General features: G+C 34.1%; 6 protein-coding genes and 1 long non-coding RNA gene across 7 annotated transcripts in view; 1 reads left to right on the top strand and 6 right to left on the bottom strand.

The window, feature by feature from the left end:
- LOC145572124 (phenylalanine--tRNA ligase beta subunit, cytoplasmic-like) overlaps positions 1 to 9,064 on the bottom strand; it is a 15,450-nt gene extending 6,386 nt beyond the window's left edge. Inside the window, exons 1-12 of the mRNA XM_081631145.1 lie at positions 8,915 to 9,064; positions 8,547 to 8,611; positions 8,390 to 8,445; positions 8,198 to 8,298; positions 7,917 to 8,079; positions 7,709 to 7,821; positions 7,240 to 7,306; positions 3,183 to 3,224; positions 2,474 to 2,515; positions 2,227 to 2,303; positions 1,846 to 1,972; positions 1,604 to 1,771 (exon numbers count right to left, since the gene is read on the bottom strand). Coding sequence (XP_081487271.1) covers positions 1,604 to 1,771; positions 1,846 to 1,972; positions 2,227 to 2,303; positions 2,474 to 2,515; positions 3,183 to 3,224; positions 7,240 to 7,306; positions 7,709 to 7,821; positions 7,917 to 8,079; positions 8,198 to 8,298; positions 8,390 to 8,445; positions 8,547 to 8,604 — 1,014 coding nt within the window. The 5' untranslated portion in view covers positions 8,605 to 8,611; positions 8,915 to 9,064. The remainder of the gene's footprint in view (positions 1 to 1,603; positions 1,772 to 1,845; positions 1,973 to 2,226; positions 2,304 to 2,473; positions 2,516 to 3,182; positions 3,225 to 7,239; positions 7,307 to 7,708; positions 7,822 to 7,916; positions 8,080 to 8,197; positions 8,299 to 8,389; positions 8,446 to 8,546; positions 8,612 to 8,914) is intronic.
- A 4,492-nt stretch (positions 9,065 to 13,556) lies between these two features.
- LOC145570965 (uncharacterized) lies at positions 13,557 to 15,920 on the bottom strand. The gene is made up of 4 exons (XM_081630078.1): positions 15,409 to 15,920; positions 15,176 to 15,318; positions 14,539 to 14,601; positions 13,557 to 14,059 (listed from the first exon to the last, which is right to left on the bottom strand). The coding sequence occupies exons 1-4, from the start codon at positions 15,918 to 15,920 to the stop codon at positions 13,557 to 13,559; spliced, it is 1,221 nt and encodes a 406-aa protein (XP_081486204.1).
- A 13,291-nt stretch (positions 15,921 to 29,211) lies between these two features.
- On the bottom strand, positions 29,212 to 41,074 carry LOC145570406 (uncharacterized). The gene is made up of 4 exons (XM_081629475.1): positions 40,601 to 41,074; positions 36,542 to 36,714; positions 34,790 to 34,848; positions 29,212 to 29,895 (listed from the first exon to the last, which is right to left on the bottom strand). The coding sequence occupies exons 1-4, from the start codon at positions 40,752 to 40,754 to the stop codon at positions 29,556 to 29,558; spliced, it is 726 nt and encodes a 241-aa protein (XP_081485601.1). The 5' UTR covers positions 40,755 to 41,074; the 3' UTR covers positions 29,212 to 29,555.
- A 2,896-nt stretch (positions 41,075 to 43,970) lies between these two features.
- LOC145572123 (universal stress protein PHOS34-like) lies at positions 43,971 to 47,200 on the bottom strand. The gene is made up of 4 exons (XM_081631144.1): positions 47,014 to 47,200; positions 46,723 to 46,817; positions 45,070 to 45,191; positions 43,971 to 44,350 (listed from the first exon to the last, which is right to left on the bottom strand). Exons 1-4 carry the CDS (start codon positions 47,198 to 47,200, stop codon positions 44,248 to 44,250), a joined length of 507 nt encoding a protein of 168 aa, XP_081487270.1. The 3' UTR covers positions 43,971 to 44,247.
- An 8,460-nt stretch (positions 47,201 to 55,660) lies between these two features.
- Positions 55,661 to 59,630, bottom strand: LOC145570405 (universal stress protein PHOS34-like). The gene is made up of 4 exons (XM_081629474.1): positions 59,345 to 59,630; positions 57,255 to 57,349; positions 56,379 to 56,500; positions 55,661 to 56,124 (listed from the first exon to the last, which is right to left on the bottom strand). The coding sequence occupies exons 1-4, from the start codon at positions 59,526 to 59,528 to the stop codon at positions 56,037 to 56,039; spliced, it is 489 nt and encodes a 162-aa protein (XP_081485600.1). The 5' UTR covers positions 59,529 to 59,630; the 3' UTR covers positions 55,661 to 56,036.
- A 1,906-nt stretch (positions 59,631 to 61,536) lies between these two features.
- On the bottom strand, positions 61,537 to 64,709 carry LOC145572122 (uncharacterized). The gene is made up of 4 exons (XR_014096690.1): positions 64,451 to 64,709; positions 63,853 to 63,912; positions 63,045 to 63,150; positions 61,537 to 62,148 (listed from the first exon to the last, which is right to left on the bottom strand). It is a non-coding gene; the product is annotated as an uncharacterized LOC145572122 (long non-coding RNA).
- Positions 64,710 to 69,477: 4,768 nt separating this feature from the next.
- LOC145572121 (putative E3 ubiquitin-protein ligase BAH1-like 1) overlaps positions 69,478 to 72,089 on the top strand; it is a 7,362-nt gene continuing 4,750 nt past the window's right edge. The window contains exons 1-3 of the mRNA XM_081631143.1: positions 69,478 to 69,994; positions 71,087 to 71,325; positions 71,435 to 71,689. Of these exons, the coding sequence (XP_081487269.1) occupies positions 69,817 to 69,994; positions 71,087 to 71,325; positions 71,435 to 71,689 (672 nt within the window). The 5' untranslated portion in view covers positions 69,478 to 69,816. The remainder of the gene's footprint in view (positions 69,995 to 71,086; positions 71,326 to 71,434; positions 71,690 to 72,089) is intronic.

Raw genomic sequence — 72,089 nt, 5'->3', positions numbered from 1 at the left:
TTAATGGATTAAAGAGTATGTAATTAAGGGTAGGAGAGAGAATGGAGATAATTAACCACCACCAACAACAACAGTCACCACAGCTAGGCTACCACCATCGTCTAACCGCAGCCTCTCATCGGCACCACCTTCACTCATCCTGAACCACCACAAAACCAACTCATCGGACGTCGGCACTACCACTTACCCTGAACCACCACAAAACCACCTGACTCACTATAACTAACCCACCCTGAACCACTGCAAAACCAACCCGTCGACACCACCAGTCCACCACACACCCCTGAACTAGCCCAGAACCAGCCTGATCTACTCGAACCACCCAAAACCACCCCAAAACCACCTAAAACCAGTCCGATCTACCCGAACTATCCCAGAACCACTGCCTCCACTCGAACTAGCCCAGAACTACCGCCTCCACTCGAACTAGCCACAACCAGCCCAGAACCACCGTCAAACCACCCTGAAAACCCCCTTAAGCACTCGAAACCTTCCAAAACACCCAACACAAGCACAGCCAACCCCTAAACCATCAGATATAAAGATTTAATTAAGAGAAGGAGAAAGAAAGAGCGAGAGCGAGAACGGCGCTAGAGAGAGAGATACTGCGAGAGACAGAGAGAGGAAGTTGGTGGTGGCCGGTGACGGAGTCGGGAATCTTGAAGGTGGTGGTGTCCGGTGACGTTGACGATGGTGGTTGCTGGAGTTGTGAAAGATGAACAAGGATGGAAGTTGAATGATTTTTTTGAGTTTAGGTTGATTGTTGATGGGATTTTGTTTGGGTGAATTGAATTGGGTGAGAAAAATTATGTTAATTAAGTTAAATTATTATTCTAATTTAGTTGTTTAATTGTGTTTATGATATCTTGAGCAAGGGCATTTCCGTAATTTCATTAAAAAAATTTACAAAAAAAGGAAAGAGGAAAGTTGCATCTAATGTGAAATTTCCATTTTTTGGCAAAAGTTGCATATAATATATACTGGAGGTAGTATAATACTTGCCCCGTTCTTTTATGCTCTACTCACTTTGATTAATTCTATTTATAACATCCCCTTTTACAATCTCCCTCTTTAACTCCACAATGATTACACCTTTCCATACTTTTTCTTACTTTATTCACCTTTTTCTTAGACAAACCCACCTTATAATATTCTATTTATAACGTCCCCTTTTACAATCTCTCTTTAACTCCACAATAATTACACCTTTCCATTAAATCTAGAGTGTTGAAGGATCCGACAACGTGTCGGACTCGACACCCAAATTCGAGTCTATGCAACATAGGTTTCAACTATGGGCAATGGTCACCGGATATTTTTTTATATACGAATTGGTTAAAACCCCTAATTTTTTGTACCAATTTGATTATATGACGAGAAAACTACGATGTTCAAGCACCAAAATGACAACTACAACTGGCAAGGTTAAAGTGTAAACATCTAAAAGAAACGACAAAAGATGATTATCTCTCTGGGTATTGACGTGGTCAATGAAAAAGCAAGATGTTCAAACACCAAAGCAACAAATACAACTTGCATGGCAGCACCTTTGAGAGGAAAAACAAAACAAGATCATCTTTTATAAGAAGGCAGAGCACATAACCTGATCTGCTTCTAATGATACTCCAATTGCGTCATTGATGTAAGACAGAGACACTTCCATATCATAGCATGAGAGGTCAGGACAAACATATGACTCTCCATCAGAATATATAACTTCAACTGGTTCAACTTCAAACTTCTTCTCACAGTAGCCCGAGAACATAGTAACCTGAATCAACAAGAACCATTATCAGCCAAATCTCAATGAGTTGTGAAACCAAGACAATCATCTTTTTTGCATACCATAGTATTCAAAACAATCTTAGCCTTTGTTAAATCAGTAGCTGTACATTCAATGAAAACATTCTTCGTCCTCAAAGTAATAGCTGAGTGTGCCCCATTTATAATCGGGGGTAAAGACAACACAGTTCTGCAGATCACATACTGTTAATTTCAGAATCATTGATGTAAAAAGTTATCTCAGGGAAATGGGTAACACAATATTTCTACGGTTTATAAACTACGAAAAATATTGAGTCATGAAGGGCAACTTTTTTAGCACAGCAAATTATAATCTTTAAATAAGACCCACCCATTTTAACAACACCTCATCTTTTTTTACTGTACAATATTACAACAAAGAAAGATATGGAATTGAAGAAGAAAAGGTTGCACAGATTATACCTGTCATGGTCATATATAACCGGAAACACAGGAGAATTCTCTATAATATGCAGGTATTTCTTCAGCTTCAAATCGGACTGTCAGAAACAATAATGAATAAATAAAGATAAAAGACACTCTTTGAAAAGCTTATGAGTAAATTCAGCAGAAGCTCCAGCAAACAATTACTCTAAAATTATAAAGTAAAGCTACTCGTGATTATTAGGCTTTTTACTCCGCTACGACCAAAGCAACAAGGGATAATTACCTTATAGAACTCCATCAATTCATCAGCCCTGAATTCATTTACCTGTAACATGGATTAAAAAAAGAAAAAGACGAACAGATATGAACTTATCAGCACCTCGGAACCAATACATAAAAATAGATAATCAAACATACATTCAAAACTGAAAAAATAGATCATTAGAAATTGACATTTACTGTGGTTCGAAACTTTTGTAGAGGCCCCCTCAATTATTATTTTCAAATTCCTAGGTCAAGAAATTACTTTTCCTCAGGTGTTGCTCATTCAAGTAAATACGAAGGATCTTCCTTTCTACATATCTTCCATAGTTTATTTTAGGGTTCCCAAACACATTGAAAAGGTCCCGTGTGGATATCCTATGCATGATGTTCCATTACCACATATAATTCTACAAAGGTGGGTAAAAACTGTACTAAAAAGTAATGGGGAAATGTTTGGGAAAATATAATTTTTGAAAGACTATATAAGACACTGAACGTAAATTACTAGTATATACAAACTTAATTGTTAGAAGAAAACATATCAAATTAATTTCAAGATAATCTGGAAGACACAGAACTTATTTCAAACTCGTATATAGCGATAATAGTACAATACACATTCAGCATAACTAATGTTTCATATGCGATCAAAATAAGTGATACTTTCAGATTTTGAACACTTGCATAGAGGTAACAGAAAATTTAGTACTAGTAGATTAAACCAGTACCTGCTTCAAAGGCACAAAATTTATTTCTGATGGCAGAGCAGCCTGTGACAAGATTAAAGGAAGACAAAAAAATATAAGTACTTGAAAAAACAGATAGTTCTTGTACAAAGCTGCAACCTTCCCTTGATAAAACATTTTATAAAAATTAGCTTCTTGCCTCACCTAGCTAGTTATTAAATCTTTATGTATTTATCTATAATATTCAAACAATGCATGCTTAATCTCAAAATATTCCTCCATATGATGTAATTGATGTTTTTTAAGTCATAAAAGAAAGAAATGAGGAAAGTATAAACATACAAAAAATCAAAGTCAAATAGAACTAAATTGAAAGAAAAGCAACAAAAGCCACTTAAACAACACGTTAGTCTGACAGACATTTAAAATGAGAGTTTGAAAGCACTGTGCACTTATTCCCTCCTAGTGTCCCTTTATTGACAAGGTGAGGGTAAGGGAAAAGGGGGTGGCTAAGAGCCATAAAGCATGGAAAGAGCTTCCACACCAAGCACTTTGACATTTAACTACTTATTACAGTAAAAAGGTTATACACAAGTCCAAATACCTCATTTGCACAGATTATAATCTAGAAACATCAAAGGCAAGTGCCAACAAGATGCATCATCATAAACCAATACACAACCTTACATATCAAAGTCCAATACTTGTAAGGTAATACAGCCAACTATTTCTTCATATGATTAGGAATGTTAGCAAAAGCAGACTAGGAGTCCTCTAAGTAGAAGCCAGAAAAAAGAGGACAAAAATAGAGACATGCCCAATCACATTTGGAATTTGCTCATCCAGGAAAGCCTTTGTAACATAGACACTCACCTTGCAAGAGATGAGAACCCATGTCACTCCTATGACCAGGGCCGTAGAATAGGGTGTGCCAAGAGCGCTATTAAACAGGTCCCCAAAATAAAGAGGTCAAAAACTAAGAAAGATCCTAGTATTAAAAAATGAAATAAATAGAATTTCGCATGATTATTATCTAGCATTAACAATCTAGTGCAGTTGGTACTTGTTTTGCAAGCCATGCACAAGGTAGGAATTTGAATCCCAGCACAAGCTATTTTTGCCTCTTTGAATTACGAAGTATTTTGCTTTTTTCATTGGAAATAAATTTGGAAGTTCAAATTTAGTTACAAGTTCTTTACATAGCCATAAAAATTTTGTACATTTTATTTTCAAATCATAAACTTTTTTTTATTTTTTTGGAAAACAATATTGCATATTTTTATGATAGCCCCATGAAGAATGTTATGATAGCCCTGCCTACGACACTAGATTTGATGAGATTGACATTCTAACCCTATCAACTCAAAGATACAAAGAGTAAATACATGAATAAAAATTATAAAAAGATACAATCGTGTGTCCAGTGTCGGAAAAGGCGCTGAGGGGCAAGGCATTAGGGGCCATGTGCTTTTTGTGGTCTAGGCGAGGTGATTTTGATGAAGTACAGCAAAGGCACACGGACACACCAAGAGGCAGCTTAAAACACACCTCTTGAGGCGCACAACAATGTCATGACAATAAACATGATGTGTTGATCGCGGAACGTGTTGTGGATGGCACGATAATCAAATTCTTTGAGTAATATATAGTAGGTGTAAACTATTAGAGGCTTAAAGCTAGCTATTTTTGGGAAGACGTGGAATATTTCACTGTAGCACTAAATACCAAGTAACTTTTTAGTGAAACAAGGGATTTAACATTCAACGTGGGGTGATTGGGGTTGGAACGTTTAATTCAGATGAGATTGTGGGTTTTTGAAAAATGCCAAACTGAAATTGAAAGTCCGTTATGAAACGGCTTAACCAAAACAATGGAGACTTATCAACACCTACTTACTATACATTTAAGACATGCATTACTACCAAACAGCACCTTTATTCCATGAAAGTTAAGTCTTTCCCAACACCGCCAATCTATTCTTTGAGAACTTATCAGGATATATTAAATAGAAAAGTGGCCCATAAGCCCTCATAATGAAGCAACTATCTCCAAAAGGACCACCTTTGATGCTTAGACTCTTCATTTGAACCAGCCATTGACACGTCTTGGCATGGGATATGGAAGGTAGAAAACGAACTACACACTTTCTAACCTAGTTTTAAAATAAATTAGGGTAGCTAACGCGCGCGATGCACGCACCATAGCTAGTCATGTTCGAAAGCTCTTTCGATTAGCTTTATGACACAACTTTAGTTTTTGGTAGGATTAATGAGGGAAATTATATACAAAATAGACAAAAACTTTTAGGGGTATAAATGTTTGTACGCTATCCTCTTTAGTTAAAAAAAATGAGGCAATTAACATTAATAAGGGTTCTACAAAAAAAAAAAAAGAAAAAAAAAAAAATAAAAAAAACATTAATAAGGGAAAATAAGTTTAAAAAAAATAGAAAAAAAAATTGTCCAAACTCGATTTATAAGAAATAATTCAAACTTTTTAAAAGATAGGGATAAAAAATTTAGCCATATTTTTAAAAGGGGTAAATATGTAAATAAATATTTTTAGGGGCATAATCGTTTCTACACTATTTATAAGAGTTTAGTCATACTTTTAAAAAGGTAGAAAAAAGATGAGATACATAAAAATATATATTCAAGACATTATGGATTTCCTTCCCCTTGTTTAAGGCAACTTGGTAAGTTGGTATACTTTACAGGATTCTACATCAGTCTAGCCAACTTATTTGGTAATGGTTTCTCGACTCGAGGACCTTAGGACTACCAAGTTTATTTTTCTCTTCTCTAATCTAACATTAGTTTTATGTAAGAGAAACATTCTTCTTTTCTATCGCATGCAGGCACACCTTAAGCGCTGAGGCGCTAGGAGATTAGGGTAGAGTGCTTTAAGAGGTGCACATGAGGTGCTTGAGGCACACTTCAAGCCCACATAAGCAAATTTTAGTAAATTGTTTTAAATTGTGTGCCTCACTTCAAAGAGACGCGCCTTGCGCAGCAGAACAACCTTTATCAACTTCTTCCAATGTGAAATATAAGAGACAACTAGGTAAGTTAAATTGTGCGGGCAGAGAAGTGACGAAATTAAAAATTAACAAACATTAACTTCTTCCATGTTGTGGCTCCTTTAAGTTTCCTTATGCAGCAGATCTTTCCTATACTTATATAACTTGTATTTCCATTAAGTTTTACAAAGTGTGAGTGGGTGTGAGATAAAGTAAAAGAGAGGATGTAAAAAGATGGGTTGTATGTATAAAAAGAAAAGGGGGGGTGAATAAAGTAAGAGGAAAAGAGGTAAGATGGTAAAAAGGGGTATGTCAAAAATAGAATAAAGCAAAATGAGTAGAACATAAATAAATAATTTAAATTTTAAAAAAAAAAAAAAAAAAAAAAAAAAAAAAAAAAACAACAACAACAACTTAAAATGGAAAGTGAGTAGAACAAAAAAAATCAAAGAGAATATAATAATTATAATTAAACTTAAACAAACTTAATAGGGCCTAAAAATTTTCAACAAACTCAACACAATGCTTTTTTCTTCGATAAAGCAGTGATAAATTTGGCCTTGAAATGTTAAAGAAAGACTATGGAGCAACTAAATTGAAATTAAGGAAGTAGTTTATGTTGGAAAAATAAAATAATAAGTCATTTAAATTTCAAATTGAGTCTTTCAATTCTTGTCAAAATCATGCTAGCTAGTTTTGGATAAAATTCAAGTCTTGGAGGGTATAATACGAATAATTAGTAGCAACCATGTCTCCTACCACCTTCTAGAACCCAACTTATACTTTTACTCAAAAATTTACTGTTGAATTACCAAAAGAACTACCTAAGATCACCAAAAACCTTGCAGCTAGGTGGTGATATAATCCAAGGAAAGACCCTTTGAGCTATAAACTTTAAACAAAAATAATATTGAAATCATGATAATGGGATAATGTTATTGTCAGGACTTGTTACGTTAAGGCATAAATATATAAGCAAACTCAAAGAACACAATTTAACAACAAATTAGATGATAAAATATTTAAACAAAGTTGCACCTAACGCATTAGGAGGTTAGTTGAGTCAAAACTATTTTATACCTCATAGGAGAAAGGACCTTGAATAGTATCCAAGTCATGAGTCCCAATAGCCACCAAGGTTCTTCGACTGTCAAAAGAATATAGATATGAGCCCTCCATGTTTTTCAATAAGAGAACATTATTCAACATTACTAACATATTGCACTATCACAGTTATCCACTATATATTAATAAAAACACATCTATTAACACAGCAAGTCAAAATGTCAGGCATTTCAATGTTCTTTCTAGGTTCTTAAAATAATCGTTCTACAAAAATCAACAAGCTGCCTCACAATAAACGCCTATCAAAACCATTAGCATTTCCAAATAGATATATGCTAGACTTCTGAATTTAATAGTTCAAAGTCATCTTCATCCTGATACTTCCACTTTAAAATATACCCATACTTAGTTTCAACATATAAGATCTCTGGCAATGCGCAAAATGTAACTTGTAGCAAACAAATATCAAGGACACTTTACATACCGGCATATGTTCTGATGTAGCCTGTCTTGAAGATCAATGAAGCTGTTGTATCTTGTTTCGTCGAAGGTAATACCTCTTAGAACAGCACAAACAACAAACGGCCGGATTGATAACTGCAAATGAAAACAAATTAAATAAAATACATCATACAGATATACTAATGTCAATTAGACCGGTAAATAAAACATATAGCTTCATCAACTAATACCTCGGGTTCTGTGGGCACATCCTTTTTCGGAAAACTTGATTTTACATGCATTTTCAACATCGATTCACGAGTAACATCAGCGAGCGTGTATCTTGGAATTTCTTCACGCTCTTCGAAAACCAGAAGGGCCTGCGCAAGACCCTCAAGGCAAAGCAAATCATACCTACAAAATAATATATTGTATGTTCAAATGACCCATAATTTCTGGCAAAAAAAAATTCTAATAATATAGAGATAAATTAGTAAAGCTGAATGTCAATTAAGCAACTTGATTAGCAAACCTATTAGCAGGCACATCAATTTTGTAGATGATTTCTTCATCCTCGGTTGGCCCTTCGTCTACAATATGTTTTTCTTTCCGGATAATTGCTTTCTCCGTTGTCTAATTCATCAATCAATTTTATACAATAAATAAAAATCACCCAAAAAAAAAAAACAAAACTCAACAATTATACAATGAAATTATAACTTACTATATCATCAAGCTCTATGCCAAACCTAAAGCACAGATCTTCAAAATCTTTATCTTCTGAAATTTACATTAAACAAAAAAAAAATCAAAAATCAAAAGTTGAAATAGTGGCAAAATAATTTACATTTACCAATTTGAGAGTAAGGAGAAAAGGTGACCATAGAATTGGCGAAGAGCTGCGAAAAGGCGGTCTCTAACAACACCGACAGTAGGCATGATTTTTCTGCGGACAAAAAACCAAAGTAAGCTCAGAGGTCTAATTTCAGAGGTCTAATTTGGTTGCTAATGTAAAGGCCCGTCCCTGAGGCAGGGTAAAGAGACTTGATTTCATATTGAATTATCTCGAAAAATACATAATTTTAGGGATATTTGATTCAATAATCTCATAATTTTTTTATCTTTTGGATTGATGTTTGATAATCTAAGAATTTACGAACCCTAAACTTAAAGCACTGATAATTAAATTAATATAAACCCTAGATTGTGAAATTGATATGATGATGACAACAACAGACAACCAACTTACCTTAGAAGCTGCTTCAATGGGGGATACAACAACGGAGAACGCTTCAATGGAGAACGTTGAGTGCGCTTCAACTAATAACTGAGAGTCTGAGAGAGGTAGGAAATTGGAACGGAGGGCCTTTAAAACCCATGACCCGCCATAGTTATAATTATTGGGTTAGATCCGTCTCATAAATAAATGGGCGGGTCTTTATATCATCAATAATCATTAATCAATAATCATCGATCAATAAATATAAAAGGTTGACTTAAATAATTTTTACCCTGGAGTGTCCTTCAATAATTTTTTTTTTCTTTTTTTATTTCCTTTTAGAAAATCTTTTATAAGTAAAGTTTAAAGAGGTAAAAAAAAATTAAATATAAATAACGACCTGAATTGTAATAAATTAATTATTGTCTAAATCTTTAAATATAGAAAGAATAGAAAACAATTACATCTTTAGGAAAATATCATATAGATTATCAACATAAGATTTTTAACAATAATTTTTTTTTTAAAAAATTTCCTTCTAGAAAATCTTTTATAAATAACGACTTTAACTGTAATACATAACTACTAAATACAGTACAAAATAACCTAAATGCAGAAATAATTTTATGATATTAAATCATAAAAAAGTCTAAAATACCCTTTTTCAAAAATAAAAAAATTGACTTCCATTTTGACGTTATTTTTTCCAATTCATTTCATTCACCATTTCTACCTCTTGAATCCCTAATCCCTCAAAATCCTTCAATTTTAAGCCCTAGAGACGAAGAAGTCGTTCACCATTCAACAACCATCCAGTCTAAGGTTTGTTTTTTATTTAATTTTTTCTTGAATTGTTGTAATTTTTCTCTTGAAATGGTTTAATTGTTCTATAAATAGTTGCTCCATTTGATTTCGTTTTTCACAAACTCAATTTCCTTGGATTTGAATGTTTTGGGTCAGAGCAACGCATTAACAACAACCCATCAATCATATCATATGAATGTTGAGCAATTTATTGTTTGATTTCTTTTTTTTTGGATTTTTTTTATGATTATATGAATGTTGTTTATGGGTTGGATTTAGGGGCTAATTAATGACTTATTGTGGTCTAATTTGGTCGGTTTTGAATTCAATTTTGGGGTTAGGGACTCCATTATTATGCTCAATTTCTAGGATATGATGTTTGATTAATCCTATCTTTAATGGGAATGATGGGATTGGGATTAATTCTATAAGCGGTGAAAATTGAGACTTTCTGATTGTAATTGTGGTAATTATATGCCATTTTCTTGGAAAATTGTAACCATTTTGTGATTTTTTACTTAAATTCTGGAACGTTAAAGGCAAGGTTTACTTTCTTTAAATTCTGCTCATAGCTCTGATGTGTACACTCTGTTGTTTGTACTATATTAGCAATAAGCAAAAAATTGAGAAACGTTTATGTATAGTTGTGGTGTATTTGAGATGTAACATATATAGTGACAAGGTTATATAAATTGAAAAGTTGTCACGCTTTAAGTAGTAGTTGGGAGATATGCTATAATTTATCACATATATTCACATTATATCACTGTATTGCTAATTTATCTACCACACTATCATATATACAATGTGATCTTTTATCTTCTTACCAACCTAGCAAGCTTTGCTATAGCTTAGAGTGGTCTTACTACCTCTTAGCTTGGTGGTGGTGGTTTAACTATCTTACTACTATAAATTAGTTTTTTACTAGTTTAATTTGCATGCAAATCATCATAGTTTTCAATCGATTGATCACTTTTTTATGAGTATTATGCTTGTATTGGTTAATACTCAAAGTAGTTGAAATGAGAATCAAGTTAGATGAAAAATAATGTATTATTTTTATTTTTTGCATAATTACTCAATTACTACAAATTATTATAATTTTTTTTATTATTATAATTTTATTTTGTAGATGTCACAGGGTTGTAAAGGTGGAGATTTAAAAAGTAAGAGGTTAAAAGAGAGTTCTAATATCAATGAGGATATTCCTATTCCACGATTACGTCCTACGGTATCCAATAGGGCTAAGCGTGTTAAGACCAACGAACTTCTCTCAAACGGTACACAAAATCCTAAATTTAGACCTGAATACATTGCACAAGATAAAGGGGAGCAAGAATATTTGGATTCCTTTGAAATAGTAATTCAACAATCCGCTCATGCTAGTCAAACCAATGATGATGATGACAATTCGGATGATGATGATGAGGAGGAGGAGGAGGAGGAGGAGAAGGAGCATGAGGATGTGGATGTGGATGTGGAGGAAGAGGAGGAGGAGGAGGACAAGGAGGAGGATGGGGAGGAGGAGCCATTGTCAAAACAACAATTTGGTTCAAGAATGAATAGTTATCAAGGTAACTTTGAGGTGCATAGGCAATTTGTGGGAGATAAACAGGTTTGTCTTGAAGACTATAGTTAGTTGCAAGATTCAATTGATGGTGGCCCAACAAATCCCGAATTGCTAAAGAGTTTTCTTGGTCACATTGCATATTATATTTGGCATGGTCGGGTAAGTCTAAGTAGTTAGTTTATTTTTTAATTTGTAGTATTTATTTAATCTGTTTTACAATCTACATTTCAACAATTTAATTTGTAAGAGATAAATACATATTTTATATTGAATTCTTACTTGATATTTGTATATGCATTATATTTGTGACTTGAATAGGAACGAAACGTATTGAAGGGTCACAAACAAAGTGAGCGCTTACAAAAGTGGAAACCTCGTAATAAGGAGGTGAAGTCATTAATTATACCTAGTGAGCTTTTTCCCCTAGCTGATTGTATGTATTCTAATTTGAATATGCTGTTAATATTCGCTTTTGTGGAGAGGTGGCATCCAGAAACAAATTCATTTCACCTACCTTTCGGAGAGCTAACAATAACGCTACATGATGTTGCATACATTTTAAGCATTCCTATCACCGGACAAGCAGTTTTTGGTAAATCCGTAGTTTCCCAATTAAAAGAGCATTTAAAAACAACTCTTAATGTATCAACATCTGAGGTGGATAATGAATATCGTAGGGGGAGCGTGCGGTTAAACTTTATACAAGGTTGTTGTTCATCAAATAATTTGCATTCGTCATCAGAAGCTATTGGATACTTGTTGTGGTTGTTAGGGTGTACTATTTTTGTAGACAGGTCATCTACTAGTGTTAGTCCTTATCTTCTACCATACTTGGTTGATTTGGAAAAGGTTAAAGATTATGCATGGGGTGCTGCTTGTTTGACATATATGTATCGTCAATTAGGGGTAGCTTTCAGATTTGACAATGCTCAAATTACTGGATGTTTAATGCTCCTTCAGGTACTATTAAATAAAAAATTTCCTTACATTTTAATACCAAAATTGGTAATGTTAATAAAATATTATTATTATTTTTTGTTAGGCTTGGATATATGCTTATTTTCCGACATTTCGACCCCAAAAGAACAAGGAATGAGATTTAAGATTACCGCATGCACAACAATGGATTCCTCCACATGTTCATAGTGTTGGTATTGATTCTTTGGTGTCTTATAGACGCATACTAGATGATATGAAAGTTGATGAGATTAGCAGTTTATATATATTTGTGCTATTGAAAATATATTACTATATCCTTCACCATTTGTTTCTCATATTGTTATTTTCAAAATTTAGGTGGTGTGGACTCCATTTGATAGAAATCCTCGTCAGACGTTTCCGATCACATTGTATTCTGGTGTAATTCATTATAGGGATATTATAGAGCCATATATGCCTGATCGTGTATTGAGACAATTTGGATATGTGCAAATTATACCCATATGTTTATTGCATCCCAAATCTAGTTACAGAGGACCAGAGAACAACAAATATAAATGCAAACACGATGAGAACCTTCGTGCATGGGATTCTTGGATGAATCATTGTTTTAGAGTAGGTGAAGCAGGTTCTTACAGAGCAAATTTTTCTACTGAAATGGTGGAAGGATATCTTGACTATTACCAAGCTCGCACTCATATTCGAATTCATAGAGATGTCTCATTAACATCAATGTCAATAGAACCATGGGATATGTCCGAAGTTGCAGTAAGTTTTATTTTATTTAATTTTATTATTTTTATTATGACTTTACTATCGTAGGATAACATTTATTTGTAATTGCAGCGTCTGCAATACTTAGGTGCAAGAGCTTACCCACTCCACCCAGACGTTCGACACTGGACTGATGATATGACATTTTGGCAATGCCTTGATGATTTAGCCCGTCATTTAGAAGATTGGATGCCAATACTACAAGATGATCATCAAAGAAGAGGTGTAGGTGGTAGTTCAAGGAGGGGTAGTCGTAGGGGATAACATTTGTTTTATAGGAATAATTTTTTTTCTAGATTCAAAGTAACACTTGTTATAATCATATTGTTTCACATATGTATTTTAAATTAGATGCAAAGTTTAATATCCAAAATTGACACTTGTTATAATCATTTTGATTGATTTATAAACACTTAATCTAAATATGAAGCAAATAAAAGGAGGTGGGATAAAAAAAATAATAACAAGAACAAAAGTAAGATCCTTGATATATTTGATAACAATAACCAAATTTCCTCCATAAATTTGTAATAAAAACCATAAAATTGTCTATTTATCACCATTTAATTGACGATATAAATCAAGTTAATCCTTGAATATAGTTGAAGCCCATCGTTGCACATCAGAGCTGCCATTATGGATGTTAGAGGAAAAAATAGGTGGTAAAGGAATATTTGGTGGCATGTGGAGAGAAATATAATGATTACTCCATACATAAGCTAAATTGATGTATATAGATGGCGGTTGATCAACCAGTCGAGTCTCCAATGGTAAGAATGTAACAGATTGATTTTTACACCAACTAGTCACAATTCTTTGGTATTTAGTAGCGACTACCATACTCAAACCTAATGTATCATACCAATTTTGAAACGGAGTTGGAGACTTATCACACTTTACCACATTAAGCATTCTATTATACTCTTGTATACTTCCCAATGCTTCTCTATCTCTATACAACTCCACATGTTTGGTTAACTCATCTTGTAAATCACGCCGCACATCAAGCCATTTGTTCTCGTCACCATACTCAAAAGTGGCAATTACTCGAAAACCACAGTTTCCATCACCACGCACATTTATGTGTCCTTCAACATAAGTCAATATGAATTTAGGTAATTGGTAAGGCCATGGAAATGAATATCTAATTGACTTTGTTGTTTTCTTTTGCTCTTCATATAACATATTAAGTTAGAATTTTTAATTTTTTAACAACACGTACTATTATTAATAACAGTAAAACAACAACCAGTACCTTTTGATTTATTTTGGGAGGTTGGTACATGTTCAGTATGACTTTCTTGTGCGCTCTTTTTCTTTTTCGGCTCTATTTATATTATAAATTATAATTATTTTTAAGATAACTACATAATGCATAAATAATTATACAAATATATACAATTAAAATGTACCTTTTGATTTATTTTAGGAAGTTGGTACATGTTCAGTATGACTTTCTTTTGCATTCTTTTTCTTCTTCGGCTCTATATATATTATAAATTATAGATTACTAAATAATGCACTACATAATTAATCAAATACGAGTATATACAATTAAAAAATGTACGTTTTGATTTTTTTGCAGCATCTTGTTTAGGATCTTTATTCGAATTCTGTTTTTTCTTCGATCCTGCATATAAGTATATATATTAAAATTAAAGAAAAATATATTTGACACAAATAATAAAAAGTTGTTAAGTTCACATTTAGCAGCATTCTTCTCGGAATGCTCCCAACCAGATTTATCCCTCTTTGTTGGATTATTTTTTAGACGCCCTTTGTGGGGATGATGTATTGGCTGCTTCAAATCGGTAGATTCAGGAAACAGTATATTATATATTGCATTTGCAAAAAATTATTGTTGATCAGGAGGGTATTGTTTCATCATTACTACTAATTCGTCTATTCGTTGTGAAGATGTTTGTCTTAAACCCTCTTTGAAAATTTAGTCCCTCCATGTCCATAGTCTTCCAGAATATATGGACATCTAATAAATCAATTGGAGTATACGTATTCATTAATTCACACATTTCATGGGCACACGGTAAACCATAATTGTTCCTCATTTCACATCCACAAGGCTCGGCATTTGTACCTATTTTCTTGCATCTGTCATTGTATTCGTTTTTTTAATAACGAGATAGCATGATGAGATACCTTACACTTAAGACGACTAAATAACTGATATCTAGTGATGTGCAGACTTTTTGTACGAGATTTTTCCATTTCAGCTTTGATTTTATTAAGCTGCATCTCTACTAAATCATGAATTCTTGGAAATATCACATGAAAAGCTCCAATAGCCGTTCCTAACCAATTCTTCAATTGAGAGTGTGCACTCTCCACCCTACAAAAATATATTATGACAATTATATCGTAAAATATAAATCTGCAGTATTATAATAATCATAAACTATAATTGTATCATAAAATTTACCTATTTGTCGTACGAGCCCCAAAATGAAGAATTTTTTTGGTCCAAGCGGATACGAATCTCTCTTTATAAGGATCTACCCATATTTTGTGAACATAATCAACTACTGTCGATAAATTAGGACTCCATGCATATACCATTTCAGCAACAACCACATTGTATTCTTCCTCTGTTAAAGAATCGACTATTTTTTTCCACCTAATTGAAAAAGGTTTTGCATATATTTTATTACCCGTTACATCTGTTACATATCTCTCCACGTCTTTAGCGATATGCCTCTTGCAGAGTAAATGTGCAAAAGATGGAAATACATGTTCGACAGCATTCATAAGTGCCCACTCTCTATCCGTGACAACTACTCCAGGGTTATTCTCAGAGCCAAATAATTCTTTCACCCTTTGCATCGCCCATAAGAAACTTGTAGTTTTTTCATTTCTCATGAAACCAAATGCAACATGAAAATTTTGTCTCGTTGAAGATACTCCAATCACCTCTAACAAGGGCACATCATACATGTTTGTTCGATACGTTACATCTATTAGAATTACATGAGGGAACAATCAAAGCAGATCAACTGCTTTGGGATGTGCAAATAAGACATCCTCAACAGCATTAGTTCCATCCTCTTTTCTATGCCATTGATAATACCCATAGTCCTTCAATAACTTAAAAAAATATTGCATAGGAGATAAATCACCCATTTGTTTTCTTTTGATTTTTTGCAATGCATTGTCGATGTGTCTCCTTCCACTTACATTTTTGGGGTTTTCTAATTGTACTTGTTTTAACATTTGTTTTGGCTTTATGTTACTTCGTTTAAAATGAGCAACCTTCTCAAATTCTTTTGTACTCAATTTTGCAGCCGATGTATGTCATTGTTTATATTTCCCTAATGTGTGGTTATGTTTACTTTTATTCATATCAACTAATAATTTCCATTTACCCCCAACTTGCTCAGCTCCAAGAAGTTCAAAGGGACAACATTCCTTTTTGTACTAATGTTGTATCTAGGTTTGAATTTTTTGTCAGGTGAAGGAACATTATACCTATAGGGTCCACTTCTTTCACATCCAATATAAACTCTACCAAATCCCAATCCATTCCCTCTACGAGAAGTTTGGATAGCAAAATACATATCATTATTTTTGCCGACTTCTTTCACCCATTCTAACAGTTCTTGGCGATTATTAAATAATGTGTCCGTCATAAAAAGATAGCCAACATCAGGATAATTCTCAATGCTCTCATCAGGTTTAAATTAATAATCCTGTCCATAGTTTTGACAAAAATCATCTCAATTAAACATCACTTAGAAGAATATTATTCTTATCTACTATAATAATGATTAAGAATAAAAACATTATACAACAAGTGCAAAAGTTTATAATAATAATAATAATAATAATAATAAAATTAATAATAATAATTAAGCCCTAAAAATTAAAATCCCTGGAAATCATATTCGGGGGTCGACAATAACCCCCGGAAATCAAATTAGGGGAGAATAGTTGACCCCCGGAAAATCATATCCGGGGGACATTGTCGACCCCCGGAAATCAAATCCGAGGGTTATTATCGATCCCTAGAAATTAAATCCGGGGGTTATTGTCGACCCCCGAAAATCAAATTAAATCCGGGGGTTATTGTTGACCCTCGGCTATGATTTTCGGGGGTTATTGTCGACCCCCGGACATGATTTTCGGGGGTTATTGTTGATCCCTAAAATCATATCGTTGATGTTCCATGCAAGATGAAAATTTTAACTTGTTTGATTGTTCATCTATAAATTAGATTTTGTAGAAAAAAAAGTTACAGCACATAATATTCATACCTAAAAAAAATCATCATAATGCACTTCGTTATTGTCCATGACTTTGTATATTATTGAATATTAAATAGGATGAAAGGTTGAGATGAAAGGTTGAATATGTTAAAATATGCTTGTAAATTAAACAGTAAGGATGATTATATAGGTAGGAGTGTAAAGGATTAAATTATAATAAGGGAAAAATTGGAATAAAAGCTTTTTTTAAAAATTAACTTATTTTGCATTTAGGAAAACTATTCCTGCATTTAGTACCCCCCTTCTAATAAATTAATTATTGTTTGAATCTTTAATTAAGAAAGAATAAAAAATAATCACATCTTTAGGAAAATATCAAGAGTTGGAGCACAAGGCTCAATGGGCAATCAAAGCCTTGAATTTTGATCTGAAAAGTCCTGGAGAAAAGAGAATGCTAGACTTGCATGAATTAGAAGAATTGAGAATAAATGCATACAATAGTGCAAGCTCCTATAAGGCAAGGTCAAAGGAATTTCATGACAAACACATCATCAAGAGGGACTTCAAAGAAGGTGATAAGGTTCTTCTCTACAACTCAAGGATAAAGCTTTTTCCCGAAAAGCTTAAATCAAGGTAGAGTGGCCCTTTTCAAGTGGTTAAGGTATTTCCTTATGGCTCAATTGAAGTTTGAAGTGAGAGCACCGGAACGTTTAAGGTGAATGGTCAATGCCTCAAGGTCTATTATGAGGGTGATAAGAGAGGTGTGGTTCACTCCATCAAGGTGAAAGAATTCAACGACTCCGATTAATGTGATAGGAGGGTCATCAAGCTAGTGACGTTAAAAGAGCGCTTACGGGAGGCAACTCGAGTTTCTCACCCTTCTCCCCTATATCTTTCCTATTTTTAATTCTTTCATTTTTTTTATTTTCACTAACTCCTTTCTTTTTATACTTGTAGGAATGCTTGAAAGGGTTTCAAAAAAAAAAAAAGTTAGAACGTGCAACATCAGGTCTGCACGGGCGTGCAGAACCTTGCACATCTGTGCAGGGTCAGGCAGAGGCACTTAAAAGCTGAAGAACGAGTGCAAGGTTCAGCACGGACGTGCCAAAGTCAGCACGGACGTGCCAAAGTCAGCACGTCCGTGCACATAGTCGCACGTCCGTGCGCGCCCAGGCAGAAGCATCAAAAGGTTCTGACCGAGGCTGCACGTCGGTTTAAAGAAGGCTGCAGCACGGCTCTTTATAAAAAAAATAAAAATAAAATATAAAAAAAATTCTCACTCCTCACTTCTCAAACCCACGAAATTCTCATCTCTCTCTAAAACTCCTTCCTCCTCCTTTATACCTCACTCAAATCCTTTCAAACCCTCAAAATCTCACTCAAAATCAACATGTTTTGCAATAATCTACACTCCTTTTCACACAAATTCACAAACTACTACTCCATTTCCCACATTCAAACCCAAAATCACCCAAAATTTTCAAAACCCTAACTTAAAAAATTGATTTGGGGGTTTTCTTGTGAGTGGAAAATCAAAGCAATTGGTTGAAGAAGAAGGCTCAAGCAAGCTTAAGGAAGGTTAGAAAGGTTCATTTGCAGGTTTTACACCCACGATAAACTCGGTATAATCGTTCCTTCCCTTTACTACATTCTTGGTCTAATTTTTGGAAGTGAGTGTATGAAATTGCTTGTAAAGTTGTTAAAATTGGTAGTTTTGTGAATGATTGTTAGAAATTGTTGGTTTTTGTTGAATTTGAAAGTGTTTAATGAATTTTGTGAGTGGTCAATTTTTGTAAGTGAGTGTGAATTGAAAGAATTAATTTGAAATGATATACATGCTAGCTTGTATAACTTCTTGTAGTAAATGATTTATGTTAAATGATTGATCATTGCTAAGCTTTGGTGTTGAGTTTGTTGTTGAGAATTGAAGTAGTCAAATCCAAATTGTTTGTTGTTGAGGTTCTCTTGAACTCGAGTGTGCATTATAGGTGGTAGACTTAGAGCCAAAACGTGTTTTGTGTGGTGTTAATTTAGTGTCATTTGAGCCTTAACTTGTTAACTTGGTGGACCTAGTACCTTTGATGTGTTTTTTGTGGTGATTTCCTTGTTGTGGTTTGTGTAATTGTTTTGCAAAGACCAATCATGCCTAGAAGGAACCATCCTAAAAACACCAACGCTAGGTACCGTAACCCATCGCCTCCTCCCCCCGTTGATCCACCACAAGTGGACACAATGAGAATAATCTTTAATGACCTGACCTTTTCGAATAATTTTCTTAGAAATAGTAGGAGGCGAATTAGGCCCATTAAGTTCTACAATGACGAGGTAGCCCATAAGGGTAGGGTCCGATGTGAGGATGTTGTTTGAGGGTGTCGGCCTAGCTTCTTGGTTAGGATTGCATGCCCAAACCTATAAGACCTAACCCTCTAATTCCACTCCACCCTCTATGTGCACTGAGACACAACTAGAACCCCCCGCCACATTACCTTCCAACTCCTGAATTCCAACCATAAAATGTCCATAAGGAAGGTAAACCAAGCTTTTGGGTGGCCCACGACCGAAACTATCGGACCCAAGGATAGGTAACCCGTAATTATAATGTGGGAGAGTTTTGGAGAAAAATCTTGGGCCTTTTTTAGTACAACCCTAGGTCCGTTAAGGCCACAGCCATTATCCACCCCAGTTTTAGGCTTTCTCAATGTACTTTAGCAAACACGGCGTCTGTTAAGGAGCTTTACTTCCTTTGGAACTTGAGTGAGGGGAGCACCGCCTTAAATGTAGGGTCTTAGCTAGTTAACCACCTAGAGGATGTTGCCACGGGATCCGGTAACATCACCATAGGTGGTATGATCACCATTATTACTGCTTCTCTTAATCTTGATTTTGCAGATGAGGAGGTTTTTCAAGGGCCGACACAGCTCGACATGCAATCGTTGAGGTCGATGAATTGGGTCATAGACGCAGTAGGGGCCCATCTGTACTTGTGGTTATTAAGTGAGCGGCCCTACCCCTACCTCCCCGACCCAGAGAGCACGGTCATCTAAGACGAAAACAACTGGGTCTTTCCGAAGGACCTTCCTTAGCTTCCCGGTGAAGAGGGAGAAGAGCAAGAGCAACAACAACAACAACAACAACAACAACAATCCCAACAACAACAATTTCAACAACAACAATTCCATCAACAACAACACCATGAGCACCAACAAGGGTACCAAGAGGGGTACCAAGGCCAAGGTGTGGGTGAAGATAACCCACACCTATCATTCAAGAAGCAGATTGCACTCATGAATGCAGGTTTCACCTGCATGTCCACTGAATTCGAGACTATGAGAAAGTCTTACGAAGACATGAGGACCTCATATGACAAAATGAGGACAAGATTCGAAGGTCTAAGATCGGAGTTGGGTGAATTTGCAACGTCTACCAGCATTTGTACCCCAAGGGATCAAGCTCCCAAGGAGGCCCGAGCCAATGAGTTAGTTTTTTCCTTCCCTTCTCTTTGTGCTTGGATTGTTAAACACTGGGGACAATGTTTATGATAGCTTGGGGGGGGGGGGGGGAGTGCTTTATCATGTGATTTATTGGCTCATGTTATGTTCTCATGTTTGCATGTTGTTTGTTTCCCTTTCCCTAACATCTAAATCCCTTGAATCCAAATTTGCTCCCTTTGAAATCCAAATCTCTTATCATGTGGATACTTCTCTTCTCTCCTTATCTAGTGCATAGTTATGTTTTATTTTCATGATCAACTTAGTTTATTGTTGTAAATATAAGTGGTTTGTAGAATTTTCTCTTTTATTCTCATTAAAACAAAAAAAAAAACAAAAAAAAAAACCCCAAGGATGATACTCAAGTGACGATATTTATGTGTTTTGCTTGCTTGACTCTTGAGTGAGTAAAAGTTCTCTTAGAAGGGTGTATGCAAGAGTCGGGGTCATTTAGAGGATTATTAATCTTAATTGCATTAGTGTCTATGAAATGAAAACCGATGAATGATCAATTGCACATCAAACATAGGATATTGTCTAAATTTTCCCAAAGTAGGATATGTTTGATTTGAATTGCGGTCCCTTGTGCCCTTGATGTGCATCCTCCTCCTCCCCAAAATGAAACTCTATTAGGGAATTGGTTCTACTTGTATCATGTGTAATAAGTGGCATAATAAGCCACATGTTTTGAATAAAGAAAGAGTCGCTCACAGTTAAAAGAGGCGAGGGCAATGAATATTGAAAAAAAAAAAGAGATAAAAGAAAGAAAAAAAAAAGAAAAGAAAAAAAGAGCATAGAAAAAAAGGGAGAACAAAAGACTCCCCTAAAAATTTCTCAAATTGTTATTTTCTTTTCTTTAGAGGTCAACTTGTAGATGCCTCCCACACCTTATTATCTCTTGTGAAATTTCTCAAATTGTTAATTTCTCAAATTGTTATTTTCTTTTCTTTTCTAAAAATTTATGTTGTTATCTCTAGTGAAATTCCCGAGTTAGAGTGTAGTTAAAGGGCTTTGAGTGTGCATTTTGGGAGGTGTACTAGCATTTTGAGATTTTATAACCGAAAGAGAGATTGTTACAACCTTAGAATGTCTAGATATGCTCTAATGAACTAGTAAAACGTCTAAGGAAGTAGCCTAGTGCAACCTTGCTTAGTTCTTCTCTTTATCCCCAATTCATGTGTACATTTGTATGATTGGTAATTCTCGAAAGTTGCTCACTTGTCTTGCTTGTGATTCATATCCCGATGAGTTGACTTGGGTGATAAAATATTGGAATTTGTGTAACCATTGATGGTTTGTTTTGTCTTTTGAGTGAGTTGTGGGTTAAGCTCAATGGAAACCCTCACGAGATAAAAACTCGTCCCGTAAGGCGACTTGTGGGTTTAAATGGCTTCTTACTTGTGTTAAAAGTGATTCGTGTTTGTCTTAAGTGATTTTGCTTACTTTTCCTCCCTCTCTTGTTTCTTTCCCTTGGCTTGGCTTTAGTAAGTTCTTTCCTCACTATGGTGCAAACTATCGCTTCCGACGGAATAATTCCGTCAGGAACACCCCAAAATCCGTCGAAACCGGTTGTCGGAAAAGCCTTTGTAGGAAAAACGACATCTTCCGACGGAAATTCCGTCGGAAAAACTTTTCCGACGAAATTCTTTTGTCGGAAGAGGTTTTTCGGGGCCGAAAAAATCCGTCGTAAAGTTCCGACAGGCCCAATTCCGTCGGAAAGTTCCGACCGAAATTCCGTCAGAAAATTTTTTAATGAAATTAAAAAAAAAAATACGCCGCACCACCACCGGTGCAGCTTATCACCACTAACAACCCCTAACTAACCCTAACATCATACCACCACCGCCACTACCACCCAGTCACCCACATCATCGCCACTACCACTCCATCACCGCCACTACCACCCTCTACCACCCCACCAAACACGTACCCAGATCCACCCACCTAAAACACCCAAATCCTAACCAAATCCTAACCAAACCCACCTCTCCCTCACCAAATTAACCCACCCCACCCTAACCCTTAGCCCTGGCAGCACCTAAGACTACCTCCACCCACAAACATTGCCAAAAGACCACCGCCACCGACAAACCCTAACCTAGATCTACACCACAATCACCCTAACACAAACCCCCCCACCACCATCGCAATTTCCCGACATAAACCACCCACCAGTCCACCGCCGCCACAATTCAACCACAAATCACCATAAAATTTTAAAAAAATCTCAAAAATCAAAAATAAGTAAGAAAAAAATAACATACCTTGAATTTCACCAACAAAACCCCGAAATTGGCTTGAATTTGGGTTTTAAAGGTCAAATTTGACATGAAAAACCATTAATTTCTAGAAATATGCGAGAAATCGACTTGAACACCACTAACCAACGCCTTGAACACCACTAACCGACGCCTCGAAGAGGAGAAAGAGAAAGGAGATAACAAGGAGAAGTGGAAGGATAGAGAAGAAGAGGAAGGAGAGAGAAGAAGAGAAGAGGCGCAACAGGGACATTAGGGAGAAGAGGAAGGAAAGAGAAAGAGAAGGAGAAGAGGAGAAAGAAAGAGAAGGAGTAGAAAAGGAGAGGAGGAAAGAGAATGGGGAACGCGTTTAAATTAGGGTTTTGGTTTCTTAAAAGATTTTTTTTTAAAAAAAAATTATATTCCGACGGATTTAAATTTTGTCGGAAATAGTACTTTACGACAGAAAAATCCGACGGAAAATACATATATTCCGACGGATTTATATTCCGTCGGAAATTTCCGATGGATTTCCGACGGAATTTTTGAATTCGTCGAAAATATCCGACGGAATTATGTGTTCGTCGGAAATAGGTTGTTTTCCAGTAGTGGTGTGTTATGACTATTTTGCTTGGGACGAGCAAAAGCTTAGCTTGGGGGAATTTGATAGCTTGCTATTTTGTATGATTATAGAGTGGTTTTTAACGTTGAATATGTGAGGAATCGATGCCTTAGTTCATTATTCACTCTATTTTTATGCATTTTTTTGTATTACGTGCTTCACGAGGTTGCTAGTGTTTTTTATGACATTTTAAGTCCAAAGAATGCACTACGAAGCATCCCGGGAAGTATGCAAGGAATTTTAAGCAATGAGGAAATGGAGTGAAGCAAAAATGAAGAAGAAAGAAACAAGATCGAAGAAAGAAAGGAAAACAAGGCCAAGAAGACCCTGCACGGCCGTGCTAACTCTTGCACGTCCATGCAAGGGTGTTCCAGACTAAGAGCTGCTATTGCCCAGGTCTGTACGGCCGTGCAACGTCAAGCACGTCCGTGCAGAACCTTGGCACGCCCGTGCCCAACCCTACACGTCCGTGCAGGGTGCCTTAGTTCAAAACAGAAAGTTCTGATTCAGCATAAGAAGACGTGCACGACTGTGGAGCATTTAGCACGTCCGTGCCGTAGAAGCTACACATCTATGTCATTATTGGCACGCCCGTGAAAGATATAAGGTGCCAAAACAGTAGCTACTATTTCAGCTTTTCAGGTTCTGCATGGCCGTGCACAGGGTTGCACGTCCATGTTACCTATTCTGCATGTCCGTGCCGATCCTGGCACGTCCATGCAGACCCACAGTCGAGCCGATTCTTGTTTTCTCCGTCCTTATTATTAGGGGGTCTTATAAATACCTCCCTTGAGCTCATTTGTACAGATCTTCCTCTCTCTTAACTCCCTTAGGCTTATTCTCTTAATTAGTACATATTTTTCCTCTCCCTTAGTTTAGATTTCAAAAAACCCAATCATTTGTAAGAATTAGTAATCTCTTTCTCTCTCCTTTGTTATTTAATTTTCTGATTTTATCTTTGAATAATCTTAGTTCTTGTTTAATCTTTGTTATTTGTTCTTGCATGTTCAATCCATCCTTGTTTAATCTCTCTCCTAGTTTAATTGAATTCATGTTAACCTTAGATTCAATTGTTAGATTGTTTTCTACCATGTTTAGTGAGTAGTTCCTTACTTAGGGGTTGGGTGAAAACCCAACCAAGCCATGGTTGATTGACTTGGATTCCTTCATGTTTTACTTTGGGTTGATGTCTCTTTGTGCTTGAATTGATTATTGCATGTGTATTTTGGTGGTCACTTCATGCTCATGTGTTCATTCCTTCACTCACATTGAAAGATGGAGTTTAGTAGTGAGTCCCTTCGATCTTGTGCAATTAGATTATGCCACTTTCATGATTATGGATGTTTGGTTTCTTTTAATAGGATGCTTTAGTGTGGTAATTAGGCGAGAAATCCCAATTATTTGTGCTTCATGCTAGTTCGGAACGATCGAGGAACAAACTCGAGCTAGAAACCCACTTCCTATTCTTGAGACTTAATCCTTGTCATGATTAAGATCTAGGGAATACTTATATTGTGACTTTGAAAGAAGACAATGTTAAGTTCCTATTCTATCACCTATGTATACTCATGATTTATCCTTGTTATTGATTATTTGGTTTGGTTGGTGTTGAATCCTGTTTCCCCTAGTATCCCTCTACATAGAAGTTAACTAATCAAAACCCAATTTGTGATCGAATTAGCTTACAACCGTTTCATACTCTTGGTGTTCTTTACCCATTCCCTGTGGATACGATCCTCTACTTACCCTAGACTTGTCTTGGGTTAGTTTAGGTAGAAACATTGTTTGGCTTAGGGTGATTGTCCAACGATCGATCTTTCCCTTTACCACTGTCGCATATTGAGATTCATGTGAGTGAAGATATACTTGACACTCTTGTGATCCGTAAAGATCTTACACCTTACTCCAAACAAATAATGCCTCCAAATCTTCAATGCAAACACTATAACCGCAAGCTCAAGATCATGTGTAGGGTTAGGGGTGGACCATAAGAGGGGCTCCACGGGGCTTGGCCCCTGATGACTTTTAGGGAAAAAATTTTAAAGCCCGATTTAAAAAAAAAAAAAAAAAAAAAAAAAAAAAAAAAAAAAAAAAAATCCAAAACTGATTGCTTTATCTTTCTAGGCGGCTACTGAACTAAGGAAAAGGAAAAGATTCCTTCCCAATTTCCAAAAAAAGTACTTGGCAATTGTAAAAAACCTAAACCCTTTGGCCTTTCCCCTCCCTCTACTCTGTATTACATATTCCTCATCAAGTCATCAATATCATTAAACAATTGATAAATATTCACTTTTTCCAAGGTTCCAATTCAATTCCAACTTCCAAGAACAAATTACAAATTTACAATATCACTATATCAGGTATTATACTCGACTAATTTCTCAATTTTTTGTTTTTAGTTTTTGTTTTCAATTATTTTTTTACCTTTTGCAATTAAATTTTTTTATGTTATACTGTGTACTATTGATTAATTTGAGCATTAATAAACAAATTGATAATTTTAGGTGACAAAATGTTATCAAAGTCAATAAATTACTTAGTTCAAAGTATAGAGCACGTTTTGCCTTCGGTATGTCGTTCTTTATTTCTCTATTAATATTTATCAATTGATAAGTTATTTTTAACTTGATTTATACTTGTGATTTGTGAATTGTAATGCATTGATAATTAACAAATTAGTCACTAATGAATGTATGCTTAATTGCTTAAAGTTAGTTTCTTGTTTTCATTCATATTATATTTTTTAATTGGTTGCTACTTGTTAGAATTAAATAATTAATTAAAACATAGTTGTTTTTTTCAAGAAAGATGTAGGACATTTATAAAATAAATTTAACATATAATTAATTTCAGGTAAACAAATATGAACAAACAAAAATCTATTACCTCCTTTTTCAAAAGAAAAGAGCCAGAAAATGACATAACACCCGACAAAAATAATCTAGTTAATGAAGATACTCCTACCCGGACACATAATCATGAAGAAGGTCCATCGATCATTGATAATGACAATGTGGATATCAATTCTTTAGAACGTGATCCAGGGTTACGTCCTCCAATATGGGCTTATCCAGTTGGAAAACGAAATGAAATAAGACGTGCTTATATTAAATTGGGGCCTTATCAACCTCAATTGGCAGAATATCCATTTTCAAGGCCTACAAAACATCGTCGTTGATTTTAATCTACTTGGTTTGCTAAGTTCCCAGATTGGTTGGAATATTCACCTTCTAAAGATGCTGCATTTTGTCTACCTTGTTATCTGTTTACTGAAACACCAAATTCTCGGGTAAAAACGTTTACTTTGACCGGATTTAAAAATTGGAAAAAAGTCAATGACGGGAAACGTTGTGGGTTCCTTGCTCATATTGGAGAAGGTCCATGTACAGCTCATCGAAATGTGGTTCAATTATACAGGACTCTTCCAAAGCAAAAAGCAAAGATTCGTAATGTTTTTTACAAACAAAGTGAAATGCAAATCAAGCAAAATTGATTGCGTTTAAAGGCCTCTATCGATGTCCTCCGCTTGTTGACTACACAATCTTGTCCTTTAAGAGGCTACAATGAAACAAATAATTCTGAGAATCAAGGAAACTTTCATGAATTCAGAAAGGTGTTGGCTGCATATAATAAAGATATTTCCAAAGCTATACGACAAGCTCCTTATAATGCCAAATATACTACTCCATCGATTCAAAAAGAGATTCTCCATATTATTTCAAATAAGGCTCGCAACCATATTAGACAAGAAATTGGTAACTCTAAATTCTGTATTATTGTTGATGAGGCTCGAGATGAATCTAAAAGAGAGCAAATGGGTCTTGTTTTAAGGTTTGTTGACAAATATGGAACAATTAGGGAGCGATTTTTTGACCTTATACGAGTTACCGATACCACGGCGGCAACACTTAAAAGAGAATTGTGTTCAGTTCTTACTCGACATAATTTATCCGTTAAAATATTCGAGGGCAAGGATATGATGGTGCTAGTAACATGAGAGGTGAGTGGAATGGTTTGCAAGCATTATTTCTTTCTGATTGTCCATATGCTTATTATGTCCATTGTATTGCTCATCGTTTACAGTTAGCATTGGTTGCCGCATCTAGAGATGTTAGAGTAATACATTAGTTTTTTTCAAATTTGACTTTCATTATCAATGTCATTGTTTCATCTCCTACACGTGTTGACCAATTGCAATCAGTCAAATCTGATGAAATTAAAAGACTATTATCTATTGGTGAAATAGACAGTGGTAGTGGAGCTAATCAGACGAGTACTTTAAAAAGAGCTAGAGATACACGTAAGGGTTCACATCTTTACTCTATTCGTAGCTTGATGAAAATGTTTGATGCAACAGTGTTATTACTTGAACACATCTCGAATGATAAGTCTTGTAATTCTTCTTAATGTGGGGATGCTAATGTTGCTTTAGATCTAATGATTTCCTTGTTCATTGCCCATTTAATGGAAGAAATTTTGGGAATTGCCAATGTTTTATGTCAAGCCTTACAACAAAAGTCTCAAGCTGTGAAATTATTGTCTGCAAATCATGCACTAATTCAGGATATAAGAGAAAATGGATGGGAAAGATTTTTAGAGTCGGTGGTATTGTTTTGTCACCAACATGATATTTTAATACCTGATATGAATTCTCCTTACATAGCTCGTAGGGGTCGAGTTCGTCATCAACAAGATCAAGTTTCAATGAATCAGTTTTATCGAGTTGAAATATTTTTAGGTGCAATTGACAAACAATTACAAAAGCTAAATCGCAAATTTAATGATGGCGCTTTAGAACTCTTAACTTTATCATTTTTGTTAGAGCCCAAAGACGAATTTAAAAAATTTGATCTTGAGAAGGTTTGCTTGATTGCAGAAAAGGTTTACCCCATGGAATTTACGGACCAAGAAAGGTACAATTTGAGGTATCAATTGCAACACTTTTTTTGTGAAGCAAAAAATGAGCCTAGTTTGACTCATCATTCTACCTTTGAGGAATTTTGCGAACACTTGGCACAAATAGGAAAATCAAATGTATACTTTTTGTTTGATAGACTAATGTCTAGTTTTGACCCTTCCTGTCTCATCAGCTACCACTGAAAGAGCATTTTCAGCAATGAAGATTATGAAAACAAGACTACGTAACAAGATGGAGGATGAGTTTTTGGCCGATAGTTTAGTTATTTCCATTGAAAGGAAGATTTCTAAGTCATTTAGTACTAAGTCAATAATTGATGATTTCAAATTATTAAAATAAAGACGAGCCTTACTTTAATAGTTTGCTAAATAAATAGATTGTGACATTTGTATGAGAAAGAATTAGATTGTGACACTTGCATTTTATTTTATTTTAATTGTTTGGTAATATTTATTATATTTAACTATATTCTTATACTCCTTGTTATTATTGTTATTATTTAGCTATATATTATTGGTCCCCGGAAGAAAAGGTTTCAAGATCCGCCACTGTATAGGGTAATTAACTTCATGAGATTTGAGTTGTCTAGAAGCATAAGTTATCACCTTCCCATTTTGTTGTAACACACAACCTAATCCATTCTTTGAAGCATCACTATATACTTCAAATCCATCACTTCCATTAGGTAAGGCTAAAACAGGTGCAGTGGTTAAACGCTATTTAAGAGTTTGACAGGCTTGTTCACACTTTTCATCCCATTCAAACTTACTTTCCTTCTTCATCAATGTAATTAAGTCCAGTTTCTGATGAGCATTCCTCATTTAATACAATTGCCAACAGAGTGGACTTTACTTACTTTTCAGTTTTCATCCAGCATGATCATAATAACTTCCAACAAAATGTACAAAATCATGGGGTAAATTGATCATGTTCCAGATTTACAACAGTTCAGCTCATGATTAAAAAGCCACAAAAGGGTCATCAGCATTCATGATCCACGCATATCGACAATAGATCATAGCAAAATCCACCAAAGACCATATTTGTCACCAGAATTCATGCCGAGCTTGAGGCGAGAATTTTTATATATACATATAATCCATTATGGCAATGGAAAATGAGGAACATTATCTATGCTCCAAGGATGGGAATAATTAGGGGGAGAACCTTCTGGATAATGCGAGAAATTGGGATTAGGCTCATATCCTAGTCCTGAAGGCACATATCTAGGCATGCTTCTTTGGGTGTCGAATCTTCCAGCATTGCTACTAATGGGCATGGGCAGACCAGAGGCTTGATTGGGATGCAGATAAGAAGAATGCTGAAAGACCCATCCATGAGGGTGAGGGTGCGGGTGAGGAGGAGGAGGGTGAGGACTGCCTGCTCCAGGATGCTGATGAGTGACCATCGGAGCTAATGTGCTCATAACACCAAGGCTTGACCTATCACATAAGAACATTCACATTGATATTTTACAAAATCCATATAAAGACAATATATTAAATTTATCTTCTCTTATGAATAGATATGTTAAATTTATCTCAATTGTTTAAACAATACAAAATAAATCTCCTTTAATCTTCGCTTCTGATCTCCAGTGTACAGTGTTTACCAATGAATATAAAGGGAAGTTTTTGCTTTCTTTTTCTTCTGTCTTTACCCCTGCCTTCACAAGTTTCCACACTCTAATAATACTCACAAAACAGATGCTTGCTAGTTTTGGGAAAAGATGGATACAAGGGGATCTTTACATATTCCATATAGCTAGTTAGAAATTTTGGAGGTGGGGCAAAACGCATCAATTTCTCCACTCAGGTAGATGATATGGATGAACAGACGATGCGTGAACATCATGTGCCTCCAAGAGACAAGATGGACAGGAGAAGGAGCTCGAGGCTTGGTTTTGGGGTATAAGGTATGGTATGTTGGGCAAGAAACGAGCCACAGAACAAGGAATGGTGGAGCTAGGAACGGAGTTGGTGTGGTTCTCGATGAGAGGTTGGCAAAAGAGGTGATCGAGGTCTATCGGAAGAACGATAGGTTGATAAGGCTGAAGTTGCTATGTGGCAAGGAGATTGTGAATGTTATCAGTGCTTATGCTCCCCAAGTGGGTTTAGATGCAGAAGAGAAACGACAATTTTGGGAGGACCTAGACGAGGTGGTGCAGGGTGTCCACCACTCAGAGAAGTTATATATTGGAGGGGATCTAAATGGGCACGTTGGGGCGAGCCGAGATGGCTATGAGAGTGTCCATGGAGGCTTTGGGTATGGGCAGAGGGACGCCGGTGGTGAAGCTATTATGGATTTTGCCCAATCATATGATTTAATTTTGGCTAATACTTGGTTTAAGAAGAGGGATTCACACTTGATAACTTTTCGGAATGGAGCAAATGCAACTCAAATAGACTTCCTGCTCACAAGGAGCATAGATAGACAAAGTTGCATAAACTGTAAGGTTATCCCAGGGGAGAGTGTGGTCACCCAACACCGGCTATTGGTAATGACTATTCGTCTGAAAGAGAAGGCGAAGAAAAAAGTTAGACAAGAAGAACCAAGGATAAGATGGTGGACCCTAAGGGATGCAAAAGCTAAGGTTTTTACAGAAAAGGTAATTGAAGAAGCGGATTGGGATGGAGAGGTGGATCCGGACATGACTTGGTTACGAATGAAGAACTGTTTCCTAAGAGTGGCCAAAGAGGTCTTAGGGGAAGTAAGGGGAAGAACTTCGGTACAGAGAGATACTTCGTGGTGGAATGAAGAGGTGAAAGCAGTAATTAAGCAAAAAAGGGAATGCTATCAAGCCTTAGGAAAATGTAGGAGTGATGAAACCTTTGCAGCGTATAAGGAGGCTAAGAGTAAGGCAAAGGCAGCTGTTCGCCAAGCAAAAGAAAAGGCATATCAGGAGGTTTATGAAAAGCTTGATTCCAAGGAGGGAGAAAGGATCATTTATAAGATGGCAAAGAGAAGACAAGAGGCAAGGAAGGATATTGGCATGGTGAAGTGTGTCAAAGATAAGAACCAAATGGTCCTAGTGCAAGAGGAGGGCATCAAGGACAGGTGGAAGGGGTACTTCGATGAATTATTTAATGGAAGTAATGGAGTTGGGATAGGAGATACCTCTATGAGTGATGAAGAAATCAACATGGAGTATGTGCGAAGGATTAGGAGAGTAGAGGTGGAGATTGCACTGAGGAAGATGAAACCTAAGAAGGCGGTTGGCCCTGATGGGGTACCGATAGAGGTGTGGAGGTGTTTGGGTAAGATTGGTATTGATTGGTTAACAAACCTTTTCAACAAGATATGGACGGCTACAAGGATCCCACAAGATTGGAGGAAGAGCACCTTGGTCCCGGTTTATAAAAACAAAGGAGACGCTCAAGATTGTTCTAACTATCGAGGAATTAAGCTTATGAGCCATACTATGAAGTTGTGGGAAAGGGTGATTGAACAAAGGTTGAGGGCATGCACAAGCATTTCAGATAACCAATTTGGTTTTATGCCTGGGAGATCTACTATGGAGGCAATCCATTTGATAAGACAAATGATGGAGTTTTATAGGGTAAAGAAGAAAGATCTTCATATGGTCTTTATTGATTTAGAGAAGGCATATGACAAGGTGCCAAGAGAGATACTTTGGTGGGCAATGTTGAAGAAAGGTATCCCACGAAGGTATGTAGACCTAGTTAAGGATATGTATCGGGATGTGTCAACAAATGTGAGGACATGCGGAGGGTTGACAAAAGATTTCCCTATTACAATCGGATTGCATCAAGGGTCTGCATTAAGCCCTTTTCTTTTTGCAACGGTTCTAGATGAATTAACTAGACCAATTCAAGATGAGGTTCCATGGTGTATGCTGTTCGCAGATGATATCGTTTTGGTGGATGAGACTAAGGATGGGGTTAATGTCAAGTTGGAGCAATGGAGGCAAAGGTTGGAATCTAGAGGGTTTAAGCTAAGTCGGAGTAAGACTGAATATTTGGTATGTCGTTTTGGCACTCAGAGGGGGACAAGCAATGAAGTGGTGAGTTTGGATGGAAAGGATTTGACCATGAGTGAATGTTTTAAGTACCTAGGGTCGATCATCCAGAAGAATGGTGACATTGATCAAGACGTGACCCACAGGATTAAGTCAGGGTGGCTTAAATGGAGAGCGGCCACGGGAGTGTTATGCGACCGCAGCATTCCCTTAAAGTTGAAGGGAAAATTCTACAGGACTGCCATAAGACCAGTGTTGCTCTATGGTACAGAATGTTGGGCTTCTAAGAAAGAGCATATTAAAAAGATGGAGGTTACGGAAATGCGCATGTTAAGGTGGATGTGTGGAAACACTTTAAGAGATAGAATCAGAAATGAGGTTATTCGCAAGAAAGTAGGTGTGGCGGGCATTGTAGATAAATTAAGGGAAAATCGTCTGCGTTGGTTTGGACATGTAAGACGGAGACCCGAGGGTGCACCGGTGCGAAGAGTGGAAGAGTGGGACCATGGAGGGATTAAACGAGGAAGAGGGAGACCAAAGATGACTTGGTTGGAAGGAGTGAGGAAGGATATGAAGTGCATGGATTTACGTGAGGATGAAGTTTTGGATCGTAAGGGATGGAGGAGAAAGATTTATGTTGATGACTACACGGAATAATCAAATTTGGTTCATGTTAGCCGACCCCACTTTTGGGATTAAGGCTTTGATTGATTGATTGATTGAGGTAGATGATATGGATCCTTATTGAACACTAGTGCCTGGGACCCTCTAAGTTTATGCAACATATGGTATACTCTAAGGAAAATAAAATCAGGGATAGCCAAAGAAGCATAGGTCATTATGGAGTTAATGACGCACACAGATCAAAACTTCCAATTTACTGTGGTTCAGATGAAAATCTCACTTAAATCTCTAAGAAGAGCTAGGGACAATAAATCACCATCAACACCAACTATGACTTTCAATAGACTAAACACTAAAGTCACTGAACAACAGCCAGACAACAGTCATGAGGTTAATAGAAGCCTAGAGCTGACCTAAAAAATGAGGAATGAAGACAAACTAATCTCGATTCTACAAATGTGTTCAACTTATCAAAACCACCACCGCCCCCCCCCCCCCCCCCCCTTCTTTCTCTCCCCCTCCTACATTGATGCATTAGAAGCTTGACCAGCTTCGCTTAATGGACTACTCACTGCTGACAAATGTACAAGCAATAATCACAAGTTCCATGACAGATCTCAATCACAGATGAAACTTGGCAACTAAAAGATTATGCCTAGATAAATCACTGAACTCACTAATATTAGGGAAATGAATGTTCTCACTTGTGTCCAGAGGAATGCTGGAGAGACCTAAAACATGCAGGATAAGTTGACAAAGTTCTCAGATAGTTGCATGGTGCTCATATCGGACATGGCCAGTAATAATGATGATTGTTCCACTTTACAGAACACTGTATGTTAGTAAAGGTTTAAGATAAATATTGCAAAGGGTGACAAATTAATCTAGCTTTTTCACCTACGATACCGTCCAGCAAAAACTAAGCTAGAGACTCTGAATAATTACTAATTACACATGCCATATATACTTCAAAATGTAGTCACAATATGAAAGCAGAAGATTCTCATCCATGCATCAATTTCTCAATTTCTTGGTAACATATATAAAGCTGTGTTCTCATAGCATGAAACATGAATTCGTTAAGAATCTTATGATGGTATTCAACATCACCCAGCACCTTAGGGGTAATAAGATAATGTTGATGTTGACATCAATTTTCTATTTGTAACAGTGATACTTTATTTTGTTGCTTGAAGACGAAAAACAAGTGTTGAAATTTTACCAAAGATACTAAGACATGGTGGTTATAAAAGTTTAGCATCTAGAATGACAACAAAGACAGAAAAGTAAATTTTCTAACATCCCATTCATTTGGTCAATCTTTAGATCTTGGGTTTTCATAAACAAACACTGCATTTGAATTTTGGAAAATCTTTCGCACTAAAGAGAGCAATGCTAGTTGGTATTGTAGACAAAGGTTCATCCATAATCTGTGTCTCTCATATCATGCTGATACAGATGCAGAGCAGATACACAGTGTGTATCATTATTAATTTCTTAACAAGGAAAGCATTGAAATATTTTGAGGCACCCAAAATGAAAATGAAAATAACACTTTTTTTAAAAGTAATCAGAAGTCTTAATCTGTTATGGCATCCCTAGCTTCATTTACTTAGTAAAATTTTAGTATAATCCAACACTAAGGCCATAATAGATTTTCAGATGAAATCGAAAGTAAGAAGCATTTTCAGATAAAAACAACTTCACAGGCTAAGGAGTGAATAAGTGCTTACTGAGAAGATGGATGAACTTGAGTGAATCCACGAAATGGACAAATGTGAACTCTATAAGGCTGCAGCAAACAAAAAATGTGAATATTATTCACGTTTGTCTTTAACTGTTTCTTAGAAAATACTATCAGCATGCGTAATCCTACAGCAGGTTTTTGGCAAGAAAAGGTTACAAAGAACAGCATAAGGCCCCGTCAAAAAAAAAAAAAAAAAAAGATAGGGCAACAGTTTAATAAAGAAGCATCAGATACAGCATCTATCTACCATCTACAAAATCAAACCAGAGAACCAATAAAAAAAAGTAAATGCCTACACCTATCAGAAGCTTTATAAACATCTGTAAACACAACTTCTCTTATCTTGTACGATAGGCTTTCAATTCTACTGCACTAACTTCCTCTGCAAACAATTCTTGTGCAGACCTATGATAATAACTCCCATAGATTACAAATAGAGTTTCCAATGGTTTGTTATAGGTCATATATAGGGAGAATAAGGTGTTTTGAGGGAGATTAACAATGCTTAATTCTAACAAATCTAGAAAAGCAATATTACTTACTTTGAAGTTTGAAGATCAATATAGTGAGGTCATTCTAAAGAACATATACATTTGACATTTTAAATTAGTGACTTTAACATATTTCTACAAGTACACAAAGAATGCACTCAACATTTAGTCAGCTCAATTTATACCAAAGTAATCTAAAGGAGTTCAGCTGTTTCGTGTTAGAACTTAAAGTATTCTTTACTTTGCAAAAAAGTCTTCCCATTTTCAAAGGTATTGGAAGATTCCATCTACAATTCTCATCCATTGTGATGTAAGAGATGAACTAAACAGTCCAGATCAAGGGTCTAATGAAATGGCCTCTTTTATTTAAGAGATAAGCCAGCATACACTCACTCAATTAGCCTCGGCATTCATCACCTTAGAACGATAATGCTTCAGAGGTATAGGGTGATTTTGACATTGATGTAACTGTGTAAATACTTTGACATAGAACCTCATCAGTTATACATATATGGTTTATGCTATCCAAATCCACTCAGTTCCAGAAGGTAAAGGGGCCACTCAGTTCTCGATGTACCTTCTTCTATAAAAGCCAATCCTTTATCAAATTGAAAAATTAGGAGATTTTCTTCTAGAACTCATCTATAACATTATAGTTTGCTTCTACATCAGTAATGACCCAAAAATATATGGTTCATGCAACCCAAATCCACCCAAAAGTGTACAGAAGGTAAAGGGACCACTCGGTTCTCAATGCATCTTCTTCTATAAAAGCCGATCTTTATCAAATTGAATATTTAGGAGATATTTTCTTATAGAACTGATCCATGTTGCTCTCTTATCAGTATCTACCCTAACACAAATGCATGTGTTACATGCTTAAATCTTATCTGATATTATACTATTTTATCCACCAAATTTGCTTGACAAAGATAGCATTATTTATTATTACAAGTTCTTTCAAATTAAAGATCCTTTATAGTTTGTAGTTACCCCAGACATATTATATTGACATGTTCACATTGTAATTAATCTTAAAGATGTTTAAAACAACTTGATTTTAAATTTGCATAATCAAATTAATTTAATAGAAAACATTAACAAAATAGAGATCGTTGTCGACAAAATAATCCATAGCCAAAGTTCAGATTCTATTTTAGTTATATTTTCCATTCATTTTATGTTAAATACTGATTCATAATGTATAAAGTTGTACTATATAACAAGAAAAAAGTATCTTTAATTACCATTTCAGCAAAGGTGAAGTAAAAAGGATAGTTATCCACATTCACATCATCCATTCCTGGTTCTGGGGATGAATTGGTGGAGCCACTAGCATATAACCATCGACCGTTCTCAATTTCCCGGCAGTTTGGGCATTGCATCATTCCCTTCATGTTGAATGCAGAACCAATGCAGTCTGTACCACAGATCATGAGAAAGGACATTATATGGGAGTCAACTAATAAAGAAACCAGAAAGAATTCTTACAACATCAATTTTCTGTGCATGTTCTGTGGAATTCTTTTCACTACTACGTTATGTTAGAATTCAAGATATCTGAAAGTATTTCAACAATTTGAATTGGTCTTTTAGCGTACTTTGGCAAGTAAAGCATTTAATGGGCTCATCAAAACTTGTAAACACCATTATGTGACTATGCCTCTAGTGCACACAAAAGTAGTAATATAAAAACAAGAGATTGTCAATTAACAAAACAAGGTTTATGATTCGAGACAAATCAAACTAGAGATCTTCTCTACAGTTGGACGATATCACGATAATATCATAGATACATTAATTAAGGGTTTCCTTAACTGCAAAACATTCTTTATAGTTTGGATAAGTAATAAAGAGATCTTCATAATGAGACACCAAGGAACATATACAAAACTACGCTTGAGAAAATTATATGGTTGCTGAAAACCCTGTTATGCCGTGAGAACATCATGTATAACTTTGCATACAAAATCAAGAAGAGAAAAATACAACGTGAGCTAAATCACAGCTATGCAAAATAGTATTGAAGAAGGGTAATAATAAGAATGATAAAGTTGAATATATATAAGGAACTCCAGAACTCCCAGGGCAATGAAAACTAAAAATATAGCAACAAACAAAAGAAGTTACAAGCTAACAACAATGAGGGGTAAACATACATCTGTAACTGTAGACCAGAGCATTATAAGATGGCAGTGGCTGTTTCTCGAGTAAAAGATGGACGTGTGGCTAATGTATTCAGACTAAGCAGTTTATTTCCGATTCAACAAGACCTTGGTTCACTGGTTAAAAGCTTGTAGACAAATTACAAAAGGTTTGGGAAAGGTATCACAGGAATCATTGGTGGTATGAACCAATGGACTGACAAAAATCATTGGTGGTTTTACATCCACTATCACATAATATGAGATGTAAGTTGGAAAATTTTGCTTCTGTACCAATACCCCTGAAATATTTATAAATCAACTTTCTCGCTTGTCCCGGATACATGCATAATATTCACTCGATCATAATTTGACATAATGCATCTTTTATCGGCTACAAGAATACAAACTCTTCTAGAGACCTCTCATTTTCATCTGAATCCAATTTATAACTAGAAGATGAGTGACACTTTAAGTTTAAGACAACAAATCAAAGAAGCTGCCAGTGATCCCATACCATTTATAGCAGCTCCTCAGCACGATCAGATCAAAGCATCTCCGTCAACCACAATTATTAAAAGAAACATGAAATTCTATCTTACAGTTAAAAAATGATTTTGAAACCGCAACATTGTAAACTACAAGGGCTATTAATAAACATTGTCTCACGACCCTCACCTATCCCTACCAAGAAGAAAGATCCACAATATAAAATATACGCAGAGTAGCTCTAGGAGACCATCCTTTTCCCTTAAACTCCCACGTTTATGAAAATATTTGCACATCAGAAAGAGGTTAAATTTTCAAAAGATTTACTTAAAAAAGAACCAGGTAATTTGCATTTTTAAACAAAGTACCCCAAAAATGTAGATGAAGTTAGTTTGAAAGACTGCAATGAGAGGACATATATGACAGAATTAGTACCATCCACTATAATAATTAAACAAAATCAACCTATTCAGAAAGTTCTTCCACCATCATGACAGCCTGAAACTCCAAAATAACTTAATTATAACTAGGGACAAATCAACTTTCTCGCTTGTCCCCTGTCCCCATAATCGCACCCGGAAATTGAAACACGCAGAGGACAGTTAGCAAGTGAAGAGCAGATGGTATTTTCCCAAAACTATCCTTTATTCTACCACTTGTTCCTCTCTTATTCCGCCATCTTTCACTTTCTTTATTTTCTCTCTCCTCCTTATTCTTCCCTTTATTTACCCTCCCCTAATTCTGATCATTATTACCATTACAATAATATTTTTCATCTCTTTCAAAAACAGTTTTTTTTCCAGATTCTCCTAAATTCAGTCAGATCATATTCAAATGGCGCCTAAGCTTACAAAAATTCCTAGCATGCATGACTTTATAACTTTATAAGCTTGTACAGCGTGTCATTATACCCATAAACAGAGATATCTACCTTTTAGTGATAAGTAATTCCTTGCATAACACATTGATAAGGATGCCAATGTCCAACAATATCAAATCCCCTAACAACAACATAATACACCAAACAAAAACCAAAGAATACAACATCCTCACTAAATGCATTGTCATGATATCATGCATTAATGCCTCAAACTGAAAGAGAGTATAAAAAAGATAGATGGTAATTTTTTACAAGAATCAAATGATGCACTAAAGAACAAAACATGGAAGAAGCATGTCCAGAAAAGCAAAAACAAAACAAACAAAATCAATGGTGTCCTTTAGAATGAAGTATCTCCAACAGGGCAACAACCACAGTGTTAAGCTCGTGTTTGCTACTTAACTGTACACTTACAAGACAGCATCCCAGTACAACATAGGGGGAAAAAAAAGAATAAACCAATATAAACACCGCCATAATCAGATTATAAAAAGATCTACCCCCAACCACTATAACATTGACAAGGCTTTAAATTATTATGCTAGATACCAGTGTTACTTACAGGAGCACAGTGCGCTGATGTTATCTTGAAAAAAATGTTTAAGAATTAAGCCTGTCGGGGATTTCCCAAAACACTGACCAGGTAAACATTGCATAATTTCATTAATACCTACTACCCACTGAATTGAAGAAAGTGTTCTACAAAACTCAAACATAAAACTGCAGATTACACCTCACAAGTGTTTATAAAAATATTTAAAAACAAGTTATATCAGCTTCAAATATAGGTGAGATAAAGTCAGACTTGATGAATAATTAAACCCAGTATCAGAGGCTCTATCCACTAATAAGCTAAGACCCTTTACACTTATGTATCATGGTTTAAAATCTTTATATAACTGAAATTCAGGAATCAATTCACAATGAAAAGTTCCCGTTACCCCTCTTTTAGTTATAGACAGAAATGTGGCATCAACGGTATCTTTTGTGATCTATTATCGAAAATTTATACTTCTTACCATGCATGACGCATGCCCTAAATTGCCATCACACAAAAGATACGAACACGTGTTTTGTTTTTAGTTACATCTCTAAATGATTGGCTAGGAAAACGAATTAACCAGTCCTTTTCCAACTAAATCTTTGAAAGGCATTACCATATGACAATTCAGCACAATACACATGTTCTACTAAGATCCTATTTGACACTTAAGCTGGAAAAAATATTTTCTTGGGATTAGCCCTAAAAATCCAACTCCTAACATATTTACAGGTCTATAATTTCATACTAAAACCCAAAAACCTCGACTTCGAGACATGCAAGGCTTTAATATAAAGGCTGTATAATTATTACTTGCACGATTTAGTCTTACACCAATTCCATGGATCTACCAAGATAAAATGTGATGCAAACACAAGAAAATGAAACTTGTATGAGTGCCAAAGAAGCTACTTACACATGCAAATTTTGGAATAAACAAATTCCACCAGAATCCATCTTCAACTAATGTCACATCATAATTGATGATACATAACCACAAATGAACTAAAACCATCAAAACAAATTCAATTTACAAGCAGAACAACATCAAATTTTACAACTAAGAACACAAATTGAAGCACATAAACTCAAATTCTCAAATTTTATAATTGATATATATAATAAATAAATATATAAATAAATAAATAGAGAGATAGATAAATAAATAAATAAAAACAATCCAAATTAAAATTAAAGAATTGGGTATAAAATAAAATAAATTAAATTAAAAAAAGAGGTAATGGATGATTACCTAGATGAAATTCATGGCCACATTTAAGTTTAGCACTGGATCTTTCCCCACCATTGGAGACCAAATCAAGACAAATTGAACAAGAAATACATGATTCCTCAGGTTCAACATTCAAATCAATTGCTTGATCACTATTAATTTCTGACCTCACCATGAGTATAATCAATCAATTAAATAAAACCCCACAAAATTTCTCTCAAAAAAACCACCCAATTGTGGATCAAAAATCTGGGTTTTTATAGACCCAGAAAAATGATCACACAAAGGAAAGAAACCAATAATTATAATAATTGGGTGTGTTTATCTACTTTCAGTTGGCCTCTGAAATTGGGAATGAATGTCTTGTTTTTGGGTTTTCTTTAATTTCTGGGTTAACTGTATTCGCTCTCTCTTCTCTATCCAAGCTGTAAGGTTACGTGGTGCGTACCTTCCGTAGGATTGTCTCGCTTGCAAGCTTTTGTAAAGACAGAAGGATGTTCACATGATATATGTATTTCTAACCAACGGTTAGTGTGTTTGTGTTTGTGTTTGTGTTTGTTTTTGTTTGGTTAATTTTTGGTTCAACAATTATTCATTGTTTATGTTACTTTGGGTCAACTTTAATCATTCATTTCTTCTTTATCAATTTATTATCTTGTCCTTTTATTGTAAATAATGCGGGTTTTAACTGGACTGTAAACGTCACAAATGGGTTATTTCTGGTCAATTGTGAGTCAAGTGGAGTTTGACTGGTTTATAATTTAGGTAATAAATATGAGTGTATCTTTTATTTTGGATTCAATTTGATTGGAATAATATCGAGTCAAGTAAAGTTTGACAGATTATAATTAAGGTAATAAATACAAGTGTATCCTTTATTTTGGATTCTGTTTGATTGAAATCCCCTTTAATTGAACACAAAGTTTCATATGTGGCTGGCCGCACTGTACGGCCAGCCACAATATAATTTTTTTTTATATTATTTTTTTTTTAATTCTTCTTCTCTCTCTTCTCTCTCTCCTCTTTCTCTCTCCACTTTTAGTTTCTTCTTCTCCAATTAGCCACCCATATCACCCCTTCATCAAGCTATCTCCTCTTTCTCTCTCCTCCTTTCTCCAAAAAAGGGCAATATACTTGCAAAACAAACCACCTGCAATTACAAAGGAAGAACGCATGTCCTCCACCAACCCGTCATCGTACTCGGTGAGCTCCTCATACTCCGCCGTCGAAAAACAACTTGACGATTTTTAAGGACAAATTCGGCCATAAAAAACTCTAGATCTAGAGTTTTCATGGTCGAATTTGGCCTTTTTAGCCATATTTGAAGTGAAATTCGAAGCCATTGTTAATTTTAATGGTATTTGTTCGATTTAATTTTTTTTTTAACGATTTGGTTGTGGGTTCGGTTGGATCTATGTTTGTTTGTGGGTTTGGTGTATGGTGGTGGTGGTGGTGGTGGCACGGCGTATTGAGGGTGGGGCTAGTGGCATTTTGGGGGTGGTGGTGGGTCAAGGGTTACTAGGTCGGAGGTTACTCAAGGGGTTACTAGATGAGTAGGTCGGGGGTTACTTAAGGGGTTACTAGATAGGTTACTTAAGTGGGGTTACTTGAAAGGGTTACTTGGAGGTTACTTGGAAGGTTATTTAAGTGAGATTACCTGAGGGGTTACTGGAGGGGTTACTTAAATGGGGTTATTTAAGGGGTTACTAAGGCGGAGGGGTTACTAAGTCGGAGTTACTTGAGGGGTTACTTGGTCCGGTCAGGGGTTACTAAGTCGGAGGGGTTACTTAAAGGGTTACTAGAGGGGTTACTAGATGGGTTACTTGGTCCGGTCAGGGGTAACTTGGTCAAGGGTTACTTGGTCCGGTCAGGGGTTACTTGGTTGGAGGGGTTACTAGGTTGGTGGGGTTACTTTTGTCATTTGCTGATTTGGCACCCGGCCGCATGGTGCGGCCAGCCGCACCAAAAACGCACTATTAATTGAATTATGTTTGATCAAGTAAAGTTTGAGTGGATTATAATTAGGTAATAAAACAAGTATATAAATCATTTTGGAATTTTGATGGATTGTGGCTTGTGATTGGATCAAGTTTGATTCTAATATCAATTGAGATATCATGAAATAGTGACCAGTAAGGAGCTGAGTAATTAATTTATTGGTTTCTGAGTCGAGTTAGTTAAAGTTAAAATTATATTTTTTTTATTGGTTTCTGAGTCGAGTTAGTTAAAGTTAAAATCATATTTTAAAAAAAAAAAAAAAAAAAAGTAAAATCATATTGGTTTTTATGATGCGATAAAACTTTTGAGTCGGTTTTTCGAGTAAAAATCCATATATATGTAAAGTTTTATATATTGAACAGTGATGGTGTGGGAAATGCAACTTGAGTTGGTATAGTTCAACTAAATTTGAACTATACATACATTAGATTAAGTCAAAAATCTCCCTCATATTGGAAAAATTAAATAAATAAATAAAAGTCAAAGTCAAGGCTTGTCACACTAATTATAATCAATAAACAATGTGAGTATACTACCCCGTATTATAAAATTTTGTTAATTATACTACAATATAATTTTTTCCAAACTGTGCTAACAATTTTTTTTTTTTGAAAGAGTTAACATCTTTACATGAATTACATCCTTAACTCATACTTCCGTATTATTGTAAATATTTTTTTTTTTTGACGAGCGTATTATTGTAAATATAATAGTTTGACTTTTGCACTATTTATATACTCCATTTTGACTCATTTTATTAATTTATAATTAAGAAAAAATATAATCATATGAAATCATGTTAAATTCGCCTCAATTTATACTTCATTCTTCGTCTACTTAAACGTCTTAATCCCATAAATGAGGTCGACTACCACGATTATTTCATTAAAATTGACATTCCTAAATGGACATTCCTAAGAACCATAGTGAACCTCCATGATGATACTATATGATTGTATGAAGAAGAAATCTATATCTATACTTAGTATTTAAAAACTATAACCAAGAAACTAAGAAAGACACGTGTCCCCATCCATTCTATTACACTTTTCTAACCATAGTACCAAATGTCAACTTACACTATTAATTTTTTATTATACCATTTTTTTTAATTCTTTCATTAAACTTACACTTCATCTCTTCATCTTCATCTCTCCCCTTTAATTCAACCTTTTCCTATTTTCTCTTTAATTTTAGCCCTTCCACCTTCTATTTAAGCCTCTTTTTCGATTAAAGTTCCAAAATTTTAATTTCTTTAATCATGTTTCCGATTACATATTATACCGTATAATGACTTACTGATATTTCCTCACTTTTCTCTCAATACAATTTTATATGAATAACCCGTGCATTGCACGGGCCAGAAGACTAGTTCTTGTGAAATACTTTAACCTTAAAAACAAAATGTAACCAATTTTACAGATGGAGTACAAGGCTAACGTGACCAAAAGTTTAAACTCGGGGCTCAACAACAAGCTGTACACAGAAACGTTCATTTCTAACAATCAAAAGCAAGTACTTAACTACAACTGGAACGGTTATGCATCACTGTCCTGTTCAATCTTCAATTCTTCATTAACATCCCTTAAAAAAAAACGAAAAAAAAGGCCAATGTTTGCTTCCACTGCAGTTACTACACCATTGATCAGCTTACAGTTTCAGAAGTGATATTAGCTCTTGCTTCCAGTGCTTGCAGTCTTTGGCTTCTTGATGATCATTACCGAGCAGTGAGCATGGCGAGCGCAGTAGTCACTCACACTGCCTAGGAATGCCCTGTAATAAAATTAAAGTTATTGTCAACATAGCTCTTCACAATCTGGTTATATTCATTCAACAGGAGCCAGTTTCCTACAAAAACTATCTATTCTTTCCAACATCAATAGGCTTCAGATATAATATGCCTTATAATTTATTTACCTCCTTGAAATGTAATATCATTTTAAAAAAAAACCCTCTACCAAAGGTAGCGACGAGTTACTGGCCCAGGCCCGTGTCGTATATTAACTTAAAAATTGCCATACAGGGAACTATATACTAACATGGAGCAATGACAAAACAGTCCTTCATACTTTCTTTTTTTGAATGGACAGTCCTTCATACTTTTAATCCAAGAACAATGACAAAAACACTTCCTAGGATCGTATGTGCTTATCAATCCAACCCCGGAACAATTTGAGGTATTTTTAGTGCATGCAGCAGCATTTTGGGATTTTTCGGGATTTTTTTAACTAAATCAAAGAGTAATAGAGTTTCAAAAGAAGAATGAAAAGGAAAAAAAAAAAAAACCCTTGCTTGGACTCTTATAATCCAGGCCCAGCAGACATACTGCAGAAGAGGTTGTTACACTTCAGGGGAAAAAAACAGAAAAATATGTTGTCATAGTGCCAATCCTCTATAAGCTAACTAACAAAGCATGTTACTATACTAAAAATAAGATTAAAAAAAAATGGTTAAATAATAGCATATCACACATGTAAGAAGAAACTAGTTACCTCTTAATTGCTCCGTAACCATGATTACCCACAACCAACATAGCCGCGTTGTTCTTCTCAACAGCCTCACATAGAACATTCCTAGCATCACCTTCTACAACTTTAACAGCAACATCATGAACCTGAAGTGTAAGCAAGTTCGATAAGTTCAGATTCCATGCAATCCACCAGAAAAATAGGACTTTGGCTATCAAATAAAGAGCAAGTTCAACAAAACTAACACGAGGAAAGAAAATAAAAGGCCGCTAATTACACATAAAGAACTTCCTGATTAGTAGCTAGCTCATCCTTCTTAGTGTCACAGAAAACCACCCAAGATTGGCTTTTTATAAATAAGTAGCATGAGTATCTCATTGCAGAAATTGTACAAAATAAGGCGCTACATTCATGATAATTAGAAATTTGATGCAATCTATCACTCGATAGAACAAAATTTTGTTATTATTGACTTAAATTTATGTTTACGAAGAATAAGTTACCTACTTACTTCTACTTCTAATTTAAATTCGAAAGCTTAAATTAGTACCGTAGAAGATAAATGTTTGACTTTATACAGTTTCTATGCAAAATGCTAGAAATGGCTAAAGATCAAGTCACAAAGACCCCGTTTCTTCACCTAATTCAAAGAATATTCAGTAAAAAAATATTAAGTTCTATAAAATTAGCTAAGAACATCATAAATAAGTGTTATAATTGGAAATAAAAATCAGAAACTTTAAAAAACAATTATAATCAATGAAAATAAGTTTCAATAAGTAGAAATTATTTAAGTTCACTAAACTAATGTCCGTTTATTAAAAGTAAATTAAGGCCATGTTTACTTCACCTTAATTTTGCTGAACTTAAATTAATTTTACTGAATTTATTTTTGCTAATTCTTTATTTATATGTCTTTATTGAAGTTAGATTTTTACTGAACTGAAGTTATTTTTACTAAAATTATTTTTACTGAAATGAAATAATTTTTATTGAATATTATTTTCTTAAAGTGAAGTGAACATGGCCCAATTCTCACAAAAAATAACCTAAGGCCCTGTTTACTCCACCTTATTTTTGCGGAACTGAAATTATTTTTACTGAATTAGAATAATGTTTGCTGAACTTAAATTATTTTTACTAAATTATTTTTACTGATTTTCTATTATATTTCTTCTTTAAGTTAATTAATTTTTACTTAACTGAAATTATTTTTACTGATTTTCTATTATTTTTCCTCTTTAAGTTTAAAGATTTTTACTGAACTAAAATTATTTTTACAGAATATTATTATTTTTAAGGTAAAGTGAACAGGATGTAATTCTGTAAAAAGTACGGATTACTATTCTATAATTTCCGAATAAAGGCCGGTTTTTTTCCTTTTACAAAAATAATATTCAATAAAAATAATCTCAGTATAATTAATTTCAATTCAGACAAACTAAGTTCAATTTAGTAAAAATAAATTCAATTTAGTAAAAATAAATATAATAGATAGAATTAAATTATGTTCAACAAAATAAAAGGTGAACAGGGCCTAAGTCATTTTCTTTCCTAAGCTTGTCAATACAGCCTTCTTAGCTTAACCAATTGTTCAAAGAACTATACATGGTCATAAAAGCAACATAACTATTGCAAATACAACAGCAAGTTCATGAGTAATTAACTAATTATTACCGATTTCGAGTGGCACAAATTTTTAGCCTTGTCTATGATCCTGGCAGCATTTTTCTTCAAATCAGCCTCCATAAAAGACAGAACCTCTGAAGCTCCTGTACATTCAATCATCTAAAAGTCAACTGCAAACCTTAAACACAAACTTTATTAATGGTCAAAGTTATGCATAAATAAATACGCGACAAATATTTATTTTTATATGTGCACTTTATAAAAACGTTACAAACAAAAGTGCTTTTTATAAAGTCGAAAACAAAGAATGAGAAACGGATGAAAAGGGAAAGTACGTACCAGGACCGGTGAGGCCGATGGCGGAGGTAGCGGGAGGTTTAGCATAAACAAGCAAGACATTGAAAGGAAAATTAGGAGCATAAGGAGCAAAGAAATGATCAAGAGTCCATTCTAATGCATAAAAACTTTCATCACTCTCATCTATTCCTACTATCATCACCGCTTTCTCTGAAGATGAACCTGCCATTTTTTTTTTTTTTTAATTTTTAATTTTCTCTCTTGATTATTTTGAAGAGTAATTATTTACACGTTGTAACGAAATGAAGGTTGTGAAGAGAAAGGTGGCATTATATCATGAAAAGTTGGTGCATCATATATGATTCTGGACTTATCCTGATTTTTGTAGGGGATTTTGCTTACCTGTTGCCTAACAATCTAGAGGTTTCTCACATTAATTGGTTTGATACTTTTTTAAAACAAAACTGCTAATCACATTGTTCCCACTGTTTCTAAGTGCAATAGTTTTTTTTAGCACATAGTTTTATTTATCTCAGTTAATTATTATTTGGGTGTCAACCAATGACCATTTTGGGCCTTACTTCTCAATTGGGCCACCAAGCTCAATGTTTAATAATCTATGTTAATCTTTAAAGGGAACTCCCTTTTTTAGTTGGGAATTTTTGATTTGTCAAAATTACCCTTCTAGTCTATTAACTATTATTAAAACAGAAGATGCTGACGTCATCATTTGCCACGTGTCGATTTTTCAATAAAAAATTTCCCGTTTAAATGCAATGATGATGTCATCTTTTTTTATTTTTCATTTTTAAGAGCTATCATATTTAACATTTTTTAAATTTAAATATTAGAAGCTTCTATATTACAACTAAAACCTATCATTTTATCATAGGAAATTGAAACAATTTTAAATAGCACACTAATAAATGACCTCCTACATTGAACTATAAATTAGACAACGTTGAATAGATACTATATCATAATTTTGATGAAAATAAAAAATTTTAAAATTACAAAATATACGTAATTCTTATTTATATTCATGTATAATAGCGATTTATTTTTAAAATGTATAAATTAAAAATAGGTTTTATATAAATTGTGCATCGCAAGAGTTCTAGCCTAGTAAAAGTACAAATAAAAAAAGATCTGTAAAAAAATAAAAGAAAACTGCTACAAACTAACTTTACGTTCAAATTTACATTTCTAATTTTCTATTAACTATTTAAAAAAAATAGTTTACCCCACGTACAAAAACTGTTTTTTAGTTTTTTGGAATACAAATAACTACTGTAAAAAAAATTAAAAAAATAAAAAAAAACTATATCTTTTATCATGCATACAGATTCCATCAAACTACAAATTATATTTTTAAATAGGGGGGTGTTAAATACCGCCAACAATTTTTATCAAAACCGCCAACATTTAAGGTGAATGGATATCAATGCTCTTACTATACCCCCCACCCATCTTCTTCTTTCTCTTTTATTGTTTTCTCTCTCATCACCCATAAGGGTCACAACCACCATTTCCCAACCACCATCAACCACAACAGCGGCTGTATGTTGGAGGTGAAGGGAAGCAGCGGCCATACGTCGGAGGTGGAAGGGTAGCGACGCCGATGACCGGAGGAGGCATCACGGTGGTCGGCAAAACAATCCGTCCCCAATCTTCTTCTTTCTTTTTTTTCTTCAATAATTTCCGACGCTCACGCAAAACCAAAACACCACGGTAACCGGTTTTGGACGCCGGTTACCGTGGTCAACCGGCGCGCAAAACCGATCACCCGATACGGTAACTGGTTTTGGACGCTGGTTACCGTGGTCAACCGGCGTTGGAAACCAGTTACCATCCCGGTTGACCGGTTTTGCGTGCCGATTGTGCTGTTAGCTGGGATATAAAACACCACCACCGACCAATCGAGGAGCAAAGGTGGTGGGTCTTCATTTTTAATGTTGATTGTGTTACTGTTGTTCGTGAATTGGTGGTTCCGACAACACAAACTAAAATCTGTAGTTGTGGGCGGTGATGGTGGGTGGTCGTAGTCATGGAGGCGTGGGTGATGGTGGTCATGGCAGCGTGGGTAGTGGTGGCATGGGTGGTTACTATTGTGGTGGTTGATGGTTGAGTTTGAGACTTGATGGACTTAGGAGAGAAAAAAGCAAAGTAGGGAATGAGTAAGGGTGATTTTGTCTCTTCATCACTATTGTTGGCGGTTTGATAAAAAGCGTTGGCGGTGTTAAGCAATCCACTTTAAATATAAATTCTTTCCGTCAAAAAATATATATATACAAATTCTTAAAAAAAAATCATAGTAGTATTTTTTAGGAACAAATCAATCTATCTATATCTTTTAGCCATGGACAGTTTTTAAAATTAGGAACAAAATCTACTTTCTTTTTTTTTTTTTTTTTTTTTTTTGACGAGAGGAACAAAATCTAGTCACTTTTACCAAAATAGCTAATTTTGTAAAAATATTTACCTAAACGGCTAATTATAAATTTTAATTCCAAAACTAGCCAAATTATTGACTTGGAAAGAAATAATTTATTTCTTATTTTATATTATTTTTAAACTGGTTTGATTTACTTTATTGATTTTTTTTTTTTTTGGGATTTATTTAAGTTTTTATTTGGGGGGGGGGGGGGGGATTTTCAATGACCCTGTGTGAAACTCTTGACCTTTATGTAATTGATAATCTTGAGAAAAACTAAATTACTCCGTAGTAATTATCTACATATTAAAGTGCACAGGATCAATAAAATCTATTGGGGCTCTTCATATTCATTTCAAAGTCAAACTCAAGAACTTCAATATTATTCTCTTCAACATTACCTGTTATCTCATTACTGGGCATTGTAACCTCATTAACCACTATCCATATTCACCACGCATGCAGGCGATGCAACTATGTAGAGAGATTATCCATATTCACATCAAAGGTGCAAGAATAGCTTACGAGATCAAGCAATCGATGGAGTAGCAGATTGTGATACAATCTAGACGTAATTAGTGTGTTTTATTTTTATTTTTTTATTTTAATGTGATCAAAATTAGGGTTTTTGCGACTGTTTATATACTCCTTATATTGGTATATATATGGCTTAATTTTTCCAACTTAAAAAAACAATCCTAAAATAAATTAAAATAAAAACAAAAATCAAAATTAAAAAAATAAAATAAAATAAAAAAGAAAAGAAAAAAACAATAAAGTGAACCAAAGGAAAATAAAAGCTTGAGTAGATGATTTCCTTTGAAGTCAATAATTTAGCTAGTATTGGAATTAAAATTTATAATTAGCCGTGTTGGTAAATACTGTTGTCAAATTAGCTGTTTTGGTAAAAGATCCCAAAATCTACTTACCATTGAAAAAAATATCAATCTCAATTGTTCATCCCTACTAAATTACTAAAAAAAAAAATTAAAAAAAAATACAATATACCCCTTACTTTTACGGTTCTTTTTTTTTTTTTTTTTTTCTCTCTTCAATCTCTCCATAAATTATTTTCATCAATTCTATGTATCTATAATTTTTCTTTAAGTTCCTCTTTAAACAAATAGGTATTATTTTGTCTAATTATGAACATTAAGTGCCAAGCCTACCGTAAGTAAAAATCATCGGCTCTATCAAGTATTCATCTATTTTTTGAGTTTAATTTAATTGTTTTCATGAGATTGATTATCATAATATTGGTTGAATATGTAGGGATTGCTTATATATTGTTTGACGGTTACATCATCAATTCTACTATGTTGGAAGATTGCTGATTCATGAAAGTTCATTTTTTGATGATTGGCATTATCTTCTTAAAGGTAAATCATCTACTGCAATTCTAGGTTAATTTACATTTTTTTCTTGGTTGAATTGGGTTTGTTGTCCCTTTTTAATTTTTTTTTTTTTATTTTTTTTTTTTTTTGGCATTACTCTTATGAATATGTTACATTTTAGCGAGATCTTTAGGGTCACTTTTAACATTTTTATTTCCATATTTTGTTAATAATTTAAAGTTGTAGACAAATCAAGTTCATCAAATATGTATGTTACGATAGTTGTAAAATTGAGTTGTTATAGATAGATTTTAGAATAAAGTCTAATGATGTAAGTTTTTTTTTTTTTTTTTTTTTTTTTTTTTTTTTTTTGACAGATAAATTTAGAACCAAGTTCATCAAATATGTATGCTACGATAGTTGTAAAATTGAGTTGTTATAGATAGATTTTAGGATAAAGTCTAATAATATAAGTTTTTTTTGGGCAAATTAATGTAACTTTTGCTAATTGTAATGTGTAATGTATAAGATTCAAAAATGTTATAAATTATTAAATTATTTTAGTTTTAGGCAATTTAATTCAATTAATATAGTACTTATTATATGAAATGAGAAGATAAGTATCTTTCTTTGTTATAGTGAATAGGTAAAGAGGTAATTTTTTCCATATATATAGTGTGGTCATTTGGGTAGTGAGACGATTTTTTTTTCCCTGCTATATAGTGACTTATGAGTCAAAGAGAGAAAATTAATGTGCGAGTAAAAAAAAGGTATTGGAACAATGTCATTTATGTATGTCAAGTAATATATAAACCTTTGAAAAAAATAAAAAAAAAATAAAAAAGTATAGACATTTTTATAAGAAAAAATGTGTCAAGTATATAGAAAGTGTAGACACCTAAAAATGTCTCCCCAAAACCAAACCCGATGATGAACAACCTTTCAACGCCATTATTGGTCGGGTTGAGTATCTAATCTTTGGAGTGCTTAATCCATATTTCTATTCAATACATTTCATAAACCAATTCAATTTTAAGCCCATTTCCCCAAACCATAACATATTTTCCTCTTTTCGTGTCCACATCACAAAACCGAGAGAAACTGATTTTTTGGCTATATTATTTTGATCCAAATATTATTTGGTTGGATAGGCCTTTCAATAAGCTTTCCAACGATATATTATAAGCCCAAATCCGAGTTATAACCAATAAGTTATGGTCAAAATACTAAACTGAGTCTAAACCGAACTTAAGCCCACCTTACCTACGACCCAATGATCATGTGGAGGGTCTAAAGGATTTAATCCCATTCCTAAACCAATTAGGATTAATTATAAGCTTCTATAATTTTCTAAAAGATCTTAATTATCCTTTTGAAAAGACAAGATTAAAGAGTTTGAAATTGAATGAAACTCCTCCTTTTGAAAGTCCTAATTCTATTCAAATTGAAAGACGTTCAAAGATAGTCAAATATGATTTTCGTGCCTCATAGTTTTTATCTAAATCTTAGATGGTTGGATAACCCTTGAAATTGTCTTTTCAATGATATATTATAATATTAATTCCGAACTATAACGAAAAAGATATAAAATAAATACGAAACTCTATCCAAAACTGACACCGTCCCACTATTTCGGCCATATCTTTTGTTCTACAAACTATTTTAATCTGATTTCAATTGGGTTAGAATGTAGACTTCAAGAGCTTTTCAACGACATATTATTTATCTTATTCTAATTTCTGGATCAAAATATATGATAAAAACAAAACCCGCAAAAACTGCTGCCTATTGCAAGAGTTTTATTCCGATTCGAATTCGGATTTTATCTTAATTCTTATACCCTTCTTTTTTTCTTTATAAATAGAAGTCATATCACCCCTTTTTCAATCATCAACAAGCTTGATCACAAAATCATTCTCTTCTCCCTCTTTAGCCTAAACACTAGCCTCCATATTCTTCCATAATACTTCCCCTAAGCACTCCAAGGAGTCCATACAATACCCGAAATTTTATACTTAAACCAAGGCGTGAAAGGTATAATTAACTGAGGGTTTGAACCAAATCAACTCTACTTTTTATTTAATTTAATTGTTTCAATTTGATTTATATATTTATTGAAGTTACTAACACTTTATTCATCATGTAGCAATTCAAGGAAACGTGGAAAGTGAGTAATTAATCACTTAATTACTCTTATTTTGTTTCTTGTTGCTAGTATCATGATTAGGTTTATTATGATTTGATTTGACTAACAATTTATTGTTAAATTACTTCCAATATTAATGTTGATTTTTATTATATTTGTTGATCACTATATTGCATGTTTAAAGGGAATATATAATTGAATATCACGTCTAATAAGATAATTTGGACAACCGGTTTAAGTTCCTTTTTAATCTTGTTATTAAATCAAATGATCACGAATATTTTAGAATTATATGTTGCATTAATATTCAACCAATTTAGCATAATAATAGTTTGGATCGAATTGAATCTTTGTTTGCATGCCTTCGAGATCGCAGGAATACTTTTCACTATAAGAATCGAGTAGAGGCCAATACGGGCGAATGTGACTCCATGACTCACTTCGTACCATCATCCCCGATCCTCCTTTCGTGGTTCCGAACCATATGGAGTTAGTAATCTCATGGATTATGAATGGGGTGTAACCTTCACAGGTCAATCGTCGTTGCCTTTCATTATCCCTTTATCGTGGTTGCCTTTTATGATCCGTGAACGGTTAACAAGTTCCTTAAAAACTTGTTGGCGGCTCCCTACTTTCCTTGTCCCTAATCGTATTATGTCAATTCCACTTCCTATGAGTGTCAAGCATATTCACACATGCTTAATGTAAGCGCATTTTAAACGACGCCTACAGAAAGCAAAAGGAATCGTGCACGCATTGCGTGCGCCTCTAAGCTTGTCATGTTTAATATCAGCAAATCAGTCCAAAGGCATGCATAAGTCCATTAAGGAATGTGACACATGTCCTAAGGGTCACATGCTATTTACTACCCCAATGGGTATAAATAGTCCACTTTCTAGTTTCTACCATAATCATAACTATAATTACTCTCTTGCATAGCATTAATACTCTCTATTCATAGTTAAGGAATGTTTTAGTTATAGAAGGGTGTTTCTGGGATAACCTCCAAGGTTAGTTAACGTGCTTTGCTGTGCAAGAAACCCTCAGCCCCAAAGTCAATTGAACCGAACTCCATCTTCAGCCCCTTCGACTAAGGATCCTCTTTGGTCCACATTGTTTATACCCAAACAATTATTATTCCCGTGAAGTTTCCTTTTAACTATTGCACTATTTGTTTACATACCAATACATTATTTTGACCAATGTTAGTGATTACAAGATTAAATATTAATAAACTATTCATTAAACCAATAATGACAATAATGATATAATCATCAATATCCAATATCCTTTACAAATATTTATTCATCTCATTATTCCCCTTAATACGAATTTCAATCCATTTTTGAAGCCGTAAATTAAGGGTTCATTTGGCATCGCTATGGTTTTCTGTTTTTTGGTTTTTTGTTTTTTAAAATCATATGATATATATCTTATTATGAATAAAAAATTAGTCAAGCTTATTAAAATCATGATAATTTAGAAAACTGACAACACAAAAGTGAAAATACCTTTTCTTGTTTCCTGTTTTTGGATTTAGTTTTCAAAAAAAACAAAAAACAATGCCAAACAAGCCCAAGTTAAAGCTTCTCTTTTTTTTGTCAATGGCTAAAGGAAGAAAAAAGGATTTGTATTTTAGAATAACTAGTTTTGGCCTCGTGCAATGCACGAATTTATAAAGTATATTATTTTCAAAAGTAAAATTTATTATTAATATTAATATTATTGCACGGATTTACGAAGTAAATAATAATAGTCAATTGAAATAGAGTTAATTGAAATTAAATGACTTATGTAATTAAAAATAAAAAGGAAGAGAGAGAGAGAGAAGGGGGTAGAATCATTAGTAAAAAGGAAAATATTAGGAAATTGAAGACCAAAACCCTAATTTATCTTTCGGGATAATTTGGTGAAGATGTTTACATGAGAAATTTGGTGAAGATGTTTACATGAGAAATTTGGGGAGATTTAATGATCAAATTACGAGGGTATTAAAATATAAGCGATAGAATGGATCGGAAGGAAAATTTAAAACCAAATAAAAAGGAAAAATAAGAAGATTTTTTTTTTAATAGCAAAAATATTAATTAAAAGTCATATGACATCTACAATAAAAATAAAAATAAAAAAAAGTGCGTCAATGTTCATTTTACGAAAATAAGAAATTAATACCCGAAAACGTAAGTCATCAACACTTGAAAAGTGCGTCAATGTTCATTTTACAAAAACTAGTAAGTTGGTGGTTTTTGTTTGCTAAAAATTCAAATACCCAACTTCAATGGGAGAAAGGCAACACCCGATATTGATAATTAGATAGAAATGAATGTTGTAGATGTTGGCCAATTGATCAAGGAAGTGATAGAAAATCGAAAAAAAAGAAGAATATAGGGGTGAGATTTAGAATTAGTCAGGTTATATTATCTAAAAAAGGCAAAAGCTAACTAACGTCATCGAGGTGTTAGATAAGATAACTAAAAGTTGAAATTTTAACTTGAAATAAACATTAGTTACACCGATCGATGCATGATTTGGCATGCATTTCCAAATTAATACATTACCATTTTAGGAACTATTTTAAAGGATATCTAACGCCCCGAATGTGTTTTTTAGCAAAATCCTCTTTTAAAAAATAAATAATTAAATAAAAACCATTTAGTAATTGAGTAAATTATGTTAGTACATACATTTAATTAGTTTTTGGTATAATTAGCAAGGTATATTTAGCACCTTACTCAAATAAGCATACATTAAAAAATTGTGCAAATATTGTGAAAGTTCTCAAAAAAGGGTAGGGTATAACTATTTGATGATACCCTTTTATTTAATTTTTAATAGGACAATAAGAATAAATACAAGAATTAGGTAACCCTTAATTAGGTTTTTACCTAATTTATTTTTCTTGACAAAAGAAAAATTTGAGAGTGAATTACAAGTAATTACTATATTAAATGATTCCCAATTACCCATGCCAGGCATAGGCTTATCACCTAATCATTCAATATACAAGGATACATGTGTTTCATTCTCTATATCTTTATCACACTCCAAAGGAAATAAGTTTTGAATAATTATTACACATATAAATATTATGAAAGAAAGGTAGTTCTCCTGGCATCTCATGCTTTCATGTCACTATCCATTGGAAGGGATTTTAATGCTTAACCTTAGGCTTCTTGACGATCATTACAGAGCAATGAGCGTGATGAGCACAGTAGTCACTTACGCTACCAAGAACAGCCCTGCAACAAAATTAAAGCCATTATCAGTTAATCTTCATGATCAATTTAACTGACAGGAGCTGCCTTTTCACCGAACTTACTTTGAAAAATTTAGTTGGTTAACAACTTTGATATAAAGGTGCCATTACTGTGGCAGTGCAATTGTAGGATAGTTTTCCAGGCATATATAGTGTTACATTTTATACGTTTACATTGGCAAAATTGGCATATTTTTTAACTGAAGGCCTAACAAATTCATTTAGGTAAGCACCTACCTTTTAATTGCTCCATAGCCATGACTACCGACAACCAATATGGAAGCATGGTGCTTCTCAACAGCTTCACAGAGCACATTCCTAGCATCACCCTCCACAACTTCTACGGTAACATCATCCACCTGGAATAAAGAAAATCAAGGGTGTAAACTGTAAATTTAACTAGTAGTGAAGACTAAGATCACAACTGCTGAACTGCAAAGGAACTAAACAAAGGAATCATTGTATAGGAAGTTAAGGAAACTGAATAGTTTCCTAATTTAAGTTAGGCCTTTGAGCTGTTGTCTACTACTAAGTTAGGCCAGGCCTAAATTAAATTAGGAAACTATTCAGTTTCCTTAACTTCCTACACATTGTTCGTCGAAAATGTTTTTCCATCAAACTAAACAAAGCCTAAGTAAAAATTGTGTTCTATAATTATGTGATACTTGATACATAAGGACAGGTAGATACAGATCGTTAGGAAAATATATACAGCGAAGAATTATGAAAGCATTGGTCATAAAAGCCAAGCTAATGCAACGCTAAAAATTTTCCCTTCCAGTCTTCCAGATGTTGTCTTACAATCTTCTTGATTTAAAAATAGGTAGGTTACATACATGACTTCTGAATTGAAATCCTCTTCTTTAAGGAAGTGATACTAGAATATAGGGCTATCAGTTATATGTTTTGGCCTTGGGTGAGTGGTGCCTAAAATCAATACCTTTCTCGTGTTTCAATATGCATCATAACTTGACAGTAAATATCAGAAACTATATAAGTTTTCAGGACAGAAAATGTAATGCAGGGTGAGAAAATGAAGAATCAAAATCCCAAACTGTAATTATCAATAGCCCCTCGATATTAATAACTTAAATAATAAATAGATTACTATACCAATTTAGAGTGGCACAGCTCTTTAGCCTTCTCTATGACCCTGGCAGCTATTTTCTTCAGATCAGTGTCCACATATGGCAGAATTTCAGAGCCTCCTGCAATTAGTAAAATCAGAAAACCAATTCTTATTCTGAAAATAGAAGACAGATATACACTAGGCAGTAAGCACATACACAATTTGCAAAGCAAAGATAAAATCAAGCATATTTACAATCCTCTTCTAGAACTTTGAATCTCTATATGCATGTTGCATTCTCCATTTCTTCTCGAACGGCAGCCATGACAAGTTAAAGTACCAACTAGGCATAAAAACAGGAGGTATAATTTCTTTTTTTCCTGACACTAGCTCATACAAGACAGTATATTGTAATTCTGTGAGACTGTGTTCTGATGAGCTCATGAACTTAAAGAAAATAACTATGAAATAGTCAACATTATGATATAGTTGTTTAAGTAAGATCAGAAATACCAACTAATAAGCTGGGCCTAATATATACAGTACATTTTGAACTTGCAGTTTACCAAGAGATTTTATTTATTTATTTTGGCTCTGTCTACAGTCCCAAAATTTTGATAAGAACGCAAGATGTTCATATTAAGATGTCCAAATCCTTGGCATATTAATTTATGACTTTTTAGATTTACTTGACACTAGTTTGCATCCATATACCTAAATTTACCTCCAATTTTTCATTCCAACCTAGCCTCATAGTTTTACCGGGACCAATTCAACAAGTGTAATGAACCATAAGGTTCCACAAATTAAACAAGAAGAGCTTATTTATCTTGGAAAGACATACCTTGAATCCTCAATAATTCAACTGCTACTGAAACACAACCTTTTTTCTTATTTTATATACCGAAATCTTTATTAACCTACCATGAGAGTTGATACTTGAGGTAATTCTCAAAAATCTATATGCAGAAATCTATAATATGGTTTTTCATGCAGCATCATTTAATACTCAGTTATCGAATTAAGCTGAAAAGATAGCAAATAATTCCCTCAACAGTAGGTCTTGTAAACAATAAGTTGTAACCTTAAATTATGATTGTACAAAAATCAATCCTTTACGAAATTAGCTTTTATGTGATTTGGGTGACTAAGTTTGTTGAATACGGAGTACAATAAAATGTTTTATACAAGTTTTTGCCTACAGAAATTGAGCATTCAAAGTTCTTGCCTTTCATGCAAAATCTAAGATTGGTAAAAAAGTAACATATGACAGTAAAAGCTATACTTGTATAGTATGTAGCTTCTTCTAACACTCACATAGACATCGACACAAACAGGGCAATTTTGCATCCTTCACATTTTCACAATGGATCATTTTAAACCCTTACTACAATTTTTTTTCTTATGGTATCATGAAATCATTAGTCCTTAAAACTCAAGAATCAGCTCAACATCAATCTACAATTTTTTTTTTTTTTTTTTTTTTTTTTGTTATGAAAAGTTAAGCACAAGGACACAAAAGCTTAGATCTTACACTCCAGAACAAATGTTCGGTTACATATTCTTTTAATTACACATACAAGTTCTTATAATCACCATACTTTCATGTTCTTTTTAGTAAAACTTACAACTAATACACATCCTAGGCAGTAGCTTTTACTCATACTCTATGTAGCCTCAATTATCCTTCAAATTTTGATATCAAATACAGAAATGACAATTCAAAATCCTTCCAAATTTCACATGAATCATGCATAATCCTTCCAAATTTCACATGAATCATGCAAAATCCTTCCAAAATTCACATGAATCATGGTGATAGTATCCAAAAACCTTCTCCCAACTCAAGCATCAATCTTATATTAGCCAAATTCAATGAAAAAGCTAATCACAAACCCCAAAACCCAGTTTAGAAATTTTTTTCCCTGTTAGGCCAATGTACTAATGATAGTCAATCCAACACGACAACACGACACGAACCTGACACAAAATGAAGGGTTAAAAACACAAAATAACAAAAACCCACAAACCACAACAATCACAAAAAGCTGTAAATCAACAAAAACCCAGAAACAAAATCAACAAAACAAATTAAAAATGATCAAATTAAAGAACATAAAAATGAATTTCATACCAGGACCAGCAAATCCAATAGCAGTAACAGGGGTAGGTTTAGAATGAATAAGATGAAGCTTAAAAGGGTAATTAGGAGCAAAAGGGGTAAAGAAATGATCAATTGCCCATTCCAATGCATAAAAACTCTGCTCACTATCATCAATTCCTACCAACATAATCGGTTTTTCAGACATAGTCGCCATTGTTAAAACCTCAAATTTTCTCTCCTAATTTCAGGTTTGATTGTAAGAAAACTATGAAATAATCAAGAATATTTAAAGAAGAATTTGAGAGAGACTGAAGAAAAAGAGGTGATTATGCTTTTTTATCTTAGCTTTATACAAGTTGTAATAGTAGTGGTATCGTGAAATATCTGGTGTTGCAGAGTTGCAGTTCCGTAGGAGGATCGAATACTGTCACAGGGTCTGATTTGATATGAATGAATTATTAAAGGCGTATAATATATGCTTTGCTTATCTTTCTTTTTTTATCACTGTTATGCGCCATGATTGTAAATTTACATCGTCTAATCTAGTACAGTACCTATCTTGCCAATCATGGGTTTTGGACCCTTATTTTTACTTTTTTTGCCTTTCGTGGACGTCTCGTAAGTTGTGTCCAAGTAGGGTCATCGGCCCAGATTTAGACCAGATCGAATCAGATCGAAGATTAGAAGTAAAGGCTTGGGGTCAAGAACAGTTGCAAGGAGGCCTAGAAGGGATAGAACTACACTCGAACCATACTGATAAAACTAGTCTCATCCAAATGGCCAAACCTGAATCATACCAATTTCAATTTATTTTTTTTTCCTTCTATTTTTCAATTTTTTTGAGATTTATATGAATAAAAATAACTCATAAAGATTAATTTTTAAAAAAGATAGGTTTTATAGGAATTTAAACTAGACTAAACAGGAGATCGGAAAATCATATTTTTCAAGCAAAAACTCATTTGGTTCTCTTCAATTTAGAGCATTCACCACAATGAGCAAAAAAAATGCTCATGAGCAAAAAGCAAAAAAAAATGAACTACGTCAGTGAGCATTTGAAAATTAGCTCATCAACAAAATGTAATTTGCTCATCCTATGAGCAAAACAAAGATTGAACAGTAATATATGGGCCCACAAGAATGTAAACTAGCAGCTTTCTTTTTTACTTTGTCCACCCCAAAATGATGTGTTTTAGGTGGGTCAAAGAAGAACCCACTATCAAAACACATCATTTTGAGGGGTAGGATCTGTAGGAAGGAAAAAAAATGGATTTAACTACTGACAGGGACACGTCAGCTTAGCCAATGGAGCGCTGACATGCGTCCTGTCAGTGGTATAAGCCAATCAGAATTTTGTTTCCGTTGCAACAACGGTTATAATTATTATTTACATAATTAGTTTAATATAATTAGAGTTAAATTGTTCAAAAATGTAATTTAGATTAGTGTAACTTCATTAAACAAAAAGTAATAAATATAAATAGAGAGAAAAATGTTGGTGGGTATTGAAAAAAGTAGGAGAGAGAATAGTAAGAAATTTTTTTTGATTATTGGTGGGATAAAAATATGACCACCAAAATGCTCATGAGTAAGAAGAGAAAGACAATGGGTAGAGAGAGAATGAGGAAGTGGAAAAATACTCATTGTGGTGAATGCTCTTAGTCTAGTCTAATCCAAATCTCCAATCTAGACCAAATTTTGAATACCCCTATCTAGCTAAGTTAGGATCTTGGATTGTTTATGGTTTGTTGTATGCGATGTTGTAATATTTCGTGTATTGTGTATTTTAGAATCACTAGTGGAAAAAAAGCCATCCGTAACGGGCAAAAAGGGCCTATCCGTAACGGGCAACGTCCGTTACGTATGCGGCCGTTACGGATGGCCATTATTATTCGTAACGGGCACCGTCCGTTACGAATAAGTAGTTATTCGTAACGGGCACTTACAATGTCCGTTACGAATAAGTAGTTATTCGTAACGGGCACTTACAATGTCCGTTACGAATAAGTAGTTATTCGTAACGGGCGTTTCAGGTGCCCGTTACGAATAAGTACTTATTTGTAACGGACATTGTAAGTGCCCGTTACAAATAAGTAGTTATTCGTAACGGACATTGTAAGTGCCCGTTACGAATAACTGGTTATTTGTAACGGGCAATTACAATGTCCGTTACGAATAATCTCCGAATAAGACAAAAAATTAGGGGCATTTGTAACTAGCATTTCAGGTGCTAGTTACAAATACCCCTTTTCTTCTTTCCATTTACCACCCAAATTATTACATTCTAAAAGACTTATTATTCCTTGACAAACAACAATACTAATAACACCTGCATATTTGCAGTAAAATATCATGTAAATGCTAGATAAATCCTGTATTACACACTGTACTACTACTTGCTTTTTATACTCTCCTATATACACTTATGACTTCCTATTAAAATTCTCAGCAAATTCTACTTGACATCATTAGAACAGTATGAATTTGATTAAAGAAATCATGAAATTTAGCTACAAAATTGAAGTGTTATCACCCAATTAAAGGCTCCAAGAAGTGATAATGATCACCAAAGAAAGCCTCAATATCACATCTTCTGAAACATTATCGCGCACTTGAACTTCCTCGAGTGTTTCCATCTTTAGAAGTATCAGTATACTCTTCCTCACCTTGTTTTTCATTTGAGTGACTGATTGTCTCCAAACATCAATGGATTATCTGAGTGACTGGTTGTCTCCAAACATCAATGGATTACTGGTTGTCTCCAAACGTCAATCACCACCTTCCAAGCGAATACTGCAGCACTGTCCCTAGCAATTAGCAGCAGCAGCATGGTCCTATATAACAAATTGAATCAATAATTCAATTAATTAATCCACATTTCTTGCTAAAATCATGTATGAATTTTATAATAGATCCACAAAAACCGCATCTGAAACTCAGCCAACAGAAAACCCAAAATTCATGCTAAGATCCGATTATTGGCTAATTCATGTTTATATGTTCGTTGGTAGAAACTTGGCAATAAGACCTACTTCAATTACATGCTACTTATTTTATGACATGGGATATTGTATATATTATACACTTAATAGAATAGTTCTAATAACAGTCACGTGGACCAAGGAAGCCTAGGCATTAGGTGTTCCAAGTTGGGATATTGTATATATTATACACTTAATACACTTTATTCTCATTCATGTTTAATTTAGGTTTAAGATTTTGCAAGTTGGATAAGATACAAGTTGAATCAGAATCGAGCAATAAACTTTCAGGTTAATGTAGGATAGGTTTGAGGCTTTGTCCTTTTTCAGAATAGATCAGTAATATTTGGCTTAATTGTCACGAGACTCATAATAGTCCTAAATATTTTTATTTCCATCCTCAGACAGATGATAATAAATTAATAATGCAATATCAAAACTGAAGCTATATAAAGTAGGTAATAGAATTGAAACTTCAAAATGAATTTTAGATCCATTTTGGTTGCATACAGTGAGGATCAAGTTTCATCTCAAGGTTTTATTTCCCCTCAGATAGTTATTTAATCATAAGGTTTTTTTTCTTATTTGGAAGAATTGTTTAATCATAAGGTTTGATTATCATATTTGCGTGAAAATAGACCAATGTCAGTTTTGTCAAGTCCTCTAAGGCAGACATCTGACAGTAATTCTTCTCCTACACAATACATGTACATATAAATAAGCAAAGAGGATCAAAATTATTATGATACCTGAACGAGTCCTCTAAGACAAAGCCGCCTTATAGTTGCAGAGTCATCAGATACATGACGACATAAGGTTTCAACCATCTGCTCTAACAAGCAATCATATCCGTCACTACAACATTAGAGGAAAAGTAACTGCATTAGTGGGGAATGAAAATCTCATACAATGTTGGCCATTGGGGACAGGGAGGGGGTTTAGGGAAAAAAGTTACTGTGGTGCAATGATTTTATATATGGAAATTTTTGCTCTACGATTTGAATGTCATTTGTGGATCTTAGAAGCTACATCATCTTTTACTTTGGTTAAGAAGGTTCGATATTCCCTATATATTTACATAAATCACTAAAAATATCCACAAGGCTTACAAAATCTTTAATAAAACAATTTTTCACATTGCTTGGTGATCCTTAAAGGTCTTCCCCCTTCTGATCTTTTTCTTTTATTTTCCTCTGCTAGTTAAGACACTCATTGTTAATTCAAAAGAAAGACGAGCCAAATTCCCTCTTTAGCATCAAATTTATGTCTTGGTAGTAAATAAGCACTTAAAATAACAAAGGGAGTATGATTGATTGCCACAGTTTCAATCATAAAAACACAAATATTTGAGATTAAATCACTAATCAAATCATTATCTCTCTTCAATTGGGTGCATTTTAACTAGAATACCTAAACATTCAACCAGCTACTAGTATCGGCATTTTGATCACTACCCAAATTAAATCACAAAATTTGCAGCTAAACCTTAATTCAATTGCTTAAGAAAAATTAGCAATAATACCAAGAAATTAATGATATGAACAAGAGTAAACTTACAGAAGCACATGAAGATAACGTACTGAAGAGCAAATGCTGATTCCCTCTTCCTGTAACATACTGAAACAACAATCATAAGTAATTCATAGCATAATTTTCAATAATTACAATCATACTAGAAAAATTAATCAAAAATTAAAGCTAATTACGCCATAAGATTTCATCTTCTGCCTAACAAGACCACCAGAAAGTTCGATCTCCTGGCATCGTCCCACAACAACACGTCAATAAACCCTTGGATCTATAAAGCAAATCAAAACTACCCAGGCCAATGTCACCCCAAATGCCAAAAATGAATCAATACTAGTGGAACAATTATGAACCAAGAAAAATTAATTAAAGGTACTCAAAATTATGAACCCAGAAAAATTAATTAAAACCCATAAAAACACAACATTTGGCAAAAACCCAGAAAATAATTTACAGCACTTCTTTGAATTTCTGGTATCAATTTGCCAGATGTTGGCAAAATTGCATACTCACAACAAGATTTAATCAACTCCAAACAATAAAAAAAAAAAAAAAAAATGAAATCGCAAAAGCTCAAAAAATAAAAAAGAACTAAATCAAATCAAAAATCGAAAAAAGGGGAAATTACCAAATACGGCTACGCACCATTAGCGAAGCTCTCTAATGAAAATTTCGTGGAGTTCGGCGTAGAACTGTACACAAGAGAGCGGCAATTCGACTTCAAAAAACTTAGGAGTTAGCAGAAATTGGAGGTGAAAATGAAGGGAGCTTCAACAATGGTTGTAGGAGAGAGAAGATGGAGGTAAGGAGAGTGAAGTAAAAGAAAATTCGCCATTGAAGAAGCAGATCTATGAGGAGGAAGAGAGAGAGAGAGAGTGTGACTGAGTGTGAAATGAGAGAAAAGAGGTGTATGACGGCTAGGTAAACCCTAATAAAAAGCCAAAGCCAAGTAATGGGCTCCTCTCATCATTTGGGCCACGCTCAACCAGTTGTATCGGGCTCAATATGCCCGTTACATGTAATATAATATCCGTAACGGGCAAATGATGACGGTTACAACTAAATAAGTATTCGTAACGGGCAAAATAGTGTTTGTTACGTATTCGTAACGGACACTATTTTGCCCGTTACGAATAATTAAGTATTCGTAACGGACACTAATTTTCCCGTTACGAATAACTAAGTATTCGTAACGGACACTATTTTGCCCGTTACGAATATATTTAATGTAACGGGCATAGCTTTGCCCGTTACGAATAGCCTGTTACGAATGAGATTTTTTCCACTAGTGAATGTATTTATATAGTATAAATATCATATTATAATTATTACAAAAGAATATTTTAGATTTTCACCACCCTAATAAGGTTTAATGAAATGCACCAGGTACCCCTTTGCTTTTCAAAATTCATAAAATACCCTTAAGTTTTGTGTGTAATGTATCAAGAACCCCTAATAAATAACCGATAATAGGGATGGTAAACCTATTTACTCTAGGGATCCTCGTATTGCCTTGGAATATGTCTGTAGTAGTAAGAAGCAAGGTGGCTTAGGTTTGCATAACATCCATGACTGGAACATAGCAGCTATGGGTAAGCTCATTTGGAAGTTGGAACATTTCTGAGAAGAAGGATAGCCTATGGCTAAGATGGGTTAATAGTTTGTATTTGAAGAATAAAAGCTGAAAAAGATAAATGGCCCTCAACTTGCAACTGGAATTGGAAGCAAATTTGGTGGATTAAGGATTAACTAGAGGCTTGTTACAGGAATAATGCTTGGATTGTTAATCTTAAGGGTTATTCAGTAGCTAATGGTTATAAATGGCTAAATTAGAATTCAAATGAGGTCTGTTGGTGTAATTAGGTATTGAACATATTTAATGTGCCTAAACACAAGTTTATTTGTTGGCTGGTTATGTGGGGAAGGGTCAAAGCCAAGGATCAGTTAACAAAGCTGGGAATTATTAGTGATAACCTCTGCCCTCTTCGTAATATGATGCCTGAGACTATTGATCATATTTTCTTTGACAGGAAATACACCAGAAGATGTTGTTCTTAACTTCAGAATGCCATTAATGTGCGATTTAACCCGAATAAGATTGAAGACTGTTAGGGTTGGTGAGTGTAGAGCGGAAGCAAATTAAAGATGTAGAGATTGATAAGATAAGTAGGAGAAAGACAAAGGCAGGATAAGTAGTGAAAATGGACACACAATATTTAACGTGGGAAAAATTATCAAAAAACCCACGAACGACGAGCGTCGAAATAATCCACTATATGAAAATAGGAGAGTACAAGAACCCTTAAAAGGGTGAGTATTACAAGAGAACTCTTACTATAGGAACTCATAAAGGAGTAATACAAATTACGAATAGTGGATCAGGGAGATTGTGTGTATGTAGAAACTCCGATCATGATATGTATCTTAGAGAGCGATATTTGTAGGTAAATTCTCTCTAAGCATGGAGGGACACTCATAGAGTGTATGAGAGTATCGGAGTATTGGAGGATGTATCAGTATTGGAGGATATGTAGGTGGATACATCCTCCAAATAATGCCCAACACCTTATATTTATAGGTGATGTATGAAGGTGGAGGAAGTGTGTGGAATTTTCTACACACCAGCTCTTCAACTTGTCCACATAAATCTAAAACTTTCTTGAGCACTCATTGCTTTTAGATTCTTCCACCATTCTCCATTAATTTCTCGATTATTTTAGAATTTTCTAGAAACCTTGACGTATAATGAGTTGGGCTATGGAATTTGGGCCACACTAACCCAACAAAGACTATAATGCCAAGCTTGAGCAAGTCACAGGAAGATTTAAGAGGAGAGTTGTTCCGAGATGTTTTGCTAGGTTGATATAATATATTTGGCAACACAGAAATAAGTGGTGTAGGAGAAATGTTTGAGAATCCCCCTGATGCTATGATCAAAGATCTGAAATTTGAGATATTTCAAAGAATCAGCTTTAAGTTGTTATTCATTCATGTAAAGACTAGTAGGAACAATTATAGCAATTGGTTTAGGAGGGTGCTTTGTAATTAGGGTGGTGTGTTTCTGGTTTGTTTAAGATTGTTTTGTCTGCTAGTCTAGTAGAGTTTGATTTATTTTGTATTGGTGGTTAAAGACTTAATTATTCTTTTTATTTTTATTTTTAAAAATTTCTGATATTAAATATATGTTCATTGAACAAACTAAAAATCAGTTAACCTACAATATATATCTTCCAACATTACATATTAAATCATAAGAAGCCTTATACAATCAAACAAATTAAATTGTTTGAAAGGCACTTTGGCCATCATTGAATCTATTTTTATCATTTATATATAAGGCATCTCTTATTTGCTATTAGTGGATTTTTTTGGCAAATTGTGGGTTAATAGGTGAATTAAGCTATTAGTGGACTAATTTTAGGTTATATATTAAAGTTAGCAAATTTAATACTTATGATTTATCAGAGGTATTTGGTTAACCCTAAGAAAAGTGAAAACAAAGGGCATGGTTAACCCTAAAGGGTAGCTTTGTCATTCGCTTCGATTTTTCTAATTTAGTTGACCATTTCTCTATTCGATTGATGTAAGAGATCGGAAGAATGGGGAAAATTTTTGGGGTTAACTTTACTAATTGATGAAATTATCATGCTACCCTAAAATAAACAATACTTATTTATTATGAAGATATATGAACTTGTACTTTCTAATTCTTATGCACAAGGGAATTAATTAAGTTTTCATTTAAGGGGCCTTTAGGTTCGCACGGGGTAATCGAAATTGAATGAACAAAGGGAAAGACAAGGAATGGAATGAAAATACCTAAAATTTTCTATGTTGTTTGTTTTAAAAACAAATGGAATGAGGCCCACCAGTCCCACCACCACAACACCACCACACAGCCACCTAAAACCTTCACTCTCCACCGTTTCCAGCCACCAAACCACTCGCCGCACGTCCTTCACCATTCGCCTCCCTTCGCCGGCCCTCCTCGCCCCTCGCAAAACCTCCCTCAGCCCCGAAAAACTTCCCTCAAAACCTCCCTCAGCCCCGAAAAACTTCCCTCAGCCCCGAAAAACTTCCCTCAACCCCGAAAAAACCTTAGAAATTAAAACCATTCTTCCTCGTCGTAAACCCATCGGTCGCCCCTCCCCCACCCTCTGGGGTGGGAAGAGTTGTACGGAGGCCCGGGGTAGTGCCAGCGAAGGGTGCGGGAAGCGGCGCAGTGCTATGGCTGTGTTTTTCGGCGGTTTGGATAGGTAAAAGGGTGGTGGTGTGGTGGTGGCTAAGGAATGTGAATGGAAATACTTAGGGGGGGGTGAGGAATCAATTTAAGGGGGTGTTTGGTATGAAAATTTGTAATGTAAGAAACGTAAACAAATCAGTGTTTTCATTTCCATAAGTTTGGTATGAGCTACAAGTAACAAATACCGTTTTCAAAAGATAACAAAATCTCCCAAATTGTTACCCTTATCCAACTAGTGAAAACAAAATGTGTTTCCCTTCTCAATCATAAACTTCTCAATTTGTTTCCATTCCATAAAGATACCAAACATATATCAAAGGTAACGTGTATCATTACTCTTTCCCTTACTTATATAAATCCTTTTCATTCCGTTGACCCGGAATTTATACCAAACGCCCCCTTAGAAGGATTTGGGGGAATGGAGAGGGTAAAGGGAATGGGAAAAGAGGTCTAACAAGCAACAACAAAGGGAATGAGGACAGTTGATTCCCATTCCCATTGATGATTACCCCCAACCAAATGACCTCTGAGTTTATATAAGAGTATTATACAATGAGATTCAACACTTTGTGGATGATAGATGAGTATGTGCACCAAAAGTGTTGTAAGAAAACATGTATTTCCTATCATATAAATGTATTGTCGTTGGATTGATTACAACTCCACCTATAAAATTGAAGACTAATTACATTTCACACTAATTAATTAATAAAAAATATCATTCAAATGTCATAAAATACTAGTGCTCTCAAAAAAGCTATACGGATGCCGTATATATCTAAACTAATTTCAGATAAAGATCACAATTTCATAGATTTTGTCCACCTCTCCCTTAATATGAACACAAGATGATAAGACTATTGCACATTATAAACTTTTTAAAAAATCGGATGTATAATAAAATATTATACATCCGTTGTAAAGTTACCTTAAAATGAGCGAAAATTACCCCTAAAATGAATAAATGTTACCCCCAATATACATAAAAGTAACCAAATACAAATAAAAATTATCTACGCTTTATTAGTAAAAAATCACATTTTAAATAACTAAAAATCAATTATTAGTGACTGAATGTAATTAAATTACTTTTATAAATTTTTCTTGTTGTCTATTTGTATAAAAATTGTATTAGGTTTAAAGTTACCTAAAAATAGGCAAAAAATTATCCTAAAATTAGATAAAAGTTACCCTCATACTACTCGATGTATACTAATATTAATATAAACCGGGTGTATACAAAAGTTTTTCATTACACATTAGTGAAATTACACCCACCAGCCACCACACCAAGAAACCAAAAACTAAATCAAAGGAAATATACACGGGTCTATTAAATTTGCTTTTTAGAGGAAAGAAACATAAATACGTTACCTTTTTTAGTGTAATCTTTTTATTTTACGGAGTATGATTTTTTCCCATATTTATTATGAAACCACCATTTCCTATAAAACCTCCAACTCTTTCTCTCATTTTCACATTTTTCACCATTTTCCTACACTCCTTCCCCATTTTTAAGCTACCCTTTTTCATATAAAACCAAAATTTTCAAATATCCACAAAAAAAATCCTTAATTATATTTTTTGTTGTCTTTTTTATCTCATAAAAAGTGTCTTTTGTATATTTTGTTCTTCATCAAGATTGAATTTTTTTCAGTCATTTTAATTTCTGAAAAAAAGTTTATCTTTTTATTTTCTGGGTATTTGTTTTTTTGAAGAAAAAAAAATTAAAAAATTAAAATTTAAAAAACATGAAGTTTTGCAAGACATATCAAGAGTACATGCAAAATTGGGAGAGAGAATTTCCAGGAGTTGGATTCAAAAATTTGAAGAAAATTCTGAAGAAATGTAGGCATGATATTGATTCCCACAATTCCTGTGATGATAATGGTGATTTAATTCCTTCTAATTGCCCTCATCAATGTCCTGGTAATTTCCCTTGATTTTTTTTACACTGGTATTAATTATTTTAATTAATCATCAATTAATTCAATTTCTATGTTATTTCGACAATTTAGATTATTTTGACAGGGATGTGAAAAAAAAAAAATTAGCTTTTTTCTGGATTTTGATTGATGGGGATTTGATTTAGCTTGAGAAACAAGTATGTAATTATGAATATTGATGAATGACAATTAAAAGTTTTGCCTTTTTGATATAATAATTAGCTGGAATTCATTAATTTATAGAAAAGATTGAATCTTTTTGCACTTTGAGTGATCATGATTTAATTATAATTCCTTTTTTTTGTTGATTTGGCGAAATCCTCTGTATTGGTGCTTTGCAATGTGAAAAGTGTTTTTATTGTTTTCATTCTATTTCTCGACTCTTGTAAAATACGCCTTTTGTCCTTATTCTTTGGGTTCTACTTCAACAAGTGTTATTTTTTGGTGGATTTTATTTAACAGTAGTCCATTTGATATCATTGTCAGTTTTAAATTTCGTAGTCGTACTTATATTAATCATTTTGATTTGATTGTCAGTTTTTAGTTTCGTAGCCGTACTTATATTAATCATGTTAATTTTGAAAGCTGATACTTATTAACGGAACCTATAGAAACAATAAACATTAATGAACATTGAACAAACTCTAAAATTCATCTTATGAATTAGGTTTTTTAGGTGAAAATGTATGACCAAATCACGTGTACAATGGCATTATTCGTTGTTTTTGTTCATTAGAATTGTATCTTTGGTTAGGGAATACTTGAGAAATGGAGGAATATTGCTTATGGCCCTGTTTGGTAATTATTCGTTAGCTGGTTGTATAAACTGATTTGATTATAACATAAGGTTTTTGAGCTAATTCGAAGGTGTATCTGAAAGAAATTTTTAAATGATGGTATTACAAATGCAAATTGGAACATATGACAATTATGTCTGTTTTTTCCCATGCCCTTGTTCAAAGTAATATTATTGCTAGATAGAGGGGAACTGGAATCTAAGATGGTTATTACGCGAACTTTATGTGTGATTGTTGTTCGGTTTCTAATGATGAGAACTGATAATTTGTGTTTGCAGTATGCGATGGTACATTTTTTCCGTCACTTCTCAAAGAAATGTCTGATGTAGTGGGTTGTTTCAATGAGCGTGCTCGAAAGTTGCTTGACTTGCATTTAGCAACAGGTTTTAAGAAGTATTATGTATGGTGTAAAGGAAAGCAGAACCATGTGTCTTTGATTCAGGAGGGGCAGGACCTTGTCACTTATGCCATGATCAATGCAATTGCAGTTCGTAAAATATTAAAGAAATATGATAAGGTAGAATCTTGTTGTTCAAGAGATTCTTTGGGATTTTTTAGAATCAATTAAATATTAAAGAATTAGTTGAGTGTATAAATATGCTGATGGTATGCTTGCAATTGGATAGGTTCATTATTCTAAGCAAGGTCAAGAATTCAAATCACGCGCTCAGAGTATGCACGTTGAGATCCTCCAATCGCCATGGCTTAGTGAGTTAATGGCCTTTCACATTAACTTGAGGGATAAAAAGGCAAAGACAAGAACGGGAGCTTATTTGTTTGAGGGCTGCGCTCTTAAATTTACAGACGGAAAGCCGTCATTGACTTGTGAGCTCTTTGATTCTGTGAAGGTGGATCTTGACTTGACTTGTTCTATTTGTTTGGTGAGTATACTTACCTTGTATATACTAATGCCTTTTCATTCTTCCTTTGCACCATGTCTTACCCTTCAAAATTTATACAACCTTAGTTGTATTTAATTGAAATTAGCACAATATGATTAGCAACTCAAGTTGTGTGTGTGTGTTTTTTTTGTTTTTTTTAATATCTATATGAGTAATTAAAATTAATTGTTTAATTTTGTGTCTTTCAAGCAATATTAAAGTATACTATTGACTTTTTCAATCATCGTTATCGTAGCCGACTCATGTAAATACTCTTTTAGAACTTCAAAGGAAGATAAATACTTCCCAGGTCTGGCCTTGTGAAGCAGCTGCCTTGCAACATCTTGTTGAATAGTTTTGCTTGTCACGTGTCATGACAGCATGTTACTCTGTTTTCGTC

This window comes from Chenopodium album, chromosome 12 (genome assembly GCF_948465745.1).
Source record: "Chenopodium album chromosome 12, dcCheAlbu1.1, whole genome shotgun sequence".
Taxonomy (NCBI): Eukaryota; Viridiplantae; Streptophyta; class Magnoliopsida; order Caryophyllales; family Amaranthaceae; genus Chenopodium; species Chenopodium album.
This window is presented reverse-complemented; position numbering and strand designations above follow the sequence as displayed.

Coding starts and splice junctions, on each gene's coding strand:
- LOC145570965 (XM_081630078.1), bottom strand. CDS start 15,920: ATGTATGATGTGCCCTTGTTAGAGGTGATTGGAGTATCTTCAACGAGA. Junction 15,319..15,408: donor GGGGCTCGTACGACAAATAG/GTAAATTTTATG, acceptor ATATTTTTGTAG/GGTGGAGAGTGCACACTCTC. Junction 14,602..15,175: donor GGAAAAATCTCGTACAAAAA/GTCTGCACATCA, acceptor ACTTATATGCAG/GATCGAAGAAAAAACAGAAT.
- LOC145570406 (XM_081629475.1), bottom strand. CDS start 40,754: ATGGTGAGGTCAGAAATTAATAGTGATCAAGCAATTGATTTGAATGTT. Junction 34,849..36,541: donor ACTTCACCTTTGCTGAAATG/GTAATTAAAGAT, acceptor TGTTTGCTGCAG/CCTTATAGAGTTCACATTTG. Junction 29,896..34,789: donor CAAGTTCATCCATCTTCTCA/GTAAGCACTTAT, acceptor CTTATGTGATAG/GTCAAGCCTTGGTGTTATGA.
- LOC145572123 (XM_081631144.1), bottom strand. CDS start 47,200: ATGGCAGGTTCATCTTCAGAGAAAGCGGTGATGATAGTAGGAATAGAT. Junction 45,192..46,722: donor ATTTGTGCCACTCGAAATCG/GTAATAATTAGT, acceptor CTTACACTTCAG/GTTCATGATGTTGCTGTTAA. Junction 44,351..45,069: donor GGTTACGGAGCAATTAAGAG/GTAACTAGTTTC, acceptor ATTTTATTACAG/GGCATTCCTAGGCAGTGTGA.
- LOC145570405 (XM_081629474.1), bottom strand. CDS start 59,528: ATGGCGACTATGTCTGAAAAACCGATTATGTTGGTAGGAATTGATGAT. Junction 56,501..57,254: donor AGCTGTGCCACTCTAAATTG/GTATAGTAATCT, acceptor TCTTTATTCCAG/GTGGATGATGTTACCGTAGA. Junction 56,125..56,378: donor GGCTATGGAGCAATTAAAAG/GTAGGTGCTTAC, acceptor ATTTTGTTGCAG/GGCTGTTCTTGGTAGCGTAA.